This window comes from Diprion similis, chromosome 12 (genome assembly GCF_021155765.1).
Source record: "Diprion similis isolate iyDipSimi1 chromosome 12, iyDipSimi1.1, whole genome shotgun sequence".
Taxonomy (NCBI): domain Eukaryota; kingdom Metazoa; phylum Arthropoda; class Insecta; order Hymenoptera; family Diprionidae; genus Diprion; species Diprion similis.
Genome location: NC_060116.1, coordinates 2,098,531 through 2,167,428, shown reverse-complemented (window position 1 = coordinate 2,167,428; position 68,898 = coordinate 2,098,531). Strand labels below are relative to the sequence as shown.

At 43.7% G+C, this 68,898-nt stretch overlaps 1 protein-coding gene across 1 annotated transcript; it reads left to right on the top strand.

The window, feature by feature from the left end:
- The first annotated feature begins 20,783 nt into the window (after nucleotides 1-20,783).
- LOC124413609 lies at nucleotides 20,784-22,596 on the top strand. Its single transcript, XM_046894329.1, has 7 exons — nucleotides 20,784-20,969; nucleotides 21,082-21,150; nucleotides 21,236-21,332; nucleotides 21,384-21,608; nucleotides 21,680-22,171; nucleotides 22,236-22,333; nucleotides 22,426-22,596. Exons 1-7 carry the CDS (start codon nucleotides 20,784-20,786, stop codon nucleotides 22,594-22,596), a joined length of 1,338 nt encoding a protein of 445 aa, XP_046750285.1.
- The last annotated feature ends 46,302 nt before the right edge of the window (nucleotides 22,597-68,898 follow it).

Genomic DNA, 68,898 nt, shown 5'->3' with positions numbered 1-68,898 from the left:
CTTATGTTATAAAAAAGAATAAGGTTGCTGTGTCAACCAACATTATTATAAAAGCACTCTTGTTCCAGACGTTAACTTGAACGGTTCTATTTCTCTTTAATACATAATTTTACCATTATATTTTCTGGTGTTTCACTTCGTTTACTTATATCGGAGAACCTTTATATTTTAACTTAAAAGTTATAACATTGGTGTCAGAAGTGTTCCGATTAGAGTCAGTATTCGTGAAAATTGGGAAATATTTTAAGAAGATCACTGCAAAAGAGAAATATTATGAAGATCTCGCTACCATGGGTCATGATATTAAACGATTAATTTGAAATGCATTACCTGGTTGTCCGACAGAAATTCGCGAACAAATAGCATGTGCTAGATTTATTAATGCTTTCTCTGATACAACTCTTCAACAGACTTTAAGGTTAGCTGCACCCACTTCACTTCATCAAGCAATGATTAAAAGTTTAGAAATAGAAGTGAGAAATAAACAGAATCTCAATTTCAGGTACATTCGTCAAATGAAAACTCATCAACCTTTAAATGAGTTAAAAGAACAATCCATTAAATATCAGAATAAAAATATTTCTCCTTCAAATAATAATTCTTAATCACAAAAATATAGTCTGGATACTAAAAAACTTGAAAGAGAATGTCTTTTCTGTAAAAAGAAATATATACTTTTGAATTCTGTTTTTCATTACATAAATCATTTAAACAAAGAGAACAAGAAAAATTGAAGAACTAAAAATATATTAGTAATGATAATCAACCGTGCAGAAATCCAAACTCACAAAGTGAATCACAGGATAGGCCAAGAGCCAGAGCAAAAAAACAAGGTTTGTAATGCAATCTTCTACACACTAAATTTTATTGTTGGAACATGTTCAGGGGTGTCCACTGAATATAAATGCAAGTTGGTGTCGCGGGGGGGTGCCTGCGTTAGCCGCCATCTTGGAAAACACGTTTTATCAAATATCTCGTGAACCGTGCATCGTACGACAAAAATAGTAGAAATCATTTTCGTAGATAATAATATTCTCTACAACTTTTATCCATACATTTTTTCTGTGCAATGCATAGATTTTTATTTGTAGCGCTCCAAACTTTTTTCAATTTGTTTATTGCTAAATATATAGTTAACGGTTGGTGATACATGAAAAATGGTAATAACCAAATTTGTAGAACATAAAATTTCCTATAAATTTTATCAGAAATTTTGTCCGTGAAATGTAGAGTTTACGAGCTATGACGCTGTAAAGGCCGAGTGGACGCAGAATATCCACGAGATTATAATGCTGTATATTGAATCATGCGCCTGTATATTTTAGTAAAGCTGTGGAGTTGTTCACCGAAAAGAACGTTGATCCAAATATTATAGCTCAAGCTGGGGAACGTTTTTTAATTGCGCTGTATGGAGGTGATGAATCGGAAGTGTCTATTAATTCTCTTCGATACAAATGCTTCGGGAAATTGGCGAGTAAGACGAAGCTGAATCTATCACTTCTACCTCCAACCCGAGGTACGGCACGTTACCACTCATTCAGAGCCTATTACCAGGTTCAAACTTGGCTTGGATATTACCATGAACCTGAAAAATGGGGTTGGAAGCGGACTTCAAACGGGCTTGAGCCAGTTCGGACTACTATGGCTCCCGCACCGTCAAGTTTACTGCAAATAATATCTTGCAAATGCACCAAAAACTGCGGGGCTGCCTGTGGATGCCAAAAAGCTGGACTTAAATGTTCAATTATTTGTTCCAATTGTAGTGGACAAACATGCGACAATGTACCTGATACATTTGATGACATCGAAGACGAAATTGATGAAGATGCAACTGTCGATTCATCTCCTTCATCTCTAACGGTGGCAGACGGAGCAGAAGACAGTCTGCAAGGCCATGAGTGTCTTCCTTCATCGTCGAAACAAATGAGACTCACTGCATAAAATAACGTGCCACTTTTTGTATGAAAATAAATGTTTCAGTCCGTTTTTGTCAAAAAATCAATTTGCATCAATTAAACTCTGTTATCCCCTTCTCCACCTTTTCGTTCTCATTATTATTATTATTATTTTTATTATTATTCAACTCAATCAATCTAATCACGGATCTGGGAGTCCGTCACTCAGTGCGTAATGCATTTACCCTGCCATAAAAAAAAATGAATAAATAAATTCATATTATAAATAATCTCTCTATCTACTAAAAAGATTTGTGGAAATACGTGAAGTTGGCGTTTTTAAGACACCTGAAGATAGCGTTTTTAAGACGCATGAAGATAGCAGTTCAAGCAGAACATGGCCCCACATTCTCTGCCGGACCGCGGCTGACAGCGACAAGCTTCACTCGATCGGCCGCATGGCACCGCCTTCCTCGCAATTTATCCCATAGACAAATTGACATATAATTATAAATAAGTGGGTTCGATTAATCTGTCAAATCAGAAATTCTAATTCCAACTCATGGCAATGCATGTTGAAGCCACAGCAGAAATAGCTGTGTGAGGTGCGAAGCGCTGAATCTCTTGGTACATGGGCTCATAACCCATAACTGACGGTTTAGAAATAAAAAAAAAAAAAGAATTGATAAGACGCCTGAAGGCATTCGTGGTTCAGGTCGATGAAACAAGCGTATTCGTGGTCCAGGTCAGAGGGACGATGTTTTTCATAGTAAAAGAGAAGCGCTTCGTATTCGTCGTCCAGGTCAGAGGGACGATGTTGTTCGTCGTCCAGGAGCAGCGCTCCGTAGTATTCGTTGCCCAAGTCGAAGGAACCAGCGTATTCGCGGTCCAGGTCAGAGGGATTTTATTTTTCGTCGTCCAGGTTGTCGGAACAAGCGTATTCGAGGCGCTGCACGAGCCCTGAGCCGAGTTGGATATGAGTCGTAGACGAGCACTACGTAGTCTAGGTCGAAGGAACTGAAGTTAGTAATACAAAAGGTAAAACTGCATGTATTTGAAGTAGGTAGCATAAAATAACAATTTCACCATTTTCAACTGAAAATTGAAAATATAACAAAAATTAAAGAAATAATTAAAACAGTTTTATAAAAAGTCTACGAAGTGAATGGAAAAGTGGTCAGAATTGAAGGAGATGGCAATTGCTTGTTCAGAGCTTTTGTTATATTGCCTATGGAATACGCAAGAGAATCACATGAAGGTAAGACACGACATCGTTGCGTATATTATACAGAATTGGATTGACTACGAAGGTTATATCGTGGGTGATGAATCGCATCGATTACCGATTAATTCTTCTACAGATTATAAGCGTTACATGAGTAAAAATGGTACTCATGCCGGTGATGTCGAATTGTCTGCGGCCGCTAAAATTTTTAAAATAAATATAATAGTTTACCGTTCGGATTATCAAATACCTAACGAATATGGCTCAGAAAATAATAGACGATTCACACTTAAATATACAGGAAACAGTGAAAATGCCCATTATGATGTTATAAGCACATCGCCAGAAACCGTCGTTCTTATGCAAATACATTAAAATTACAACCGATTTGTACGCGATTTGAATGTTCAGATGTAATGTTATTCAACAAGCGTAAACGTATTTGAAAGGTAAAAGAGGTAGGGATGACTGATGAGCAACAGGTAAAGCGCGTAGCATATAACCAATGTGTAGAAAATCAGAAGATAGAAGACAAGATTAGGATTAAAAAAGAAACAAATCGTAGATATAATGATAAAAAAAAATAGAAAAATTAAATCCAATTTGTGAAAAACAGGCGACTGAACTTGAAAGTAATAATGATAAAAAGGAAAATAGCCCGATGAATCATAATATCTGGATTATAGAAGATCGTATCTTAATAAAAAAGGAAAGAATTGAATTTATGGAACAAAGTGAGTGTCAGTTGGAGGAGGAAAATAACGAATTGGCAAACGCGAAATTAGAAAAGATGCGTATAGATGAATTGGGTTTACAGAAAAGAATCGAGCTTATGGAAAAAAGTAAGTATCAGATAGCAGAGGAAAATGAAGGAATGACAAAAGTGAAATTAGAAAAGCGGCATATAAATGAATTGGGTTTAGAGAAAGGGATGGAGCTTATGGAAGAAAGTAAGTGTCGGATAGAGTATGAAAATAAAGGATTGTATCAAGTAAAATTAAAACAGCAGCGTATAGATGAATTGGGTTTAGAGGAGAGAAGTGAGCTTATGGAGAAGAAAGTAAGTGTCAGATAGAGGAGTTTAAGAAAGAAAGAAAGCGCATGTATAATTTGGGTTCAAAAAATAGAAAAGAAAGCTACTAGGACGGTGACATTTATAAAAATAAATTCGCAACTGTGCAAAAATTGGATATTGGGGACATGACCGTTGATTGTAAATATTGCAAAGCTGTCTCATTTGTTAACGAACTTGGAAGGGTCGTAAAGAATTGTTGCCACGGAGGGAAAGTACAATTGCCACCGATAACGGCATATCCGAAAGAATTAGAAGTATTACGCGAAGGTAACGATGAAACTTCAACGCATTTCAATCGATTAGATTGTATAATGATTCGTTTGGATTCGCATCGTGCAATTGTACAACTCCTGATATAGGTGGTTGTGGACCTTATATCATGAAAATTGTAGGAGATGTAAGTTATATGATTTCTACAAGTTTAGAAAATTCAAATAACTCGCGGGTGCGTTATGGACAAATTTATATATCGACGACGGTATAACGAACCAGTTTGTGGTGAAATGGCGGCTCTAATTGTATCTGAGGACGGGTCAATACCGGAAAATTTGGAAGTTCAAGTTTATCCGAGACACGAGAAAAGTATTGGTTAAGTTAAAAAATCATCTGATCATGTTGACCCAATGACATTTCCGTTATTATTTCCAAGTGGGGATCTAGGTTGGAGTTTCAACTTGAAACAAGTCGGAACAACCAAAAAAATTTCACCCGAACAGTATTATGGCCATCGTTTAGCGCTGCGTCCTGACGAAGGACAAAATCCCTCCCCCCTACGGGCTAGAAATAGCTGTATTTTAAATGTCGCATAACAAAACTTAAGCTCTTAATTTGTAAAAAAAAATCAGGCGAATAGCGCCGAGGATGAGGAGATAGCGCCATTGTGTACGAAAAACGCAGAAGGTGACTGTTGGTCAAAGGTTAGAATAAGGTCGGCACCCGTAGAAGTGAGGCACGAAGCACAGAATTTAGAAAGAGAAAAACACAAAAATAAAAGGCGATGAGCGCAGAGGAGTACATGGAAAATAATTTTATGTAAAACGTTTTAGTGAGAAATGTCAGGTTAACATAATGAAAATGAATGTAAAAGTGATTAAAATAATACAAATTGGCTTCGGTGGTTCGATTATTACTGACTTATTCTATTTTGAATCGGGGTTGAATTGGTCTAAAAGTAGAAGGAGTTCGAAAGGGTTACAGTTTCTCGCGGGTCTAATATAATTGGTTGAAGCTGAATAATAATTGAGGGTAAGGTTTCTGATTAGTGCGTAGAATCTTGGCGGGGTGTTAGCGCGAGACGATTGGTTTAGGGAAGCAAGCGGTGAAGCGCTAGTTGCTATTATCGTCATTAAAATAAAAGCGCTATCCCTAGTTCTGAGAATAAGTGCTTCTTTATCTGAGAGCTATTCGTGATTTTTCTTCCCACGTTTCCTCTGTTTAGTCTACTCGACTATCTTTATTGAGTGATAATAGCAAGTGATTATTGACTTGAATTATTACAGGTGTTTATTACTTTGAATTATTGCAAGTGTTTATTGCCCTGAATTATTGCAAGTGTTTATTACTTTGAAGCATTGCAGCTGCGATCGTAAATTAAGGGATTTATTTGAAAGCTAATGTTGAAAGATATAACGGTCAAATCTGAGAAAAAACATATGTACCATACATATATGTATATAAGTTTAGCTGATGAAATAACGGTTAATATAGCAGAGAGAAACCTGAGAGAGCCCACGGAGCGAAAAACATGGGACAGACTGGTGGAGCTCGGTTCCGTCAGATCTGTGTGTCCGTTCCGTGAGCTAAATTCTCGGCGGGTAAGTGATGGATGTAGATAATGAAGTAGGCTCTGTATTATTTGCGCCACTGCTGGCTCTCAGTGGCTCTCACCGCTGTCACACGCTCGCGTATTACAGAGTGAAGCCGCGGTATCCTTCGGCAACTCTGCCGCAACTGCCGCTTGTCTCGGAGATCCAGTTGCTTATTACAGTAATGCAATTTCGGACGAAAGATTTTGCTTCTGAAACGGATGCAAAACTTTACATCTAATTTAATAAAATTTAATAATATATATTTGTTATAATATTGTGGATTTGGGAAGGTAGATGTTGATCTCTTTGAATTTCTTGGGTGCACGTTTATTATCTTATTCTTCATTTAGTAACACATTTTTCATCTCTGTATGTCTAACGTTAGTCTTATCACTATGAACGCACTGGGAAGAAGGAAGAAGGAAGTGAAAAGTAGGTTGGGCGGAGGAAGAGAAAGCCTTAGCCCAGATGTCGCTTTGACAGGATTGAAACTTACAAAAGCGGGAAAGATTCAACCTGCTATTGGAAAGCTTAATCGGCTATTTATTTTAACAATATTTTATATAATTTGATTTGTATTGTGGCAAAACACCCTCCCCGCGATCGAGAGGCGAATCCTCGAGGGCGAAAAGGGGCACAATCGGGCCTAATCTACCTTAATTAATAGAAACTCGGAGGTCCACGGCCCGCCGAGTTGAAGCGTCTTTCACCTTCCTTCCTTTCTTCTGGGCGCCAGGTCGGGTGCGGATTGACTTACCCAGCCCCGATCCAAACTGGGAGATGCCGGCTAACCCTCGAGACTCCCGGCCCGAGGGTCGTGTGTCACGTGACTGAGCACGGCTACCGCAGCGAGGTTTTTATGATAGTCTCAAGGAAATTGGTGCAGGACAGGGAACAGAAATAACCGTACACTGGGCAGGTATTATGTTAACAATGGCGTGAAAACTGGCATTTATTACCTTTGCAGCCAGTGTACACGTAATCCTGGCCCTCGGCGCACTCACTCACTCTTTACACTCCGTCCTAAACGTCGAACTTTTGATTGCTAGATATTGATACCGCTCGGCGGTTACAACTCGACTGCCGGCTCGGGCACATTGTCTCACCGGCCGGTCCCCCCTCCCCTTTCTTATGAGTTCCGTCGGAGGTACTCAGACCCGACAAAAAAGGTTTTCGCTTCCAGCGCTACAGTATAAATAAATGAAAATAAATTTGTTGGATTTTATATATAGGAGAGAGGTTGATAGATTGGTCTTTGATTATTTTAGTAAACTTTGTTTAATGGTTAAGTATATTAGTTTATTATTATTTTAGTACAGGAAGTCTTATTATTTGTTATGGATTTTAACAAATAATTGTAACGTGTGCTGTTAGCATGCGTTCTATAGTAACGACGAATTAGGACTAGAGAGAAGGAGAGCGACACGCTTCAAAAGTCGTGACGTAAGGGGGGAAGAATACCTGTCCCTCTTTAAGAGACAATAGCAGACTTCTAGCTTAGCAGGTAACGAGCTAGATGTCTACACATACATGGTTACTGATACAAAATCAAACACCAAATTGATATATTCAAGCGGCTATAACTCAACAAAATTATATAAATAAATATATTTATGTAAATTTAATCTAATATATATCGACAATAATTCTTGACTGAAGGCGCATCATAAATAAATAATAAACAAATCATCAATTTCTCTCTCTCTCATGCTTTTTTCTTCGTAGATCAAAGAAGCTGATGAATACGGTACAATAATTGTACTTCATGAACAAATGCGTAAGAAAATTCGTACATCACCTGCCGAACAGATCATGATTTTGTTGCCGCAAAACAGAATAACCTGTTGGTGGAGAAATAAAATGAGAAAAAAAATAATGAAAACGGGTTATTCATTTTTCGTAACTCGTAATTTGATATTCCAATACGTTTGATAATAGCGATACGGGTATCGTGTGGTATGCGACGACAGAGAGACGGGGCAAGCCTCGAGCGCGCGAGTTGCGATTGGACTCGTGCATACATTCGGTAACTCGTTACAGCGCCGTATTCGGTCGTTAGACAAGTTTTCTCACAAGCTTTTAAAATTTTTCAGCTTTTGGCCAAGCTTGTGTCGTTTGTCGTCGATGGCTTGTTGATTCCTGAATCTGGCGAGTGCGTAGATTCTCACTTTCAGAAGATATTTGAGTGCATGCATGCGATGTTCCCGACACGGGTGCTCGGAATCAAACCATTGCGGCACTTTTTTATCCGTCATAAGCACGCAACCGTGCATCGTTTTTTTGAGAACATCCTCTTGGGCCCAGTAATCTCCAATCGTATTATGAAAATGCTGGAGTTGCACGAAGACGACTTTTTTCAGAACATCTTGTAGGCGCGTCAGTTTTGTAATTAATGGTTCATCTTCGTTTAGATTCTCATACTCTCTCGCTGCCAGATAGAATTCGTCGTTGGTTATTCGCTCCATAGGCGTCTTTGCAAGAACATCGCGACACTGAGAGCAATTGAACTTAGTGATTGTGCGGAACGCCACAAAGCCACTCAAATATGCTAAAGCGTTCTGGTCGTAGCCCTTGAGCGTTGAGGTCGAATTGGGCATCCTGGGTAACGCTTCGAATATCCTCTTCCATCTGCTCGATATCTGTCACAATTTCAGAATCTTGTTCCGGCGTTGTAAAATCAACAATATCGACCTCAGACTCCTGTGTCTCAATCAACGGAGCATGGAGAAGTTGAGGAACTTCAGGACATTGCGAATTGCCTTTCTCTGGAGCATAGATGTCTTTGCTGACTATTGCTATTATATGCTTTAGCGAGATGCGTGCCGTCCGAGCTGTTGGATTTGCATTAAATCCCCCACGTTACACCTAGTTGAAGTTTGGATCGTTCTTCGAACGGTTTTTCAAAGATGGGATTTCCGGATTTCTCTGATCTGAGTATGCATGAGGGGGTCGACAAGATATATCCGGCATCTGAATTCACCCCTAAAAACAGCCCTGAGTGCAGCTACTCATAATGAGCAGTGAAATCTCATATATTGGATTGCGCGATGGAACAGAAAGAATGAGCCACCTAATATTGATAGGGAACGTGTGTCTCGACCAGTCACACTATTTCCGGGAGTACGATAATTTACAAAAAATGGCGCGGGTACATCCGGTATGAAAAACCTCGGTTCGAGAGCGAAAAAACCGTTTTTGAGTACGACGCGAGTGAATGTGCCACCTCATATTGATAGGGAACGTGTGTCTCGACCAGTCACACTATTTCCGGGAGTACGATAATTTACAAAAAATGGCGCGGGTACATCCGGTATGAAAAACCTCGGTTCGAGAGCGAAAAAACCGTTTTTGAGTACGACGCGAGTGAATGTGCCACCTCATATTGATAGGGAACCTGTGTCTCGACCGGAAAGACTTTTTCCGGGAGTACGATAATTTACAAAAAATGGCGCGGGTACATCCGGTATGAAAAACCTCGGTTCGAGAGCGAAAAAACCGTTTTTGAGTATGACGCGAGTGAATGTGCCACCTAATATTGATAGGGAACGTGTTTCTCAACCAGACAGACTATTTCCGAAAGTACGATAATTTACAAAAAATGGTGCGGGTACATCTAGTATGGAAAATCTCGGTTCGAGAGCGAAAAAAACGTTTTAGAGTAAGACACGAGTGAATGTGCCACCAAATATTTATAGGGAACACGTTTCTCGACCAAACACACTATTTCCCGAAGTACGATAATTGACAAAAAATAGCGCGGGTACATCCGGTATGAAAAACCTCCGTTTCAAGAGCGAAAAAACCGTTTTTGAGTATGACGCGAGTGAATGTGCCACCTAATATTGCTAGGGAACGTGTGTCTTGACAAGACAGACTATTTCCGGAAGTACGATAATTTACAAAAAATGGCGCGGGTACATTCGGTATGAAAAACCTCGGTTCGAGAGCGAAAAAACCTTTTTGAGATCGAAGCCGGTGAATATGCCTTTTAATATCGATAGAGAATGAGACTCGAAGGCCAATAACCCTCTATGGGAATCGAATTGCCAACAAAAACCATGAGTGAACATGGTACTCAGATCAAATTCAAGATTTTGCAGGAATTAGACGAACTTTCGATCCAGATGAATAAGAACACAGTTATGCATAGTCACATTCAAATTAATATTTCATTTTTCATTGCGGTAATGATGGTGGTACGATATATTATTTTTGTAATATTTCGTTCTCCTCTTTCTTACCTTCACCCTTGCGCCCCCCAATTACCCCGATAACCTAGCCCTAGCCCGCGAAGACCCTGGTATTCGCCACCGCGGCCCCTCCATCCTCTGCCCCTCGACCGCTGGTGACCTTCGCCACCACGGCCCTGCGACGCCGGTCCCGGGAGCCCGCCTGCCTCCACCTCAGTTTCATCACCGTCGTCCAATGCAAAACAATTTCGAATTTCTAATTGGCACCTACAAAGTGACCTGAGATTAATTTACTGACGAACATTACTAGACAATTCTAAATTACGCGCCAAACAGGCGCAATCTACAGGTTGAGGATAAAGTTCAGAAGCACCTGAATAATTTGTCAAGAATAGCTGTATGAAAAATCGTCTGACGTCAAGTCCCTTGTACTTTGCAACAAGCTATCTCATGTCAATTTTGGATTTAACCTGATGATACAATTCTAAGGTGATTTTAAGCGTTACTCTATTTTAGCAGAAGATACATAATATGTCTTTCTTTCGACTTAGATTGGAAGACTCCACTTTCTTTCAAGCACTTTCGCCGTTGATCAAAGTTTCCCGTAGATATCAAAATATTACCAGAAAACATTAATGAGGTTGTCTTTGCGAATACTCATTCCCATGGAAGATATTTCAACAAAAAGCCTTCAGGTTACGTGAGATGGATCTCATCATGTTCCGAAACTTGACCTCCAAGTAAATGACAAAGGTCTTTTGAAGGTCAACTTGAAGATCAACAACGGAAATTCTATTTCATACTTTTAATTTATGTCATGTGCCTCTTTCACTAACTCTGCTACCGCTACGTGCGTATGGTAGGCAGCCTCCTGATTGGTCTGAACGCGCGTTGACCAGATTGCACCGCACAGGATGGTCAGGTCACGGCCACCGCAACGTACAGGATGACGGCAGCAACGTCAAAAATGGGGACACAGAACCAAAATTTGCGGTCGAAAATTTGAGATCATATATTTTTTAAATCAGTTGAGATCACAATGACTTCCAGATTCTGCTCTTAGGTCAAATCCGAGGTTACTATCGCATTTATCGTTGAAAATTACAACCGCAAACAGATTTACCCATTCATTCACAATCTTTTACGACAAACCCATGTACATTTATTGCAAATCGGAGAATAAATAATATCGACATACGGGAGTTGCTAGGCGTCTCCCGGCCTTGGCCCGGTGTTCCTCGGGCTTGATAGGTGGCTACGGCGGAGGCCCGAGCGCCGCGTCCCCTGAAGACCAGCGCTCCGCTGGTCCCACCGGCTGCTTCCGTGGAGGCTGAGTGAATGGATCAAATAAACCCTTGTTTAATCAGAGCATCATGCATAATCGTATTATAGAATAATGTATCATTTCCTCGCAGAATCATATGACATTTCACATTATGATGTATCATCTGATTTTCGCATCGTAATGTTTCCAACGAAAGTTACATTGTTCGATAAAGCCGCCATATTTAAAATTCTAATCTTTTTTTCGGTCAAATCTCTGAAGCTACGTCAAGGCCAGCTTCATTTTTTCAAATGAAACCAAGTATTCCGTTTTCGTTCACATTATTACCGACTTAAAGACAAATTGCTCATTCCGACTAATAAAATCATGTCGAAATATGCCGTATCTTCAATTAGTTGAAAATGAAAATTAAATAGTACATTGTGTATCAAAGGCGGGAAGGCGCATTCCTCCCTTTGTGCACACGATACCCCTTTTGAAAACGCGAAATACTGAGAAAAAAACCCAGCGGCTGAGCCCCTCCACCTAACAATATATGTTTCTAAGCACGAAATAAAGTTCAAAAAAACAAATCCAGAACACAATAAATCGTATTTTTAGTAATACGTATTTGTAACGCTAAGAGACACTGTATTCGCTTCTGTCTGATTACATTGTGCCCGCTCGAGCCGGGCGGAAAGACCTTGTCCACCCACTTGCGAATCGGCCTGAAACGCGGTTTCTCCCGCCTGCTATGCATACACGAAATGACGAATTTTCAGAGGAGTCGTACAAAAAATCCCTTTCTCTAATAAATTAAGGGGCTACATTCATGCAAGGGTCCTTGAAAACATTCCGCAAAACAAATAATTCAAATTTTGCGATTTTCTGAATTTGACTCGAAATCAGTAATAATGTCATCGGAAAAAATTCATGGCTCCATTTACAAAAGTGGACTCGACCTTGGCGTAGATTCGGGGCCTTCACCAAAAAAAAAAATACAATCATCCAGTAGGCCTGCTCGAACGATGCAACTTTCATCTGAACTATTTTTCGATATTATGAATAGTTTCAGTGCTACTGCTCTGTAACACTTCAAGTGTTTCACCCTGTATGTAAGACATAGCCGCTTATATTAGTTATTTTTTGAAAGGGTGGTTTTCCTCTGTGCGCTTTTGCACGCGTTGGACACATTGAGGGTTAGGGCATGTTATAATCTTTTTTCATCGACAGTATCAGCTGAGCGTCATTCATCGTTCGTCTTTAATTTCGTGCCGAGAAAACAGTGGCCCGCCACAATGTCATCATTGTAACGGCAGCGGCGCTATGGACAGTCGTAGCGGCGACTGTGCATACACAAATCACCCGGAATATTCGCGACATTTCAAATACAAAAGAATATTGATTGACTGGAATCAGATAAATTTCCCTTTATACCTTTGCTCTTGGTATCCCAAGTTTATTAAAAGATAATAAATGCAACATTCAGTTTGCTTGCCAGTGGCCAACTCTTCTCGCCACACCATCAATAATTATGAAGCCGAAGTTAGAAACGCTATGGTAACGGAATATCAGTAAAAAATCATTATCGCGCAATGTTCGAATGACTTCTCAAGGAGTTGGCTTTTCAAACTAAGAGTATGCTTTGTGTATGATAGTCTACTAAATTACGAACATTACGAAGCTGCAGTAACGTTATTAATTTCATCCTCGCTAATACCTGAAGTTGGCGTACTCGTATAAGCTGATCGTAGAAGAAATGTTACTCACTCAAATTAGCTGGGGGCTGGGGGCTCTCCTCAGCAGAGGTTTGCGTATTTTCTGTAAAGGTCAATAAAAATTACAATGTATTCAAGCGAAAGATACTCATCTGATTGTTCATATCAACGTCGGCACTTTGATATGTTTTTACGACTGATATTTCTGTGCAACAGATTTTTTAATACGAGCAAAGGTCAGGAAAATATACGCGATTTGTTCCGCAATACCTGATGTAAGGTTATCTATTGATGCAGATTAATATTCTGTAGATCGGAAGAGGAGAATGAAAAGGGAAAAGAAATTTAGTCTTACACACGTGTATGGTTATTAGAAAACAATGGTAAACTTTTATTTCGCTCGAGGCGTTCGTGATAGCAGCTCGTGCTCAACTGACTCTAATGCATCATCGTTAGACGAGACGCATCTCGATACGCTCGCAACCTCGCCGATACCTCGGCGCTCTACTTATACCGACGTCGCACGCTTTGAACTACCCCAATACTTTCACCAATCAAGCGCGTGCGAACTCTCTTCGTGTACAAACTCCCATACTTGCACGCATCTCGTGAAACCTGTCTCGCGGAAGTGCTTTCGTGAAAACATCGGCCTTCTGATTTTTCGTAGGAACATACTCAACGAGAATCTCGTTCTCGTTATACTTCTCCCGAATATAATGGTATCGAATATCGATGTGCTTGGTTCGCTTATGATACTCGGGATTCTTTACTAATCTAATAGCACTCTGATTGTCTACATTTATCACAGTCGCTCCTGCACTCTGACATCCGATGTCTCGCATTAGCTTTCTAAGCCAGATCGCTTCTTTCGCCGCCGCCGCCGCTGCGACATACTCAGACTCGGTAGTGCTGAGTGTAACGATTTTCTGTCTTTGCGAAGACCACGTTATCAGACCACCCGCAAGCTCGAACAAATACCCGGTCATCGACTTTCTCGTTTCGACATCGCTCGCGTAGTCTGCGTCGGAATACCCTATCACCCGTAGCTCGCTTCCACCGTCGCGAAACTCTATTCCGAAGTCGCTCGAGCCTTCCAGATATGCAATGATTCTCTTTACTGCGCGCCAGTGGATCAAGCCGTGCTTGTTAAGAAATTTACTCACTGAATTTACTGCGTACGCAATGTCCGGCCGCGATACAATCGCCACAAACATTAACGCTCCAACAGCCTCGCGATAAGGCACGTTCGCGACCTCCTCCTCACCTTCTATCAACGGGCACAGCACCGTATGCGGATCAGCCGGCATGCTAACAATTTTTGCATCATTCATTCCGAAACGCTCGATCACACTTTTCACGTACGCGCTCTGGTGAATAAACATCGATTTTTCCTCGCGATTTCGCTCGATCTCCATACCGACAAATAGACTAGTATTACCGAGAGTGATTTTGAACTCGCTTCTCAAGTACTCGAGCACCGCTTTTATTGCTTGTTTACTTTTTGCCGCGATCAAACCGTCGTCTACAAATAATGCTAAGTAAACCGGTCCTTCTTTCACGCGTCTGACAAAAATGCACTTATCGCCTTCGGCTTCCTCGAAATCGAATTCTTTTAAGAACTCGCGGAACTTCGCGTTCCAGCACCGAGGTGCTTGTTTGAGTCCATATAAGGACTTTCGCAAGTGACACACTACACTCTTCCGCGCACTCTCGTCGTCTCTTCGTTCTTCGAGCCCCTGTGGAAGTTCCATGTAGATGTCCTCTCTGAGATCTCCGTAGAGGAACGCCGTCTGCACGTCGAACTGAGCAAGTTCGAGATCCTTCGCTGCAGTCACCGCAAGCAACACCCTGAGCGAGTCGTATCTCACGACGGGCGCAAAGGTCTCGGAAAAATCAATTCCGTGTTGTTGCATGAACCCGCGGGCACATAGTCGAGCCTTGTATCGAATGATTTCTCCGTCCGTGTGTCGACGAAGGCGAAAAACCCACTTCGAATCGATGACTTTCATCCCAGGCTTTTTCGCAACTATATCCCACGTACCGTTCTCTTGATGCGCCTCGAGTTCCTTGTCGATCGCCTCAATCCACTCTGCCGCATCTCGACTCGTTACGGCTTCGTCGTATGTGCTCGGCGGATTGTATTCTGCCACATTCGACTGATAACGTGCAGGCCTTTGCAAGCCTGCACGATCTCGTAGACTCGGAACTCTCGCATCTCTGACCGCTCGCCGATTGTTTTCTTCCGCTCTCACCTCCACACGCTCGTTCTCCGCCAGCAAGAAAACCTCCTCGTCTTCTTCGTCCTCGATCTCGATGATGTCGTTGTTCTCAACAACGTTTTCTTCTCGTCGCTGTTCACCCACGCGACCATCGGGCAGTCGAATTCCGCCGTCTTCGTCGTCGCTCGTTGTTTTCTCAGCTTTCGTTAGCTGCTCCTTAAACACGACATCCCGCGACACGACGATCTTCTTCGTGATCGGATCAAACATCCGATAATTCGACGATTCTTTCTCGTACCCGACAAACCACATCCTTTTCGACCTCGCGTCGAACTTTGTTGTGTGTTGCTTAGGCACGTGCACATAAATTTCCGATCCGAATATGCGCAGATGCTCCAAGTTCGGTTTCTTCTTCACCCACAACTCGTACGGCGTCTTATCGCCTCGCACTCCCGCGCGATTCATCACGTACACCGCTGTACTCGCGGCTGCCGCCCACAATGTCACCGGGAGTCCTTTCGCGAACAACATTGTACGCGCGCTCCCGATAATTGTCCGATTTTCCCGCTCGGCTCGCCCGTTCTGCTCGGGCGTATACGGAGCTGTTGTTTCTCTCTGAATGCCGCGAGCCTCGAGATGTTCGTCCATTCTTTTATTGCGAAACTCTAAACCGTTGTCAGAGCGTAGCACTCGCATAACTTTCCCGAACTTCGTCTCGACCAGCTTGTCGAACACTCGAAACTTCTCGTATACCTCGCTCTTGTGCTTTAGGAAATATATAAAGCGATAGTTCGAGCAATCGTCTTTAAAAGTTAACAAATACCGCGCGCCGCCGGGAGTTGCGACCGACATCGGTCCACACACGTCTGTGTGAAACACCTCGCCCGGCACCGTTTGTTCTCGCTCGCGACGCTTCCGGAATGGATGTCTGTGCGACTTACCGAGTTGACAAGGATCACAAAAGAAATCGTCCTTGTCAGAAAATTTCACCCCACTCACGAGGCCCTTGCTGACCAATTCGCGCACCGTACGTCCGTTCACGTGGCCGAGTCTCTCGTGCCATACACGCAAACTCGCGGTAGAAACGTTCGCCTCGATCGCGCTTTCCCCGGAAATGACTCTAAAAAGCATCCGATAAATCTCGTTTTGCACCTTCACTCCCATCGCGAGCACCTCGTCACATCTCATGATTTTAACAAATTTTTCTCCGAACACCACGTGGCGTCCGCCTTTCGTCGCGACGCCGACCGAAAATAAATTTTTCGTTACCGCCAGCACGTGGAGAACATTTTCGATACGCGCACTCTCCCACGATCCGTCGACGAATTTTTCGATGGGAATCGTTCCCTCGCCCACGACTGCGCAATCCTTGCCGTCGCCCAGCGTGGCCGAACTGCCATCGGTAACTTCCCGATAGTCGACGAACCACTCGCGCTTATTAGTTATATGCCGTGACGCTCCGCTGTCGGTCAGCCAGATCTCTCGCAGATCGGCGGCCAGCACGTCTTTCACGCTCGCGATTCTCGACACACTTTTCCCCCGCTTTCCGCTCTCCGCCGTGTCCGCCATAAACGCACAATCTCTAGACTCACGCGATTCACTGTTGTCCTGCTTGGCTTTCGATTTTCGTTTCGACTTGCACTCGCGCGTGTAGTGTCCTTTCTGCTTACATTTGAAGCACTCGACGTCCTCCGGATCACGTGGTTTCCCCGATGATTTCTTCTTAGGTTTCGCACCCGAACTTTCACCTCGCTCTGATCTGTTGTCTCTTCTCAGAGCCGAAAAAGCACCCGCGGCATCCTTGCTCACGGTCATTCGCGCTTCTTCGGGGATCAACCTTTCCTGTAGATTGTCCATCGTCTGCCGCTCCGGATCGACGCTATCCCACGCCGTCTGGAACGCCGCAAACTTTGGCGACAAGCTTGCAAGCACCTTCGCGATCACCGTCACGCTCGACACAGTCTCACCCACATCCGCCAGATGTGCGACCATATTCTGCACTTTAGCAATATGGCTAACCACAGAGTCTCCCGGAGACATTTGATACTCGTGGAATTTTTGCGTGAGCATCAATCTGTTCGACGCCGATGTTCGCTCGTGCACTCTCACTAGTCCGTCCCACATGTCCTTCGCAGTTGTACACACGATTAACGGTTCGAGCTGCTTCGGCTCCAACGTGGACGATATTAAATACATCGCACGTGCGTTGTCTTTTTGCCATGCCAGCCGCAACGCTGCCTCCGCAGGCATTGCCCGTTCACCGCTCACGACATCCTGCACCCCATAGACCGTAAATAATGCGCGCACTTGAAACTTCCAGCACTGAAAATTCTGTCCGTTGAATTTCGTGACATTACGCGCCGAGATGTCTTCGGACATTCCGGAATCGAAATCGCCAGCACGCTCACGCTTAGCAACAATTCCAAGATGGTCGCACCGGCACCGACCTCGTGTTCGCACGCCCTTTTTTTTCTTCCAATTCTCTACACAAAATGCGCAGGCAGGGTTACTGGGCCCATAACCTATTGATGCAGATTAATATTCTGTAGATCGGAAGAGGAGAATGAAAAGAGAAAAGAAATTTAGTCTTACACACGTGTATGGTTATTAGAAAACAATGGTAAACTTTTATTTCGCTCGAGGCGTTCGTGATAGCAGCTCGTGCTCAACTGACTCTAATGCGTCATCGTTAGACGAGACGCATCTCGATACGCTCGCAACCTCGCCGTTACCTCGGCGCTCTACTTATACCGACGTCGCACGCTCTGAACTACCCCAATATTATCTAATCAAACACAGCACCCAAATTTCATCAAATGCGAGAGAAACTCAAATGAATTTTCCGAAGTATAAAATCTTTGTCCAGCTTTACATTAGCTCAAGACTTCACGAAAGCTGAAGGTATGCAATTTTCAAAAATTGTAAATACGCAAAAAGTTCAGATATAACGTAAAACCAATGAAATCTTTCTATTAATATTCGTGGATGCTATGAATATCAATAAAATACCCCGGCTCAAATCAACGATCATGTGATCGCAGAACAAACTTGTCCATCCTTGTCTTTTAGAGAACAGATGATAACGAGTACAATTCGGATTTAGCATATCTCCCGATTCTTAGCTAGGAATCGTGGTACACCTCCAATAAATACAAATTGCACTTACCTTGCTCGTCACTGGCCATCATTCGTGCTGCACGGTTGAAATGCCACTGGTGCCGATGCGCGAGCGGTGTCGGTCGCGCATGCGCACTGTAGCTAACTGAACGGAGAACTGAAAGAAGCTCTCACACGGCTATTGCCGATAGATCGTGGTGGATCGTACACAATGGCTGACGATCAGGAAACAACAGGTGAGATGATATCGAGATCGAAATAGATTCAGAGAAACGTTGCTATTTAATTATTGTATATTTCTAGGCGAAGAATTTTCTCGGGCATTCTCTAAAAATTCTTTTAGGAATATCGATTTTCGTGACTTTCAATTTTTGCAGTCTTTGAATACCAAGAGGCGACTGAAAACTCTGACCAGATTCTAAAAAATCAGAAACATTTTGACGTTCATGGAAGAACTTTCTCCAAATTTTAAATGCTAAACTCTATTTTTAATCATCGAATCTTTCTTTAAAAAATTCATTTTGGAGTGTATCAATTTTTCTACTATTATAAAAATTATTGACATGATTATACTCCTTGTTCCTTGCAAATTTCAAAAAAAAGTTTTGAAATTCAACCTGCGCCATATTGAAAAAAATAGAAGCGAAGAAATTTCACATTTTCCGTTGAAAAACCATACATGAGTCATTCTTTGGGTTGAATTCATGTCTGATCATGGCTGGAGTAGTTGTGAGATAAAACAAATGGATGTAAACAATATGACAGTATTTCTAATTTCAATTTATTACATTGACAGGATTTCTTTACGAGCTAGAAGTTTATGAATTACGCGCTGACGTAGAAACATCGCCTTGGAATGAAGCAATAGATTAGTTCACTGAAATGCCGAAACATAAAACTAACAATCACGTCAAATAGAGTCCAGAATTATTCTGTATTTGAGTCAACCCACCTACATTTTTCATAAACATCATTAATCAAGCATTCATTCCTACTATTTATATTGCTACATACATCAGTCTTCATCGCTATCACTGTTGATCCCGGCATTGACCTCTTCTATATCAAAGAGTCCTGAAAGGATGTTTGCCGGTCTTATAATGTTTTATAAGTATCGAGCATTCAATAAATAATAAATAATCGCAGCAATGTGTGAACAGCATCCAACGATACGTTTGCCATTTGGATTCTGATGTTTCTATGTCGGCGCATAATTTATAAACTCCTTGCCACCAAAGTAGCCAGTGCCGGATCTAGGCACTAGGCTGAGTAGGTGGCAGCCTACAGGTCCCCACCATTTGAGGGCCCCCACCAACTTCAACTCATATTCACTGACCGATCAAGTTTGGAAAATTGAGGAAAATTGTTTTTCGAAGTTTGAAAAAAAAGTTATGAAGCAAACGCGAAAGCGTTACGTATATTTTAAATTCTCAGCCAGGTAAATCTTTATTTCGAAGATTGCAAATTAAAACAGAGTATTAAAAAAGTCAGTCAAATTTAATCACGCTTAGATTTCCACAAACATAAGTACCATCATTATTGGGATCCAAAGTGGAGGTGTGGCTAGTGATAATGGCGGAGTAAATGGGTCATATCGGCTGATATTGGTGACAAAAAATGTCATTTATCGACGTTTTTTCAATCAACATTACATTTTTGCTGCTCTGGTGTTCACGATTATCCCTATTAAACTCAATATTTTATTACAGAATCTTCATAATCTCGTTTTCAAAGTGAGATACGACCCACTTACTTAAAATTACCGCCACCCACATAGCGTATCGTTCAACTTTGGTTACCAATAATCGACGAGTAGTCTGTTTTACCGATAAGACTAAAATGCTGAACCGCCGATGGTAAGTTACTCACCTAACCTCAATAATATTCGTTTAACATGGGACAATAGTAATCAGTTCTCTCCAATTGTTGGTCAATACTTTGGCGACGTAAAATATAGTCCGAATACGTAGCTTTTTAAATGTTTTCGGATCATATATATCTAACGTTGCAGAATAATTAAGATATATCACGGCAAATAATTTATTTCGGCGTGAACTATAATCAATCATAGTATTTGTTTATGATTCTGATTCTGATGAACATGGAATTCCGAAAGTAAGTATAACTAAAAATTCAACATTTTCCGTCAAAAAATACAAGAATATACAATGGATGAACTTAAACTTATACTGCATACTATATACATTTTAACTCTATTAAATATCAATGAATCGATAATTTTTTATTAATCATTATCAAGGTACTTTCTATAATGAACAACAGACAAGTTGATCGTCATAAAACCCCACGCCATTATCAAGCCGGCTCTGATAAACGTAAAAATGCTAAGGAAAAACAAAAACGGGAGTCCGAAATTCTCTCGCAAACACATCGGCTAACTGATTTTGTCATAAAGAGACCAACAACTTCGACGGCTTTACAAAATCCTGACGAAATAGTACGCCGAGAAACATTATTCAACTTTTCGCGAAAATAGTAGAATGGAACGTCATACAGCAGCCTATCAAAATCATTGATAAAATATGATCAAATCAATAATTTTTTTTTAGAAGATAGCTGAGAATGACGCTGCTATCAACGATCCCACAATATTGGACGGGCCAGTGAAAAAAGATCATGTGAGTGCAACATAGTATTTCTAAAATGACAAAATGATACAAAGTAACATATTTATGAAGATTGAACCGTTGTTTTACATTTTAGAGCAATATTGACCGTGACGACGTGGTTAATGATACGATTTCTGAAGAAGTGAACAGATTACAAACTGAAGACGAAATATTTTCAGACTGTGATATTGGTACGTGGCCGGACAATATGAAAGATCATATCAGTTATTGGTTAAAATTAGGTAGTAACAAAGTCCAAAATTGTGATGCGGAGCTTTTCAAACGTGAATCAGTCAAACAATATGATAAGAATTTCACCAGAACATGCCAAATGAGTATGTTTGAAAGAAAACACAAAAATGGTGAAACCATCAAACGGGAATGGTTATGTTTTTCCCCAAGCAATGGAAAACTTTACTGTTTCTTTTGTAAATTATTGAATACGGTTGAAACTCAATTTTCACATGGTGGATATTGCGACTCGAAAAACGCTAGCGATCGTTTGATAAAGCATGAGACCTCTTCGGCTCATCTCAAGAATCGGGACGGATCGATTTCGAACTTATCCAACAATTGGACGACGAAATAAACTATTGGCGGAATGTACTCAAAAGAGTAGCATCCGTGATTCTCTTTGTTAGCGAGCGTGGTTTACCTTTTCGAGGAGACAACGAAATTATTGGTTCTGCACACAACGGTAATTATCTTGGGTTGCTCGAATTACTTGCCGAGTATGATGATTTTCTGGAAGGACATATTGGAAATCATGCGAACCCTGGGCGAGGCCACGTCAATTACCTCTCTTCGACAATTTGCAACGAATTTAGACAGTTGATCGCTCGACGTGTATTCGATGAAATTATTCGCCGAATTAAACATTCACAGTATTATTCGTTTACTCTTGATTCTACAAAAGATGAGGGTCACATAGATCAATTAGTTTTAATCTTTCGTTACATAGAAGAAAATGGTGGTCCGGTCGAGAGATTTTTGACTTTTATGCCAAACCAGGGTCATAAAGCGAAGATATGTTTGACGGCTTGATGAATTTTTTAAATGAGAAACGTCTTAATATAAAAAATCACCGTGGTCAGTCATTGATCGTACTATTTTGAGCACTGAATATGATCTGATGAAAGCATTGGACATTTCAGACATCATCGATGATTTTGCTAAGAAAAACGCAAGAAAAGTACGACTTTAAATTTAATATAGAACTAGATCGACGTATTGTACCAAAGAAAGTGCCCCACTTACTGTAATTTAGAAATTATATTAACATAGTTCATTATTACATTTGCAATAAAAAATTATATACTGATGATGGTCTTTACTTCCTTAACTGGGCCTCCACCACCTGTCCGCCTACAGGCCCCCACACCCTTCAATCCGGCACTGATTATGATGTTGATAACGATAATAATTGTAAACTCGATAATGATAATGAAAATGTAGAAGAAAATGACTCTATAAGTGCTATTGATAATGATAATGATGAACACATTGATAATGACCACGATTATGATACAAGTGGTGAGAGTTTTTCGTGTGCTGCTGATACTGCCAGCTCTGGTAGATCAGGTAACAGTGAATCGGAATATGTTGTTTAGAGCTTCGACGTCTCACAACATATCAGAAGGCAAAATCCGAAGAGGCATGTAAGAATGATACTATTTTACGCTCGAACGATTTGTCAGATTTGTTTTAGCAATATATCTTGGACGGAGAATCCAATGACCCTTACATCAGACAGACGGGCCTACCTCTGTATGCGCATATGTACTCGGAGGAGCAATTGAATATTATCGAAGCTGAGGACAGTGTCGTTCATTTGGATTCCACGGGCTGCGTTGTTCGTAAGCCAAAGGATGTTAGATGTAAACGGATTATGTATTACGCCGTGGTAATAAACAAAAATAGTACCGTTATTCCTATTGCTGAAATGGTAAGTTCAGAACACGACATCGCATCGATAAGTACATTTAAAAAAAAATATCGTCACTTTGTGAACACGAAAAATGTAACCTGGCCAATGTTCCGTGTCATGGTTGTGGATTGGAGTTGGGCATTGATTAATTCCGTTATGAATGAGTGGAACATGATACCCGTAACCGATTACTTGAGAGACGCATTCGACTGCTTAGCAAATAAAATAAATCCCAATTCCAATCTTATAGTTGTTCATACTTGTTGTGCACACTTTCAAAAGCGCGTCTCCACCAATATTCACGAAAGATTTCCGAAGCACCTGCATGTTAAGAAATTAGTCCTTGAATATGTCGGTCTAATGATTCACTGCCGTACGATGGTAGCTTTGGATGAAGTTTTTGACAATTTCGTAACCGTACTTCTTACCACGTGTCAAGATCAAGCCAGCGACTGTCTTGTCAGACTTGATGGATGACATCACTTAAGAAAACGTATTAACGATTCGAGTGAACTCATTGAAGATGAGGATCACGCGGAGTTTGCGCTAGATGAAAAATCGGGGGGCGCGATTTTTGCTGATTCTCCGTTTTACAAGCATTATTATGCCCGACTTTTGAGAGTCAAGAGTAATGTCATTACGGGAAACAATGATAAAAAGTACAATGCGCCTGAGATCGCGGAATACATTGCTCAAAGTCTTATGCCGTATGCCCCTATGTGGTCTGCTCTGCTACTAAATTACGTCGCACCGAACCTTGAGAGATTGAGTAACGCAAATGTTGAGTGCCATTTCAACATAGTCAAAAAGGAAGTTTTGAACGGTCAGGTCAACTTGAAAATTGAAAGGTTTTTGAAAAAAATGAGCGATTACAAAAAACGGTTATGTGCAGAGGCGGCCTTTATTTTTCCTCTAAAGCTTTCGAAAAGTCGGTGACGTGGAGCGCTAAATCGTTCGGGGCGAAGTGAAGATAGTCCGAACAACCCGTTGGTGCAAGAAATGTGGCAGCGCAAAAGAAAGGCGCAGTATAGCCATTTAGAAGGTCGTTTGCTCGGTAAAATTACAAAAAAGATAAAGACTGAAAATATTAAAACAAGTACTCCAAAATCATTATGTAGCCCGAACGTTTCATTCGTGAATCATGAGCAATCGCTATTGAATCGAAGTGACAACTCTACTCACCACAACGCCTTACCTAACGGATTGTTCATGGACGCCGAGTATTATATGCAGATTACGGATCACAAGTTTACTATTGGAATATATTCTTGTAGAACTGGCGCTCCAATTATTGGATTTGATGATTTTCATCTTTTCTCGGATCAGTTCCGAACATTGCGCAAGAACACGTGGATCGACGGGCGGTGATAGACGCTTTCGCGGTCACCATGATAAGCGATTCCAAAGAGGTAGCTTACGTTCCCACCACGTTTACCAGCTATTTGCTTGGAGACTTGAGTGACAAAGACAAATCTAACGAGTGGCGAATGTATAATTTGATTGATGAATTGAAAGGAATTATATTAATGCCTTATTTGTATGCAAATCATTGGAATTTACTAGTAGTCAATGTAGATGAGGGAACTCTAATGCATTTAGACCCAAGTAGCAAGCGTAGTGCGAATACCAGAAGGGCTATAGAAAATTTCAAACAGTATGTTTGACAGTGCGCTGATATTAAACCGAACGCACTGACGCGAATTCATTGGAATGAGGTTAGGTGTACACGTTACCGACCTCTTCAAAAAGATGCCTTTAATTGCGGGATGTACGTCATGTACTATTTAAAATATCTTTTTGAAACCCTTGATCACGATTTAAAATTTCAGCCAAATCGTTATAGGATTGAAGTAGCCACGTCGTTGTTGGAATTGTCTAATAATATGAAGGACATTTGTCAATACTGTTTCAGTAAAAAGGAACCAGTTTCCATTATGTGTAACACTTGTAGACGCTGGGCCCATATTACGTGCCTCAATCGAGTACAGAATGTCCAGAGAACATTGGAAGAATGGACTGACCCCATGATTCGCTACAGATGTGCGCTCTGTGCACATGGAACAAGGCAGTGGATGCATTACTGATAAACGCATTGCGAGTGAAGCTCGAAAAGTTTGTATATATGTATATTATTTCGTGGTATATTTTAATCCGTGGGAAACCTTTTTTTCAGACAGATAGTAAATGTATATGAATATGTATCGTCAGATAAGCTTTTCGTTCAAACAGATACCATTTTCATCTGAACATTTCGTCACGCTGAGACGTGAAATAAAAACAGAAATAGAGAATTGTGCGACCTTGAATATTATACAGAACAGATACTCGGTTGATATTAATTAATTTACCCTTTGCAATAAAGACATTCTACAGCAGTGCAATTAGCCATCTTAGGAATTGTGGGTGACCTGACTTGACGTTTCATTCTACTGCCACATGACTGCATTAGCTCAAACATCAGATTCCAGTGGAAACTCGCACATATTGTAACTTCTGATCAGAAATTTTCGGTTTTAGTTTGCATCACCTATGAAGTAATGGTTTTATTTAAAACTATTCCCAAGTATATTATATGGTCTACTGGCAACTATAGACGACCCGCGTTATTCATACTCACAGCTTACAGAATAAAATATAAATCAACAAATAAATTGAAAAAAAGTTTTGATAGAAGTGTTAGACATAACCATACAGAAAAAAATATTACACGAATAAGTTATGAAAAGAAGTGTATAATAATATCAAGCGATAATATAAAATAAGGCTAAAGTCATGGCGATTTTCAATATAACATTGTCATAAATTACGATTTGATCAATATGTTATTGATAAGAGATCTTTAAACTTGGGCAAACTAATTGGCTGAAAATGCTGAAAAATGTCAATATCCGGACAATGAAAATACAAATTTCTTTGCGTCTGTAACTCACCTTAAAGTGGATGTTTCTCACCGTGAAAATCGATAAAAGACTTCCACAATAAATCATCGATAAATCACATTTTTCGTACTAACAACTCGTAGAACGAACTATAAGACAACAAATTAATGAATAACATGTGGAGTATTTCACAAAATTACATGGAATAAAATATCTTTCTCATAAGTAATGAAAAAGAATGAATAATAATAGCCAACGTTAAATATAAAATAAGCTTCGAACCGAACGCAACTTTTCCATGAGGTGCGATTTTAACCATAACATTATGTTGCATTACAATTCTAATCAGTATGCTAATAATAAGAGATCTTCGAAATTCTGCGTACTAATTGTCTACAAAGCTGAGAAGTGTCGCTACGCGTTAAATTCAATTACGAATTTCTGTGCATCTGTAACTAACTTCGATATACATATTTCTAACAGTGGAAATCGATACAAGACTTTCACAATGGGCGTCGATAAATCTTCGATTTTGTAAAAGAATGATGAGTGACTTTGTCGTTGTCTTTGATGGACTTGAATCAGCATGCAGAATCGTTAAGATAACCAATTTTATCACAGCAAAACTTTGATGGTGGCCAATAATTTTCCGATCAAGCATCTCTATTCTATTATTGAAGAAACGATTATTCATCTGAATACTCAGGTTTATTTGATGCCGTCAGTGAAATCCTAAAATGAGGTGTGTTGTGAGTTAAAGAATAGTTTTACACAGCATCGTCAATAAACAACCTCCAGTTACTCTTTGATCAAATTGCAATGTGCAGCAGTGTAATAGTTGCCTCCCTGCTGCCAATCATCAGAATGATTTAAGACCACTAATGTAAATTCTTCTTAATTCATATTCTTCATTTGTATGAATTTTGCAACGTTTCATGGGCAAATGTGCCTGTCATATGTGACTACTTGACTATACGTAAAAGTGATCGTCGTTGCTTGTAAGCATGATGTGCAGCATTTTTATCCGAGGAAATTTAATTGTGCGTAAGCGATTATACGTTTGCTAAAATGATGTGTATAGATAGTATCCTCCAGAAATTAAAAAGTGAATAAAAGTGGTATGACGTATAGTGTACAACAGTTGGAATCACTCTTCAATAAAAAGCTTCTGACGCTGCTGTATCGCTATGAAGTAAATTTAACCGTAAAATGAGTATGAATAACGCAGCGTATTATCGGAGTGCTAAGTTTTTTTTTTACATATATACTAATAACAGGACCACAATTTTTCAATTACTTGCAAGGTACTGCAACCGTAACACACTGAACCAAAGAAGTTGTGTTTGGTTTTTCGTAATGCTCGTAGTAGGCTCAAGTTTGGGCGTCTGTGTTGTGTTGCACGATTGGTCATTTTTTCGAAATAACGGCCATTATAAAACTCATTGTCAGTAGTACCTCAATGCATTTTTTTGATTGTATGCAGTCTCTTCCGTCACTTGGTACCTATCATTATGTTTAATTGACTGCCAGGTCATATATACAACGGCATAACATGCCGTATTTTTCTCAGACATTTTCGGACCATTCAACCGATGACCAATTATTGTAATATCGGTCGCACGTCTCAAGAGAATAGTGCGATCTGACTGTGACGAAACGTACGGCTTTGTTCGCTATCAATTCTTGTGAGTAACTGACGTATATTTGCGATCAATTAGAAATATATAAACTGAAGCTCTGAAAGTTATTTAAAACTTTTCCATTTGCAATAATAAACAAGTCGCATGTAGTTTCTCAACATTTGGTAATACTGATGACTGCTTACGTATGAAGGTTCCTAGTAACCTTTTAGGGACGGAGATTATTTCTGTGAAATGGACTTTCATTTTACGAAAGTTTTTCCGATGTCTGAATGGTCCTTCTTGTGATTAGTGGTATAATTTATGCGTGACTAATGGTTGAAACGAAGTCCAGTACATTCAGAATATTTTGTAAGAAACTGATTCGATTGGGCAATTGTAAATGACTTGACTTGATACTGAGTTTCATAGTAACAGTTTCATGGTATGCGAATAAAATATATCGACGAATAATCTATTGAAGTTTTCCTTCATGAATATTGATGTAATCTAACTGACATAGATCAAGGAGAAACTGTCCAAGAAATGCGTTTATGCAGTACGAAGTACAACGAAATGTTGATTAGCGATCGCACGTCTGTATATATACATACGCGAGGTTAGTGCGTCCTGTAGTAGGGTAGAAAAAATAGTTTAATACATAAACGTCATGTTATGATAGTTTACTGTACATCAAAATACATTTTGTATTAAAATTCGCCAATGACTACCTTACGACAGATACTTGTCGTATTTCTCCTGCCATAAGTGCAATAAAATCGCGTGTATTGCAATGCCACCTCATCTCGCTATAACTTGTCATGGTATTAAGTGGTGAAACGATATCAAAAGGTGTTGGTCATAATCAAATACATTGCCTAGAAAATTGATTATCCAAGATTGTAAGCCGGGTAACATCAACAAAAATATAACCGTACACGTTTTTGGCGGGCTTATTCTGTAGACTTCTCGAAGGACTTATTGTGTTCCATCAAACCAATCCTACTGTTTATTTTACCCAGAATCTCGGACGCACACTCGTAATTGTTGCGAAAATAGAGTATTCAATTGAGTACGAATTTCAAACATTATTGAAGACTTCCAAATAATAATCCTAAAGGAATACAAACTTGAGGAATACTCAACTTGGAATGGAGAATTGTTTGATATACGATCAGAATTTGATAAGTAATAATTACACGACCGACCACGTGAAATAAAATTCTTGGGAAAATCCGAATGGAGTATTCCATTCCATATGATGAAGTATATCAATGCTTGTATTTTTTGTTACTGAATAAATGGAATTGCTTGATAGATTGAAGTCTATAATGAATTATGAACAATAACTGCAAACTATTACCCAAAATAAATGACTCCATCCTGTATCCTTTTTCCACGTTTATTTATTAAATGAGTAACGATATCTGAGAAAATTGAGATTGTTCGATCTGACGGCAACAGGAGAAGAAAAGATTATACGTCGCGATAAAAGGATGAGCTTCATTTGCCACGATTATGAGCATTCCAGTTTCTCGATAGTGATCTTCATCGCAGACACTTGTGCTACGTACGAAATTTTTAGTAAGTATGCCAACACGACAATACGCTTTAGGTAATGACTGATCAAAGAAATATCGACAGCGACGTGATGTGGATGTTGAAGGAATTATTCTCAAGAAATTTGTCAATAGGTGAACTCACTTTCCATCGGTATGAAGATGTGAGATACAAGATGTCGGGAGTCGCTTAAGAATATGAACTGGCGTATCGTTTGCATGAAAAAAAAGACCTATTAGGAAATGCGTGCATAGAAATCGAAATCATACTTTCCAAAGTAGATTGTTATGTCCCCACACACATACTGTATTCGTAATAGGTGGCACACTCACTCGCTTCGGTCTCAAAAACGGTTTTTTCGCTCTCGAACGAAGGTTTTTCATACCGGATAAACCCGCGCCATTTTTTGTAAATTATCGTACTTCCGGAAATAGTCTGTCTGGTTAAGATACACGTTCCCTATCAATGTTAGGTGGCACATTCACTCTCATCATACTCAAAAACGGTTTTTTTGCTTTCGAACCGAGGTTTTTCATACCGGATATACCCGCGCCATTTTTTGTCAATTATCGTACTCCCGAAAATAGTCTGTCTGGTTAAGACACACGTTCCCTATCAATATTGGGTGGCTCATTCTTTCCGTTCCATCGCGCAATCCAATATATGAGATTTCAATGCTTAGTATAAGTAGCTGCACTCAGAGCTGTTTTTGGGGGTAAATTAGAATGCCGGATATATTATGTCAACCTCCTCATTCATACTCAGGTCTGAGAAATCCGAGAATCCTATCATTAAAAAACCGTTCGAAAAACGATCCAAACTTCAACAAGGTGGCTTCCTGGATATCTCGTCTCCAAATCGAAATATCTCAACTTTATCTACTGAGCTGACCTAAGTGTTCGCCAGCCGGACAAACGCATCCAAGAATTTCAGATTTCAATCGTAACTTGGTCAGAACGGTCGGAAACGACGAGAATAGAGGTTTTCTCAGCCAAATACAAACCATTCTCTGATTTCCCGGTGCAGGGCAGCTGAGTGTCTGCAAGTCTGTCGAACACACGCGAGACATTCAAGTTCGATTCATAAATGGCCAAAATCCGTTAAAAAATGTACAATTCCAGGCTATCTCGTCTTCAAATCGAGACATCTTCAATTTTCCTGCTAGGCTGCCATAGGTGTTCGCAAGTCTGACGAACGCATCCAAGAATTTCTGAATTTAATCGTAACTTGGTCAGAACGGTCAAGAACGACGAAATTCCGGATTGTCTCGGCCAAACACCGGCCTTTTTTCTAAATTTTCGGTGCGGGGCAACTGAGGGTCTGGAGCTCTGTCGAATCCACCCAAGAATTTCAGGATCGGTTCAGAAATAGCCGAGATCTGTCGAAAAATGTAGAATTCTTGGCTATCTTGTCTCTAAATCGTGATATCTTCAATTTTGCGGCTGGTCTGGCCTGAATGTCCGCGATTCTGACAAACGAGCATTGCAATTTGAGGTCTCATCCGTAACTTGGTCGGAACGGTCAGAACCGACGAGAATCTTGGGTTTCTCAGCCAAATACCAACTTTCTTCCGAATTTTTGGTGCGGGGCAGCTAAGTGTCTGGAGCTCTGTCGAACCCACCCAAGAATTTCAGGTTCGGTTCATAAATAGCCGAGATCCGTTGAAGAATGTAGAATTCCTAGCTATCTTGTCTCTGAATCGGGATATCTTCAATTTTGCGGCTGGTCTGGCCTGAATGTCAGCGATTCTGACAAACGCGCATCGCAATTTGAGGTCTTATCCGTAACTTGGTCAGAACGGTCAGGACCGACGAGAATCTGGGGTTTCTCAGCCGGATACAAACTTTTTTATGAATTTTGGTGCGGGGCAGCTGAGTTCCTGAAGCTCTGTCGAACCCACCCAAAAATTTCAGGATCGGTTTATGAATAGCCGAGATCCGTTGAAAAATGTCGCATTTCTGGCTATCTCGTCTCTAAATCGAGATATCTCCGAATTTTCTGCTGGTCTGACCTGAATGTCTGCGATTCTGACAAACGCGCATTGAAATTAAAGGTCTTATCCGTAACTTGGTGAGAACAGTCAGGACCGACGAGAATTTGGGGTTTCTCAGCCGGATAAAAACTTTCTTTTGAATTTTCGGTGCGGGGCAGCTGAGTTGCTGGAGCTCTGTCGAACCCACTCTAGAATTTCAGGATCGGTTCATAAATAGCCGAGATCCGTTGAGGAATGTCAAATTTCTGGCCATCTCGTCTCTGAATCGGGATATCTTCAATTTTGCGGCTGGTCTGGCCTGAATGTCAGCGATTCTGACAAACGCGCATCGCAATGCAAGGTCTTATCCGTAACTTGGTCGGAACGGTCAGGACCGACAAGAATCTGTGGTTTCTCAGCCGGATACAAACTTTTTTATGAATTTTCGGTGCGGGGCAGCTGAGTTCCTGGAGCTCTGTCGAACCCACCCAAGAATTTCAGGATCGGTTTATAAATAGCCGAGATCCGTTGAGAAATGTCGAATTTCTGGCTATCTCGTCTCTGAATCGAGATATCTTCAATTTTGCGGCTGGTCTAGCCTGAATGTCAGTGATTCTGACAAACGCGCATCGCAATTCAAGGTCTTCTCCGTAACTTGGTCGGAACGGGAAGAACCGACGAGAATCGAGGGTTTCTCAGCCAAATACCAACTTTTTTCTGAATTTTCGGTGCGGGGCAGCTGAGTTTCTGGAGCTTTGTCGCACCCACCCACAAATTTCAGGATCGGTTTATAAATAGCCGGGATCCGTTAAGAAATGTCAAATTTCTGGCCATCTCGTCTCTGAATCGAGATATCTTCAATTTTGCGGCTGGTCTGGCCTGAATGTCAGCGATTCTGACAAACGCGCATCGCAATTTGAGTTCTTATCCGTAACTTGGTCAGAACGGTCAGGACCGACGAGAATCTGGGGTTTCTCAGCCGGATACAAACTTTTTGTTGAATTTTCGGAGCGGGGCAGCTGAGTTCCTGGAGCTCTGTCGAACCCACCCAAGAATTTCAGGATCGGTTCATGAATAGCCGAGATCCGTTGAGAAATGTCGAATTTCTGGCTATCACGTCTCTGAATCGAGATATCTTCAATTTTGCGGCTGGTCTGGCCTGAATGTCAGCGATTCTGACAAACGCGCATCGCAATGCAAGGTCTTATCCGTAACTTGGTCGGAACGACAAAAACCGACGAGAATCGAGGGTTTCTCAGCCAAATACCAACTTTCTTTCGAATTATCGGTGCGGCGCAGCTGAGCGTCTGGAGCTCTGTCAAACTTACCCAAGAATTTCAGTATCGGTTCATAAATAGCCGAGATCCGTTGAAAAATGAAGAATTCCCGGCTATCTTGTCTCTCAATCGAGATATCTTTGATTTTGCGGCTGGTCTGGCCTGAATGTCAGCGATTCTGACAAACGCGCATTGCAATTCAAGGTCTTATCCGTAACTTGGTGAGAACAGTCAGGACCGACGAGAATTTAGGGTTTCTCAGCCGGATAAAAACTTTCTTTTGAATTTTCAGTGCGGGGCAGCTGAGTTTCTGGAGCTCTGTCGAAACCACTCTAGAATTTCAGGATCGGTTCATAAATAGCCGAGATCCGTTGAGGAATGTCGAATTTCTGGCCATCTCGTCTCTGAATCGGGATATCTTCAATTTTGCGGCTGGTCTGGCCTGAATGTAGGCGATTCTGACAAACGCGCATCGCAATTTAAGGTCTTATCCGTAACTTGGTCAGAACGGTCAGGACCGACAAGAATCTGTGGTTTCTCAGCCGGATACAAACTTTTTTATGAATTTTCGGTGCGGGGCAGCTGAGTTCCTGGAGCTCTGTCGAACCCACCCAAGAATTTCAGGATCGGTTTATAAATAGCCGAGATCCGTTGAGAAATGTCAAATTTCTGGCTATCTCGTCTCTGAATCGAGATATCTTCAATTTTGCGGCTGGTCTAGCCTGAATGTCAGTGATTCTGACAAACGCGCATCGCAATTCAAGGTCTTCTCCGTAACTTGGTCGAAACGGGAAGAACCGACGAGAATCGAGGGTTTCTCAGCCGGATACAAACTTTTTTTTGAATTTTCGGTGCGGGGCAGCTGAGTTCCTGGAGCTCTGTCGAACCCACCCAAGAATTTCAGGATCGGTTCATAAATAGCCCAGATCCGTTGAGAAATGTCGAATTTCTGGCTATCTCGTCTCTGAATCGAGATATCTTCAATTTTGCGGCTGGTCTGGCCTGAATGTCAGCGATTCTGACAAACGCGCATCGCAATTCAAGGTCTTATCCGTAACTTGGTCGGAACGACAAGAACCGACGAGAATCGAGGGTTTCTCAGCCAAATACTAACTTTTTTCTGAATTTTCGGTGCAGGGCAGCTGAGTTCCTGGAGCTCTGTCGAACCCACCCAAGAATTTCAGGATCGGTGCATAACTAGCCGAGATCCGTTGAGAAATGTCGAATTTCTGGCTATCTCGTCTCTGAATCGAGATATCTTCAATTTTGCGGCTGGTCTGGCCTGAATGTCAGCGATTCTGACAAACGCGCATCGCAATTCAAGGTCTTATCCGTAACTTGGTCAGAACGGTAAGAACCGACGAGAATCGAGGGTTTCTTAGCCAATTACCAACTTTTTTCTGAATTTTCGGTGCGGGGCAGCTGAGTGTCTGGAGCTCTGTCAAACTTACCCGGAAACTCAGGATCAGTTCATAAATAGCCGAGATCCGTTGAAAAATGTAGAATTCCCGGCTATCTTGTCTTTCAATCGAGATATCTTCGATTTTGCGGCTGGTCTGGCCTGAATGTCAACGATTCTGACAAACGCGCATTGCAAGTCAAGGTCTTATCCGTAACTGTTGTTATTTTTCAGGAATAGGAAAGCGGGTAATATTTTTTATTAAATAACTCACTGTAGGTGGATTCAAAACGATAAGCAATTCTTTATTATTAGTATAAATGACAAACGTGTTCTCTCCGTGATACATGCACCGGAAGTAAGTCTCTCTCTCCTTCTTTCTTTTTCTTAGCACTCATGCTCAGACACACCAGCGCTCCTCTCGCCTCATACACGCACTCACGTCTCTTATTTCAATGGCGCTCGCAGGCGCGCGAAATTCGAGTGTGACAAACTCTCATCCAACACACTCACCGTTTGAACACTCGTAATTGCCAAACTCTCACATAGCCCATGAAATTGCACTCTCGGTAACGCTTTGGTAAACATATCTGCTCTTTGATTTTTCGTAGATACATATCTTATTTCTATATCGCGACTAGCTACTTTTTCTCGTACAAAGTGGAACTTAACGTCGATGTGCTTTGTACGTTTGTGGAATTCAGGATTCTTCGCAAGCTTTATCGCACTCTGGTTGTCCACCCAGATCACAGACGGATTAGCACAGCGCACTCCGACTTCCTTGAGCAACCTACGCAACCAAACTGCCTCGCGAGCAGCTGCTGTGGCAGCCACATATTCGGACTCGGTCGTACTCAACGTTACGAGTTTTTGTCTCTGGCTCGACCACGAAACCACTCCACTCGCGAACACAAATGCATACCCGGTGGTTGACCGACGGGTCTCAATGTCCCCGGCAAAGTCGGCATCGCAGTAGCCGACGAGCTCAGACTCGTCTCCTTTACTTTTGTAAAGAATTCCGCGATCTTGCGTTCCGACCAAGTACGCGAAGATTCTTTTTACCGCCGACCAGTGCGCACGATTGTGTTTATTCAAAAATTTTGACACTTGATTTACCGCGAAAGCGATGTCAGGGCGCGACACGATCGCCAAGAACATCAAGGAACCCACCGCCTCACGGTACGGCACATTCTCACACTTGTCTTCGTCCTCGGCCGGGCACAACACAGCGTTCGGATCAGCAGGCACTGACAACTTTTTCGCGTCCAACATCCCAAACCTTTTCAGAATTTTTTTGGTGTAGTCGGTTTGATGTATGAACATCTTCTCTTCAACACGATCACGCTCGATCTGTACGCCCACAAAACGCGACGCGTCTCCCACTGTAATTTTAAACGCACTTTTTAAATGTTTTAGCACCGCGGTTATCACTTGACTCGACTTCGCGGCCACAAGGCCGTCATCGACGAACAGCGCCAGAAAAACATTCTCGCCGTCGACACATCCCTTGAAGATGCAGTGATCCGCCTCGCCCTGTGTGAACTCGAATTTTTTTAAGAACTCGCTAAATTTGTGGTTCCAGCACCTGGGTGACTGTTTCAGACCATATAACGATTTGTTTAGCTTGCACACGTCGTTTTTTCCGACCGCGAGACCTTCAGGAGCTTTCATGAGAATCTCCTCCTCCAGTTCCCCGTATAGGAATGCTGTGCACACGTCGAACTGTGCTAGATTGTAGTTTTCTTGCGTTGTCATGGCCAGAAACACCCGGAGCGAATCATAACGAATGACAGGCGCGAACGTTTCGTTATAGTCCACACCCGGCCGCTGCAGAAAGCCTCGTGCGCATAGGCGTGCCTTGTAACGACACTCACCCGCTGCTGACCCCTGTACGACCTTGAAGACCCATTTTGAATCTATCAGCTTGTCCTCCGGTCTCTTTCTAACCAACGTCCAAGTGTTGTTAGTCCTGTGAGCTTGTAGCTCCTGATCGATGGCCTCCGACCACTTTTCTTTCTCAGGACCCGTTATCGCCTCCTGGAACGTCTCCGGTGCATGATATTCTACAAAATCAATTTCAACCTGATACCTTTTTGGTCGCTGAATCCGGTTACGATCTCTGAGTGCTCGCTCAGCCACTTCCTCGCGTTGCTCGATGTGCTCTTCGTCCCTTTCTTCACGCTGGCGTGGTACTGCATCCTCTTCTTCAGCTTCCTCTTCCGACTCGTCCGAAATCTCGATAACATCGGGCTCCTTTTTCCTTTTCAGGACCTCGTCGTCGGAGTCACTCACGCTCGTGTTTATGTCTGCCACAGACTCATTAAAAACGACATCTCGAGACACAGTTATCGTTCGCTTCGTTGAGTCATACAAACGATAATTTGTGGACTCGTCCTGATATCCCACGAGTATCAGCTTCCTTGCCTTGTCATCGAGCTTTTTTCGGAATTGTCGGGGAACGTGCGCGTACGCCGTTGACCCGAAAGTTCGTACGTGGCCCAGCTCTGGTCGCCTTCCGGTCCACGCCTCGTATGCCGTCTTTAGACCTTTTCTGCTCGAATGGGTCGTCCTATTGAGCACATATACAGCGGTGTTGACTGCCTCAGCCCACAACGTCTTCGGTAGATCTTTCGCTCGCATCATGGTTCTGGCACTCTCGAAGATGGTGCGATTCGCTCTCTCGGCCTTCCCATTTTGTTGCGGTGTGTGGGGCGCCGAATTTTCCATGCCTATCCCTCTTTCCTCGAGGTACGCCGGCTTCATTTCTCGCGGACTCGACTCTCCTTTGAACGGTTGTTGATGCGCCTTTCCGAGCTGGCATGGCTCACAGAAAAATTTTCTTGCGTTCTTCAACTTCACACCGGTTACTAGATCGTTCTTGACCATGTCCTCGAGTGCACGCGCACCGACATGGCCTAATCTCTCGTGCCACACTTTTAAGTCCGCTGTCGCCGTGTTGACTTCCGTCGTTTCTCTCGGTGTCGTCACGCGAACGAGCATCCGATAAATCGCGTTACCTTGATTCACCCCGGTCATCACGATTTCGTCCTTTATCGATATCGTCACGCGCTCACCATCGATCCCAATAAAACAACCTTTTTCCGCGCACGCGCCCATCGAAAGTAAATTTTTCTTTATCTCCGGCACATACAACACACGCTTGAGTTGCATTTGATTCCAACACCCGTCGACCAACGTTTCGAGATTGATGCTTCCCTCTCCCTCTATCTTACACTCGAGGTTGTTGCCTAGCACCACCGTACCGTCAGCGCCCGTGTCTAGAGTCTCAAACCACTCGCGCCTATGAGAAATATGACGTGAGGCCCCACTGTCGCCAATCCAGGCGTCTGCCTTATCGACCTCGAGTAGTCGTCTCACTTGCTCCGCCGAGATACCGACATGCCTTACCGGCGTCGTCGCCCGACTCTCTTTTACCGCGGCCACAAGCACATATTTGCACGAACTACTTCCGTCTTTCTCACTATCACTCCCACTCTTTTTCTTTCGCGGGCACTCGCGCGCGTAGTGTCCTTTTCCGTGGCACTTAAAACATTTTATGTCTTTTTTTTCTTTTTGATTTAAGTTCTCTGTTTTTTTCTTCGCGCCACTTTTTCTCACAGCCGCCAACACTTCGACCGCGTCACCGCTCGACTGGTGTCTCGCTTCCTCGTTCACAAGTCGCTCTGTTAATTTCACGATAGTTTGCTTCTCTTCGTCGACATTGTCCCACGACGATAGGAAGCCGCTGTAGCTCGCCGGCAATCCTGAAAGTATTGTCGCCATGACGATGTCGTCAGGCATTTCTCTACCGACTTCCTTTAGCTGTAATGCCAAATTCTTAATTTTTGACACATACTGTACCACTGTGTCTCCCTTTTCCATTTTGAACGATTGAAACTTTTTCAACAAAAGCAACTTGCTTGAGGCTGATTTTTGTTCATATTGGCTACATAACGCGTCCCACATTTCTTTCGCGGTTTCACAGGTAATCAGGGATATCTTTTGCGACCTCTCGAGAGTCGTCGAGATCAAAACTTTCGCCGTCGCATCCTTTTGTTCCCATGCGTTCTTTACCCCCGCCGTGGCGTCCCCCGCCAACACATCCGTGCCGTTTACGACCTCGTGCACTCGTGCTGACCTGAACACGGACACCATTTCAAACTTCCACGTTATGAAATTCGTTCCGTCCAGTTTCTCAACATGTCGCACTGAAACTTCGCTCGCCATTTTTTTTTAATTGTCTCGACCGCGCACGCTAATTTTCGATAAACCGCTCGACACGATTCTGCACTCGAAAAAAAAACGCACAATGGCTGCCACGTGGCTCGCGGTACGACCGACCCGTTGCCGAACAATTTTCGAATTCACCAAACAGTTATACCACTTTTTTCAAAACGCCTGGGCCCATAACCTGTTGTTATTTTTCAGGAATAGGAAAGCGGGTAATATTTTTTATCAAATAACTCACTGTAGGTGGATTCAAAACGATAAGCAATTCTTTATTATTAGTATAAATGACAAACGTGTTCTCTCCGTGATACATGCACCGGAAGTAAGTCTCTCTCTCCTTCTTTCTTTTTCTTAGCACTCATGCTCAGACACACCAGCGCTCCTCTCGCCTCATACACGCACTCACGTCTCTTATTTCAATGGCGCTCGCAGGCGCGCGAAATTCGAGTGTGACAAACTCTCATCCAACAGTAACTTGGTCAGAACAGTCAGGACCGACGAGAATCTGAGGTTTCTCAGCCGGATAAAAACTTTCTTTTGAATTTTCGGTGCGGGGCAGCTGAGTTTCTGGAGCTCTGTCGAACCCACCCACAAATTTCAGGATCGGTTCATGAATAGCCGAGATCCGTTGAGAAATGTCAAATTTCTGGCTATCTCGTCTCTGAATCGAGATATCTTCAATTTTGCGGCTGGTCTAGCCTGAATGTCAGCGATTCTGACAAACGCGCATCGCAATTCAAGGTCTTATCCGTAACTTGTTCGGAACGGTAAGAACGGACGAGAATCGAGGGTTTCTCAGCCAAATACCAACTTTTTTCTGAATTTTCGGTGCGGGGCAGCTGAGTTTCTGGAGCTCTGTCGAACCCACCCACACATTTCAGGATCGATTCATGAATAGCCGAGATACGTTGAAAAATGTCAAATTTCTGGCTATCTCGTCTCTGAATCGAGATATCTTCAATTTTGCGGCTGGTCTGGCCTGAATGTCAGCGATTCTGACAAACGCGCATCGCAATGCAAGGTCTTATCCGTAACTTGGTCGGAACGACAAAAACCGACGAGAATCGAGGGTTTCTCAGCCAAATACCAACTTTCTTTCGAATTATCGGTGCGGCGCAGCTGAGCGTCTGGAGCTCTGTCAAACTTACCCAAGAATTTCAGTATCGGTTCATAAATACCCGAGATCCGTTGAAAAATGAAGAATTCCCGGCTATCTTGTCTCTCAATCGAGATATCTTTGATTTTGCGGCTAGTCTGGCCTGAATGTCAGCGATTCTGACAAACGCGCATTGCAATTTAAGGTCTTATCCGTAACTTGGTGAGAACAGTCAGGACCGACGAGAATTTAGGGTTTCTCAGCCGGATAAAAACTTTCTTTTGAATTTTCAGTGCGGGGCAGCTGAGTTTCTGGAGCTCTGTCGAAACCACTCTAGAATTTCAGGATCGGTTCATAAATAGCCGAGATCCGTTGAGGAATGTCGAATTTCTGGCCATCTCGTCTCTGAATCGGGATATCTTCAATTTTGCGGCTGGTCTGGCCTGAATGTAGGCGATTCTGACAAACGCGCATCGCAATTTAAGGTCTTATCCGTAACTTGGTCAGAACGGTCAGGACCGACAAGAATCTGTGGTTTCTCAGCCGGATACAAACTTTTTTATGAATTTTCGGTGCGGGGCAGCTGAGTTCCTGGAGCTCTGTCGAACCCACCCAAGAATTTCAGGATCGGTTTATAAATAGCCGAGATCCGTTGAGAAATGTCGAATTTCTGGCCATCTCGTCTCTGAATCGAGATATCTTCAATTTTGCGGCTGGTCTAGCCTGAATGTCAGTGATTCTGACAAACGCGCAACGCAATTCAAGGTCTTCTCCGTAACTTGGTCGGAACGGGAAGAACCGACGAGAATCGAGGGTTTCTCAGCCAAATACCAACTTTTTTCTGAATTTTCGGTGCGGGGCAGCTGAGTTTCTGGAGCTTTGTCGAACCCACCCACGAATTTCAGGATCGGTTCATAAATAGCCGAGATCCGTTAAGAAATGTCAAATTTCTGGCCATCTCGTCTCTGAATCGAGATATCTTCAATTTTGCGGCTGGTCTGGCCTAAATGTCAGCGATTCTGACAATCGCGCATCGCAATTTGAGGTCTTATCCGTAACTTGGTCAGAACGGTCAGGACCGACGAGAATCTGGGGTTTCTCAGCCGGATACAAACTTTTTTTTGAATTTTCGGTGCGGGGCTGCTGAGTTCCTGGAGCTCTGTCGAACCCACCCAAGAATTTCAATATCTGTTCATAAATAGCCCAGATCCGTTGAGAAATGTCGAATTTCTGGCTATCTCGTCTCTGAATCGAGATATCTTCAATTTTGCGGCTGGTCTGGCCTGAATGTCAGCGATTCTGACAAACGCGCATCGCAATTCAAGGTCTTATCCGTAACTTGGTCGGAACGACAAGAACCGACGAGAATCGAGGGTTTCTCAGCCAAATACTAACTTTTTTCTGAATTTTCGGTGCAGGGCAGCTGAGTTCCTGGAGCTCTGTTGAACCCACCCGAAAATTTCAGGATCGGTGCATAACTAGCCGAGATCCGTTGAGAAATGTCGAATTTCTGGCTATCTCGTCTCTGAATCGAGATATCTTCGATTTTGCGGCTGGTCTGGCCTGAATGTCAGCGATTCTGACAAACGCGCATCGCAATTCAAGGTCTTATCCGTAACTTGGTCAGAACGGTCAGGACCGACAAGAATCTGAGGTTTCTCAACCGGATACAAACTTTTTTTTGAATTTTCGGTGCCGGGCAGCTGAGTTCCTGGAGCTCTGTCGAACCCACCCAAGAATTTCAGGATCGGTTCATGAATAGCCGAGATCCGTTGAGGAATGTCGAATTTCTGGCTATCTCGTCTCTGAATCGAGATATCTCCAATTTTGCGGCTGGTCTGGCCTGAATGTCAGCGATTCTGACAAACGCGCATCGCAATTCAAGGTCTTATGCGTAACTTGGTCGGAACGGTAAGAACCGACGAGAATCTTGGGTTTCTCAGCCAAATACCAACTTTCTTTCGAATTTTCGATGCGGGGCAGCTGAGCGTCTGGAGCTCTGTCAAACTTACCCAAGAATTTCAGGATCGGTTCATGAATAGCCGAGATCCGTTGAGGAATGTCGAATTTCTGGCTATCTCGTCTCTGAATCGAGATATCTCCAATTTTGCGGCTGGTCTGGCCTGAATGTCAGCGATTCTGACAAACGCGCATCGCAATTCAAGGTCTTATGCGTAACTTGGTCGGAACGGTAAGAACCGACGAGAATCTTGGGTTTCTCAGCCAAATACCAACTTTCTTTCAAATTTTCGATGCGGGGCAGCTGAGCGTCTGGAGCTCTGTCAAACTTACCCAAGAACTTCAGGATCGGTTCAGAAATAGCCGAGATCTGTAGAAAAATGTAGAATTCTTGGCTATCTTGTCTCTAAATCGAGATATCTTCAATTTTGCGGCTGGTCTGGCCTGAATGTCAGCGATTCTGACAAACGCGCATAGCAATTTAAGGTCTTATCTGTTACTTGGTCAGAACGGTCAGGACCGACAAAAATCTGGGGTTTCTCAGCCGGATAAAAACTTATTTTTGAATTTTCGGTGCGGGGCAGCTGAGTTCCTGGAGCTCTGTCGAACCCACCCAAGAATTTCAGGATCGGTTCACAAGTAGCCGAGATTCGTTGAAAAATGTCGAATTTTTGGCTATCTTGTCTCTAAGCCAAGATTTCTCAATTTTTCTGCTGGTCTGACCTGAATGTCTGCGATTTCGACAAACGCGCATTGCAATTTGAGGTCTCATCCGCAACTTGGTCAGAACGGTCAGAACCGACAAGAATCGAGGGTTTCTCGGCCAAATACCAACTTTTTTCTGAATTTTCGGTGCGGGGCAGCTGAGTGTCTGGAGCCCTGTCGAACCCACCCAAGAATTTCAGGATCGGTTCATAAATAGCCGAGATTCGTTGAAAAATGTCGAATTTTTGGCTATCTTGTCTCTAAGTCAAGATTCCTCAATTTTTCTGCTGGTCTGACCTGAATGTCTGCGATTTCGACAAACGCGCATTGCAATTTGACGTCTCATCCGCAACTTGGTCAGAACGGTCAGAACCGACAAGAATCGAGGGTTTCTCGGCCAAATACCAACTTTTTTCTGAATTTTCGGTGCGGGGCAGCTGAGTGTCTGGAGCCCTGTCGAACCCACCCAAGAATTTCAGGATCGGTTCATAAATAGCCGAGATTCGTTGAAAAATGTCGAATTTTTGGCTATCTTGTCTCTAAGTCAGGATTCCTCAATTTTTCTGCCGGTCCGGCCTGAATGTCTGCGATTTCGACAAACGCGCATTGCAATTTGACGTCTCATCCGCAACTTGGTCAGAACGGTCAGAACCGACAAGAATCGAGGGTTTCTCGGCCAAATACCAACTTTTTTCTGAATTTTCGGTGCGGGGCAGCTGAGTGTCTGGAGCCCTGTCGAACCCACCCAAGAATTTCAGGATCGGTTCATAAATAGCCGAGATTCGTTGAAAAATGTCGAATTTTTGGCTATCTTGTCTCTAAGTCAAGATTCCTCAATTTTTCTGCTGGTCTGACCTGAATGTCTGCGATTTCGACAAACGCGCATTGCAATTTGACGTCTCATCCGCAACTTGGTCAGAACGGTCAGAACCGACAAGAATCGAGGGTTTCTCTGCCAAATACCAACTTTTTTCTGAATTTTCGGTGCGGGGCAGCTGAGTGTCTGGAGCCCTGTCGAACCCACCCAAGAATTTCAGGATCGGTTCATAAATAGCCGAGATTCGTTAAAAAATGTCGAATTTTTGGCTATCTTGTCTCTAAGTCAAGATTTCTCAATTTTTCTGCTGGTCTGACCTGAATGTCTGCGATTTCGACAAACGCGCATTGCAATTTGAGGTCTCATCCGCAACTTGGTCAGAACGGTCAGAACCGACAAGAATCAAGGGTTTCTCGGCCAAATACCAACTTTTTTCTGAATTTTCGGTGCGGGGCAGCTGAGTGTCTGGAGCCCTGTCGAACCCACCCAAGAATTTCAGGATCGGTTCATAAATAGCCGAGATTCGTTGAAAAATGTCGAATTTTTGGCTATCTTGTCTCTAAGTCAGGATTCCTCAATTTTTCTGCCGGTCCGGCCTGAATGTCTGCGATTTCGACAAACGCGCATTGCAATTTGACGTCTCATCCGCAACTTGGTCAGAACGGTCAGAACCGACAAGAATCGAGGGTTTCTCGGCCAAATACCAACTTTTTTCTGAATTTTCGGTGCGGGGCAGCTGAGTGTCTGGAGCCCTGTCGAACCCACCCAAGAATTTCAGGATCGGTTCATAAATAGCCGAGATTCGTTGAAAAATGTCGAATTTTTGGCTATCTTGTCTCTAAGTCAGGATTCCTCAATTTTTCTGCCGGTCCGGCCTGAATGTCTGCGATTTCGACAAACGCGCATTGCAATTTGACGTCTCATCCGCAACTTGGTCAGAACGGTCAGAACCGACAAGAATCGAGGGTTTCTCGGCCAAATACCAACTTTTTTCTGAATTTTCGGTGCGGGGCAGCTGAGTGTCTGGAGCCCTGTCGGACCCACCCAAGAATTTCAGGATCGGTTCATAAATAGCCGAGATTCGTTCAAAAATGTCGAATTTTTGGCTATCTTGTCTCTAAGTCAAGATTCCTCAATTTTTCTGCTGGTCTGACCCGAATGTCTGCGACTTCGACAAACGCGCATTGCAATTTGACGTCTCATCCGCAACTTGGTCAGAACGGTCAGAACCGACAAGAATCGAGGGTTTCTCGGCCAAATACCAACTTTTTTCTGAATTTTCGGTGCGGGGCAGCTGAGTGTCTGGAGCCCTGTCGAACCCACCCAAGAATTTCAGGATCAGTTCATAAATAGCCGGGATTCGTTGAAAAATGTCGAATTTTTGGCTATCTTGTCTCTGAGCCAAGATTTCTCAATTTTTCTGCTGGTCTGACCTGAATGTCTGCGATTTCGACAAACGCGCATTGCAATTTGAGGTCTCATCCGCAACTTGGTCAGAACGGTCAGAACCGACAAGAATCGAGGGTTTCTCGGCCAAATACCAACTTTTTTCTGAATTTTCGGTGCGGGGCAGCTGAGTGTCTGGAGCCCTGTCGAACCCACCCAAGAATTTCAGGATCGGTTCATAAATAGCCGAGATTCGTTGAAAAATGTCGAATTTTTGGCTATCTTGTCTCTAAGCCAAGATTTCTCAATTTTTCTGCTGGTCTGACCTGAATGTCTGCGATTTCGACAAACGCGCATTGCAATTTGAGGTCTCATCCGCAACTTGGTCAGAACGGTCAGAACCGACAAGAATCGAGGGTTTCTCGGCCAAATACCAACTTTTTTCTGAATTTTCGGTGCGGGGCAGCTGAGTGTCTGGAGCCCTGTCGAACCCACCCAAGAATTTCAGGATCGGTTCATAAATAGCCGAGATTCGTTGAAAAATGTCGAATTTTTGGCTATCTTGTCTCTAAGTCAAGATTCCTCAATTTTTCTGCTGGTCTGACCTGAATGTCTGCGATTTTGACGATCGCGCATTGCAATTTGACGTCTCATCCGCAACTTGGTCAGAACGGTCAGAACCGACAAGAATCGAGGGTTTCTCGGCCAAATACCAACTTTTTTCTGAATTTTCGGTGCGGGGCAGCTGAGTGTCTGGAGCCCTGTCGAACCCACCCAAGAATTTCAGGATCGGTTCATAAATAGCCGAGATTCGTTGAAAAATGTCGAATTTTTGGCTATCTTGTCTCTAAGTCAAGATTCCTCAATTTTTCTGCTGGTCTGACCTGAATGTCTGCGATTTTGACAAACGCGCGTTGCAATTTGACGTCTCATCCGCAACTTGTTCAGAACGGTCAGAACCGACAAGAACCGAGGGTTTCTCGGCCAAATACCAACTTTTTTCTGAATTTTCGGTGCGGGGCAGCTGAGTGTCTGGAGCCCTGTCGAACCCACCCAAGAATTTCAGGATCGGTTCATAAATAGCCGAGATTCGTTGAAAAATGTCGAATTTTTGGCTATCTTGTCTCTAAGTCAAGATTCCTCAATTTTTCTGCTGGTCCGGCCTGAATGTCTGCGATTTCGACAAACGCGCATTGCAATTTGACGTCTCATCCGCAACTTGGTCAGAACGGTCAGAACCGACAAGAATCGAGGGTTTCTCGGCCAAATACCAACTTTTTTCTGAATTTTCGGTGCGGGGCAGCTGAGTGTCTGGAGCCCTGTCGAACCCACCCAAGAATTTCAGGATCGGTTCATAAATAGCCGAGATTCGTTGAAAAATGTCGAATTTTTGGCTATCTTGTCTCTCAGTCAAGATTTCTCAATTTTTCTGCTGGTCTGACCTGAATATCTGCGATTTCGACAAACGCGCATTGCAACTTGAGGTCTCATCCGCAACTTGGTCAGAACGGTCAGAACCGACAAGAATCGAGGGTTTCTCGGCCAAATACCAACTTTTTTCTGAATTTTCGGTGCGGGGCAGCTGAGTGTCTGGAGCCCTGTCGAACCCACCCAAGAATTTCAGGATCGGTTCATAAATAGCCGAGATTCGTTGAAAAATGTCGAATTTTTGGCTATCTTGTCTCTAAGTCAAGATTCCTCAATTTTTCTGCTGGTCTGACCTGAATGTCTGCGATTTTGACGATCGCGCATTGCAATTTGACGTCTCATCCGCAACTTGGTCAGAACGGTCAGAACCGACAAGAATCGAGGGTTTCTCGGCCAAATACCAACTTTTTTCTGAATTTTCGGTGCGGGGCAGCTGAGTGTCTGGAGCCCTGTCGAACCCACCCAAGAATTTCAGGATCGGTTCATAAATAGCCGAGATTCGTTGAAAAATGTCGAATTTTTGGCTATCTTGTCTCTAAGTCAAGATTCCTCAATTTTTCTGCTGGTCTGACCTGAATGTCTGCGATTTTGACAAACGCGCGTTGCAATTTGACGTCTCATCCGCAACTTGGTCAGAACGGTCAGAACCGACAAGAACCGAGGGTTTCTCGGCCAAATACCAACTTTTTTCTGAATTTTCGGTGCGGGGCAGCTGAGTGTCTGGAGCCCTGTCGAACCCACCCAAGAATTTCAGGATCGGTTCATAAATAGCCGAGATTCGTTGAAAAATGTCGAATTTTTGGCTATCTTGTCTCTAAGTCAAGATTCCTCAATTTTTCTGCTGGTCTGACCTGAATGTCTGCGATTTCGACAAACGCGCATTGCAATTTGACGTCTCATCCGCAACTTGGTCAGAACGGTCAGAACCGACAAGAATAGAGGGTTTCTCGGCCAAATACCAACTTTTTTCTGAATTTTCGGTGCGGGGCAGCTGAGTGTCTGGAGCCCTGTCGAACCCACCCAAGAATTTCAGGATCGGTTCATAAATAGGCGAGATTCGTTGAAAAATGTCGAATTTTTGGCTATCTTGTCTCTAAGTCAAGATTCCTCAATTTTTCTGCTGGTCTGACCTGAATGTCTGCGATTTTGACGATCGCGCATTGCAATTTGACGTCTCATCCGCAACTTGGTCAGAACGGTCAGAACCGACAAGAATCGAGGGTTTCTCGGCCAAATACCAACTTTTTTCTGAATTTTCGGTGCGGGGCAGCTGAGTGTCTGGAGCCCTGTCGAACCCACCCAAGAATTTCAGGATCGGTTCATAAATAGCCGAGATTCGTTGAAAAATGTCGAATTTTTGGCTATCTTGTCTCTAAGTCAAGATTTCTCAATTTTTCTGCTGGTCTGACCTGAATGTCTGCGATTTCGACAAACGCGCATTGCAATTTGAGGTCTCATCCGCAACTTGGTCAGAACGGTCAGAACCGACAAGAATCGAGGGTTTCTCGGCCAAATACCAACTTTTTTCTGAATTTTCGGTGCGGGGCAGCTGAGTGTCTGGAGCCCTGTCGAACCCACCCAAGAATTTCAGGATCGGTTCATAAATAGCCGAGATTCGTTGAAAAATGTCGAATTTTTGGCTATCTTGTCTCTAAGTCAAGATTCCTCAATTTTTCTGCTGGTCCGGCCTGAATGTCTGCGATTTCGACAAACGCGCATTGCAATTTGACGTCTCATCCGCAACTTGGTCAGAACGGTCAGAACCGACAAGAATCGAGGGTTTCTCGGCCAAATACCAACTTTTTTCTGAATTTTCGGTGCGGGGCAGCTGAGTGTCTGGAGCCCTGTCGAACCCACCCAAGAATTTCAGGATCGGTTCATAAATAGCCGAGATTCGTTGAAAAATGTCGAATTTTTGGCTATCTTGTCTCTAAGTCAAGATTTCTCAATTTTTCTGCTGGTCTGACCTGAATGTCTGCGATTTCGACAAACGCGCATTGCAATTTGAGGTCTCATCCGCAACTTGGTCAGAACGGTCAGAACCGACAAGAATCGAGGGTTTCTCGGCCAAATACCAACTTTTTTCTGAATTTTCGGTGCGGGGCAGCTGAGTGTCTGGAGCCCTGTCGAACCCACCCAAGAATTTCAGGATCGGTTCATAAATAGCCGAGATTCGTTGAAAAATGTCGAATTTTTGGCTATCTTGTCTCTAAGTCAAGATTCCTCAATTTTTCTGCTGGTCCGGCCTGAATGTCTGCGATTTCGACAAACGCGCATTGCAATTTGACGTCTCATCCGCAACTTGGTCAGAACGGTCAGAACCGACAAGAATCGAGGGTTTCTCGGCCAAATACCAACTTTTTTCTGAATTTTCGGTGCGGGGCAGCTGAGTGTCTGGAGCCCTGTCGAACCCACCCAAGAATTTCAGGATCGGTTCATAAATAGCCGAGATTCGTTGAAAAATGTCGAATTTTTGGCTATCTTGTCTCTAAGTCAAGATTTCTCAATTTTTCTGCTGGTCTGACCTGAATGTCTGCGATTTCGACAAACGCGCATTGCAATTTGAGGTCTCATCCGCAACTTGGTCAGAACGGTCAGAACCGACAAGAATCGAGGGTTTCTCGGCCAAATACCAACTTTTTTCTGAATTTTCGGTGCGGGGCAGCTGAGTGTCTGGAGCCCTGTCGAACCCACCCAAGAATTTCAGGATCGGTTCATAAATAGCCGAGATTCGTTGAAAAATGTCGAATTTTTGGCTATCTTGTCTCTAAGTCAAGATTCCTCAATTTTTCTGCTGGTCCGACCTGAATGTCTGCGATTTTGACGATCGCGCATTGCAATTTGACGTCTCATCCGCAACTTGGTCAGAACGGTCAGAACCGACAAGAATCGAGGGTTTCTCGGCCAAATACCAACTTTTTTCTGAATTTTCGGTGCGGGGCAGCTGAGTGTCTGGAGCCCTGTCGAACCCACCCAAGAATTTCAGGATCGGTTCATAAATAGCCGAGATTCGTTGAAAAATGTCGAATTTTTGGCTATCTTGTCTCTAAGTCAAGATTCCTCAATTTTTCTGCTGGTCTGACCTGAATGTCTGCGATTTTGACAAACGCGCGTTGCAATTTGACGTCTCATCCGCAACTTGGTCAGAACGGTCAGAACCGACAAGAACCGAGGGTTTCTCGGCCAAATACCAACTTTTTTCTGAATTTTCGGTGCGGGGCAGCTGAGTGTCTGGAGCCCTGTCGAACCCACCCAAGAATTTCAGGATCGGTTCATAAATAGCCGAGATTCGTTGAAAAATGTCGAATTTTTGGCTATCTTGTCTCTAAGCCAAGATTTCTCAATTTTTCTGCTGGTCTGACCTGAATGTCTGCGATTTCGACAAACGCGCATTGCAATTTGAGGTCTCATCCGCAACTTGGTCAGAACGGTCAGAACCGACAAGAATCGAGGGTTTCTCGGCCAAATACCAACTTTTTTCTGAATTTTCGGTGCGGGGCAGCTGAGTGTCTGGAGCCCTGTCGAACCCACCCAAGAATTTCAGGATCGGTTCATAAATAGCCGAGATTCGTTGAAAAATGTCGAATTTTTGGCTATCTTGTCTCTAAGTCAAGATTCCTCAATTTTTCTGCTGGTCTGACCTGAATGTCTGCGATTTTGACGATCGCGCATTGCAATTTGACGTCTCATCCGCAACTTGGTCAGAACGGTCAGAACCGACAAGAATCGAGGGTTTCTCGGCCAAATACCAACTTTTTTCTGAATTTTCGGTGCGGGGCAGCTGAGTGTCTGGAGCCCTGTCGAACCCACCCAAGAATTTCAGGATCGGTTCATAAATAGCCGAGATTCGTTGAAAAATGTCGAATTTTTGGCTATCTTGTCTCTAAGTCAAGATTCCTCAATTTTTCTGCTGGTCTGACCTGAATGTCTGCGATTTTGACAAACGCGCGTTGCAATTTGACGTCTCATCCGCAACTTGGTCAGAACGGTCAGAACCGACAAGAACCGAGGGTTTCTCGGCCAAATACCAACTTTTTTCTGAATTTTCGGTGCGGGGCAGCTGAGTGTCTGGAGCCCTGTCGAACCCACCCAAGAATTTCAGGATCGGTTCATAAATAGCCGAGATTCGTTGAAAAATGTCGAATTTTTGGCTATCTTGTCTCTAAGTCAAGATTCCTCAATTTTTCTGCTGGTCTGACCTGAATGTCTGCGATTTCGACAAACGCGCATTGCAATTTGACGTCTCATCCGCAACTTGGTCAGAACGGTCAGAACCGACAAGAATAGAGGGTTTCTCGGCCAAATACCAACTTTTTTCTGAATTTTCGGTGCGGGGCAGCTGAGTGTCTGGAGCCCTGTCGAACCCACCCAAGAATTTCAGGATCGGTTCATAAATAGGCGAGATTCGTTGAAAAATGTCGAATTTTTGGCTATCTTGTCTCTAAGTCAAGATTCCTCAATTTTTCTGCTGGTCTGACCTGAATGTCTGCGATTTTGACGATCGCGCATTGCAATTTGACGTCTCCTCCGCAACTTGGTCAGAACGGTCAGAACCGACAAGAATCGAGGGTTTCTCGGCCAAATACCAACTTTTTTCTGAATTTTCGGTGCGGGGCAGCTGAGTGTCTGGAGCCCTGTCGAACCCACCCAAGAATTTCAGGATCGGTTCATAAATAGCCGAGATTCGTTGAAAAATGTCGAATTTTTGGCTATCTTGTCTCTAAGTCAAGATTTCTCAATTTTTCTGCTGGTCTGACCTGAATGTCTGCGATTTCGACAAACGCGCATTGCAATTTGAGGTCTCATCCGCAACTTGGTCAGAACGGTCAGAACCGACAAGAATCGAGGGTTTCTCGGCCAAATACCAACTTTTTTCTGAATTTTCGGTGCGGGGCAGCTGAGTGTCTGGAGCCCTGTCGAACCCACCCAAGAATTTCAGGATCGGTTCATAAATAGCCGAGATTCGTTGAAAAATGTCGAATTTTTGGCTATCTTGTCTCTAAGTCAAGATTCCTCAATTTTTCTGCTGGTCCGGCCTGAATGTCTGCGATTTCGACAAACGCGCATTGCAATTTGACGTCTCATCCGCAACTTGGTCAGAACGGTCAGAACCGACAAGAATCGAGGGTTTCTCGGCCAAATACCAACTTTTTTCTGAATTTTCGGTGCGGGGCAGCTGAGTGTCTGGAGCCCTGTCGAACCCACCCAAGAATTTCAGGATCGGTTCATAAATAGCCGAGATTCGTTGAAAAATGTCGAATTTTTGGCTATCTTGTCTCTAAGTCAAGATTTCTCAATTTTTCTGCTGGTCTGACCTGAATGTCTGCGATTTCGACAAACGCGCATTGCAATTTGAGGTCTCATCCGCAACTTGGTCAGAACGGTCAGAACCGACAAGAATCGAGGGTTTCTCGGCCAAATACCAACTTTTTTCTGAATTTTCGGTGCGGGGCAGCTGAGTGTCTGGAGCCCTGTCGAACCCACCCAAGAATTTCAGGATCGGTTCATAAATAGCCGAGATTCGTTGAAAAATGTCGAATTTTTGGCTATCTTGTCTCTAAGTCAAGATTCCTCAATTTTTCTGCTGGTCCGACCTGAATGTCTGCGATTTTGACGATCGCGCATTGCAATTTGACGTCTCATCCGCAACTTGGTCAGAACGGTCAGAACCGACAAGAATCGAGGGTTTCTCGGCCAAATACCAACTTTTTTCTGAATTTTCGGTGCGGGGCAGCTGAGTGTCTGGAGCCCTGTCGAACCCACCCAAGAATTTCAGGATCGGTTCATAAATAGCCGAGATTCGTTGAAAAATGTCGAATTTTTGGCTATCTTGTCTCTAAGTCAAGATTCCTCAATTTTTCTGCTGGTCTGACCTGAATGTCTGCGATTTTGACAAACGCGCGTTGCAATTTGACGTCTCATCCGCAACTTGGTCAGAACGGTCAGAACCGACAAGAACCGAGGGTTTCTCGGCCAAATACCAACTTTTTTCTGAATTTTCGGTGCGGGGCAGCTGAGTGTCTGGAGCCCTGTCGAACCCACCCAAGAATTTCAGGATCGGTTCATAAATAGCCGAGATTCGTTGAAAAATGTCGAATTTTTGGCTATCTTGTCTCTAAGCCAAGATTTCTCAATTTTTCTGCTGGTCTGACCTGAATGTCTGCGATTTCGACAAACGCGCATTGCAATTTGAGGTCTCATCCGCAACTTGGTCAGAACGGTCAGAACCGACAAGAATCGAGGGTTTCTCGGCCAAATACCAACTTTTTTCTGAATTTTCGGTGCGGGGCAGCTGAGTGTCTGGAGCCCTGTCGAACCCACCCAAGAATTTCAGGATCGGTTCATAAATAGCCGAGATTCGTTGAAAAATGTCGAATTTTTGGCTATCTTGTCTCTAAGTCAAGATTCCTCAATTTTTCTGCTGGTCTGACCTGAATGTCTGCGATTTTGACGATCGCGCATTGCAATTTGACGTCTCATCCGCAACTTGGTCAGAACGGTCAGAACCGACAAGAATCGAGGGTTTCTCGGCCAAATACCAACTTTTTTCTGAATTTTCGGTGCGGGGCAGCTGAGTGTCTGGAGCCCTGTCGAACCCACCCAAGAATTTCAGGATCGGTTCATGAATAGCCGAGATTCGTTGAAAAATGTCGAATTTTTGGCTATCTTGTCTCTAAGTCAAGATTCCTCAATTTTTCTGCTGGTCTGACCTGAATGTCTGCGATTTTGACAAACGCGCGTTGCAATTTGACGTCTCATCCGCAACTTGTTCAGAACGGTCAGAACCGACAAGAACCGAGGGTTTCTCGGCCAAATACCAACTTTTTTCTGAATTTTCGGTGCGGGGCAGCTGAGTGTCTGGAGCCCTGTCGAACCCACCCAAGAATTTCAGGATCGGTTCATAAATAGCCGAGATTCGTTGAAAAATGTCGAATTTTTGGCTATCTTGTCTCTAAGTCAAGATTCCTCAATTTTTCTGCTGGTCCGGCCTGAATGTCTGCGATTTCGACAAACGCGCATTGCAATTTGACGTCTCATCCGCAACTTGGTCAGAACGGTCAGAACCGACAAGAATCGAGGGTTTCTCGGCCAAATACCAACTTTTTTCTGAATTTTCGGTGCGGGGCAGCTGAGTGTCTGGAGCCCTGTCGAACCCACCCAAGAATTTCAGGATCGGTTCATAAATAGCCGAGATTCGTTGAAAAATGTCGAATTTTTGGCTATCTTGTCTCTCAGTCAAGATTTCTCAATTTTTCTGCTGGTCTGACCTGAATGTCTGCGATTTCGACAAACGCGCATTGCAACTTGGGGTCTCATCCGCAACTTGGTCAGAACGGTCAGAACCGACAAGAATCGAGGGTTTCTCGGCCAAATACCAACTTTTTTTTGAATTTTCGGTGCGGGGCAGCTGAGTGTCTGGAGCCCTGTCGAACCCACCCAAGAATTTCAGGATCGGTTCATAAATAGCCGAGATTCGTTGAAAAATGTCGAATTTTTGGCTATCTTGTCTCTAAGTCAAGATTCCTCAATTTTTCTGCTGGTCTGACCTGAATGTCTGCGATTTTGACGATCGCGCATTGCAATTTGACGTCTCATCCGCAACTTGGTCAGAACGGTCAGAACCGACAAGAATCGAGGGTTTCTCGGCCAAATACCAACTTTTTTCTGAATTTTCGGTGCGGGGCAGCTGAGTGTCTGGAGCCCTGTCGAACCCACCCAAGAATTTCAGGATCGGTTCATAAATAGCCGAGATTCGTTGAAAAATGTCGAATTTTTGGCTATCTTGTCTCTAAGTCAAGATTCCTCAATTTTTCTGCTGGTCTGACCTGAATGTCTGCGATTTTGACAAACGCGCGTTGCAATTTGACGTCTCATCCGCAACTTGGTCAGAACGGTCAGAACCGACAAGAACCGAGGGTTTCTCGGCCAAATACCAACTTTTTTCTGAATTTTCGGTGCGGGGCAGCTGAGTGTCTGGAGCCCTGTCGAACCCACCCAAGAATTTCAGGATCGGTTCATAAATAGCCGAGATTCGTTGAAAAATGTCGAATTTTTGGCTATCTTGTCTCTAAGTCAAGATTCCTCAATTTTTCTGCTGGTCTGACCTGAATGTCTGCGATTTCGACAAACGCGCATTGCAATTTGACGTCTCATCCGCAACTTGGTCAGAACGGTCAGAACCGACAAGAATAGAGGGTTTCTCGGCCAAATACCAACTTTTTTCTGAATTTTCGGTGCGGGGCAGCTGAGTGTCTGGAGCCCTGTCGAACCCACCCAAGAATTTCAGGATCGGTTCATAAATAGGCGAGATTCGTTGAAAAATGTCGAATTTTTGGCTATCTTGTCTCTAAGTCAAGATTCCTCAATTTTTCTGCTGGTCTGACCTGAATGTCTGCGATTTTGACGATCGCGCATTGCAATTTGACGTCTCATCCGCAACTTGGTCAGAACGGTCAGAACCGACAAGAATCGAGGGTTTCTCGGCCAAATACCAACTTTTTTCTGAATTTTCGGTGCGGGGCAGCTGAGTGTCTGGAGCCCTGTCGAACCCACCCAAGAATTTCAGGATCGGTTCATAAATAGCCGAGATTCGTTGAAAAATGTCGAATTTTTGGCTATCTTGTCTCTAAGTCAAGATTTCTCAATTTTTCTGCTGGTCTGACCTGAATGTCTGCGATTTCGACAAACGCGCATTGCAATTTGAGGTCTCATCCGCAACTTGGTCAGAACGGTCAGAACCGACAAGAATCGAGGGTTTCTCGGCCAAATACCAACTTTTTTCTGAATTTTCGGTGCGGGGCAGCTGAGTGTCTGGAGCCCTGTCGAACCCACCCAAGAATTTCAGGATCGGTTCATAAATAGCCGAGTTTCGTTGAAAAATGTCGAATTTTTGGCTATCTTGTCTCTAAGTCAAGATTCCTCAATTTTTCTGCTGGTCCGGCCTGAATGTCTGCGATTTCGACAAACGCGCATTGCAATTTGACGTCTCATCCGCAACTTGGTCAGAACGGTCAGAACCGACAAGAATCGAGGGTTTCTCGGCCAAATACCAACTTTTTTCTGAATTTTCGGTGCGGGGCAGCTGAGTGTCTGGAGCCCTGTCGAACCCACCCAAGAATTTCAGGATCGGTTCATAAATAGCCGAGATTCGTTGAAAAATGTCGAATTTTTGGCTATCTTGTCTCTAAGTCAAGATTTCTCAATTTTTCTGCTGGTCTGACCTGAATGTCTGCGATTTCGACAAACGCGCATTGCAATTTGAGGTCTCATCCGCAACTTGGTCAGAACGGTCAGAACCGACAAGAATCGAGGGTTTCTCGGCCAAATACCAACTTTTTTCTGAATTTTCGGTGCGGGGCAGCTGAGTGTCTGGAGCCCTGTCGAACCCACCCAAGAATTTCAGGATCGGTTCATAAATAGCCGAGATTCGTTGAAAAATGTCGAATTTTTGGCTATCTTGTCTCTAAGTCAAGATTCCTCAATTTTTCTGCTGGTCTGACCTGAATGTCTGCGATTTTGACAAACGCGCGTTGCAATTTGACGTCTCATCCGCAACTTGGTCAGAACGGTCAGAACCGACAAGAACCGAGGGTTTCTCGGCCAAATACCAACTTTTTTCTGAATTTTCGGTGCGGGGCAGCTGAGTGTCTGGAGCCCTGTCGAACCCACCCAAGAATTTCAGGATCGGTTCATAAATAGCCGAGATTCGTTGAAAAATGTCGAATTTTTGGCTATCTTGTCTCTAAGTCAAGATTCCTCAATTTTTCTGCTGGTCTGACCTGAATGTCTGCGATTTCGACAAACGCGCATTGCAATTTGACGTCTCATCCGCAACTTGGTCAGAACGGTCAGAACCGACAAGAATAGAGGGTTTCTCGGCCAAATACCAACTTTTTTCTGAATTTTCGGTGCGGGGCAGCTGAGTGTCTGGAGCCCTGTCGAACCCACCCAAGAATTTCAGGATCGGTTCATAAATAGGCGAGATTCGTTGAAAAATGTCGAATTTTTGGCTATCTTGTCTCTAAGTCAAGATTCCTCAATTTTTCTGCTGGTCTGACCTGAATGTCTGCGATTTTGACGATCGCGCATTGCAATTTGACGTCTCATCCGCAACTTGGTCAGAACGGTCAGAACCGACAAGAATCGAGGGTTTCTCGGCCAAATACCAACTTTTTTCTGAATTTTCGGTGCGGGGCAGCTGAGTGTCTGGAGCCCTGTCGAACCCACCCAAGAATTTCAGGATCGGTTCATAAATAGCCGAGATTCGTTGAAAAATGTCGAATTTTTGGCTATCTTGTCTCTAAGTCAAGATTTCTCAATTTTTCTGCTGGTCTGACCTGAATGTCTGCGATTTCGACAAACGCGCATTGCAATTTGAGGTCTCATCCGCAACTTGGTCAGAACGGTCAGAACCGACAAGAATCGAGGGTTTCTCGGCCAAATACCAACTTTTTTCTGAATTTTCGGTGCGGGGCAGCTGAGTGTCTGGAGCCCTGTCGAACCCACCCAAGAATTTCAGGATCGGTTCATAAATAGCCGAGTTTCGTTGAAAAATGTCGAATTTTTGGCTATCTTGTCTCTAAGTCAAGATTCCTCAATTTTTCTGCTGGTCCGGCCTGAATGTCTGCGATTTCGACAAACGCGCATTGCAATTTGACGTCTCATCCGCAACTTGGTCAGAACGGTCAGAACCGACAAGAATCGAGGGTTTCTCGGCCAAATACCAACTTTTTTCTGAATTTTCGGTGCGGGGCAGCTGAGTGTCTGGAGCCCTGTCGAACCCACCCAAGAATTTCAGGATCGGTTCATAAATAGCCGAGATTCGTTGAAAAATGTCGAATTTTTGGCTATCTTGTCTCTAAGTCAAGATTTCTCAATTTTTCTGCTGGTCTGACCTGAATGTCTGCGATTTCGACAAACGCGCATTGCAATTTGAGGTCTCATCCGCAACTTGGTCAGAACGGTCAGAACCGACAAGAATCGAGGGTTTCTCGGCCAAATACCAACTTTTTTCTGAATTTTCGGTGCGGGGCAGCTGAGTGTCTGGAGCCCTGTCGAACCCACCCAAGAATTTCAGGATCGGTTCATAAATAGCCGAGATTCGTTGAAAAATGTCGAATTTTTGGCTATCTTGTCTCTAAGTCAAGATTCCTCAATTTTTCTGCTGGTCCGACCTGAATGTCTGCGATTTTGACGATCGCGCATTGCAATTTGACGTCTCATCCGCAACTTGGTCAGAACGGTCAGAACCGACAAGAATCGAGGGTTTCTCGGCCAAATAGCAACTTTTTTCTGAATTTTCGGTGCGGGGCAGCTGAGTGTCTGGAGCCCTGTCGAACCCACCCAAGAATTTCAGGATCGGTTCATAAATAGCCGAGATTCGTTGAAAAATGTCGAATTTTTGGCTATCTTGTCTCTAAGTCAAGATTCCTCAATTTTTCTGCTGGTCTGACCTGAATGTCTGCGATTTTGACAAACGCGCGTTGCAATTTGACGTCTCATCCGCAACTTGGTCAGAACGGTCAGAACCGACAAGAACCGAGGGTTTCTCGGCCAAATACCAACTTTTTTCTGAATTTTCGGTGCGGGGCAGCTGAGTGTCTGGAGCCCTGTCGAACCCACCCAAGAATTTCAGGATCGGTTCATAAATAGCCGAGATTCGTTGAAAAATGTCGAATTTTTGGCTATCTTGTCTCTAAGCCAAGATTTCTCAATTTTTCTGCTGGTCTGACCTGAATGTCTGCGATTTCGACAAACGCGCATTGCAATTTGAGGTCTCATCCGCAACTTGGTCAGAACGGTCAGAACCGACAAGAATCGAGGGTTTCTCGGCCAAATACCAACTTTTTTCTGAATTTTCGGTGCGGGGCAGCTGAGTGTCTGGAGCCCTGTCGAACCCACCCAAGAATTTCAGGATCGGTTCATAAATAGCCGAGATTCGTTGAAAAATGTCGAATTTTTGGCTATCTTGTCTCTAAGTCAAGATTCCTCAATTTTTCTGCTGGTCTGACCTGAATGTCTGCGATTTTGACGATCGCGCATTGCAATTTGACGTCTCATCCGCAACTTGGTCAGAACGGTCAGAACCGACAAGAATCGAGGGTTTCTCGGCCAAATACCAACTTTTCTCTGAATTTTCGGTGCGGGGCAGCTGAGTGTCTGGAGCCCTGTCGAACCCACCCAAGAATTTCAGGATCGGTTCATGAATAGCCGAGATTCGTTGAAAAATGTCGAATTTTTGGCTATCTTGTCTCTAAGTCAAGATTCCTCAATTTTTCTGCTGGTCTGACCTGAATGTCTGCGATTTTGACAAACGCGCGTTGCAATTTGACGTCTCATCCGCAACTTGTTCAGAACGGTCAGAACCGACAAGAACCGAGGGTTTCTCGGCCAAATACCAACTTTTTTCTGAATTTTCGGTGCGGGGCAGCTGAGTGTCTGGAGCCCTGTCGAACCCACCCAAGAATTTCAGGATCGGTTCATAAATAGCCGAGATTCGTTGAAAAATGTCGAATTTTTGGCTATCTTGTCTCTAAGTCAAGATTCCTCAATTTTTCTGCTGGTCCGGCCTGAATGTCTGCGATTTCGACAAACGCGCATTGCAATTTGACGTCTCATCCGCAACTTGGTCAGAACGGTCAGAACCGACAAGAATCGAGGGTTTCTCGGCCAAATACCAACTTTTTTCTGAATTTTCGGTGCGGGGCAGCTGAGTGTCTGGAGCCCTGTCGAACCCACCCAAGAATTTCAGGATCGGTTCATAAATAGCCGAGATTCGTTGAAAAATGTCGAATTTTTGGCTATCTTGTCTCTCAGTCAAGATTTCTCAATTTTTCTGCTGGTCTGACCTGAATGTCTGCGATTTCGACAAACGCGCATTGCAACTTGAGGTCTCATCCGCAACTTGGTCAGAACGGTCAGAACCGACAAGAATCGAGGGTTTCTCGGCCAAATACCAACTTTTTTCTGAATTTTCGGTGCGGGGCAGCTGAGTGTCTGGAGCCCTGTCGAACCCACCCAAGAATTTCAGGATCGGTTCATAAATAGCCGAGATTCGTTGAAAAATGTCGAATTTTTGGCTATCTTGTCTCTAAGTCAAGATTCCTCAATTTTTCTGCTGGTCTGACCTGAATGTCTGCGATTTTGACGATCGCGCATTGCAATTTGACGTCTCATCCGCAACTTGGTCAGAACGGTCAGAACCGACAAGAATCGAGGGTTTCTCGGCCAAATACCAACTTTTTTCTGAATTTTCGGTGCGGGGCAGCTGAGTGTCTGGAGCCCTGTCGAACCCACCCAAGAATTTCAGGATCGGTTCATAAATAGCCGAGATTCGTTGAAAAATGTCGAATTTTTGGCTATCTTGTCTCTAAGTCAAGATTCCTCAATTTTTCTGCTGGTCTGACCTGAATGTCTGCGATTTTGACAAACGCGCGTTGCAATTTGACGTCTCATCCGCAACTTGGTCAGAACGGTCAGAACCGACAAGAACCGAGGGTTTCTCGGCCAAATACCAACTTTTTTCTGAATTTTCGGTGCGGGGCAGCTGAGTGTCTGGAGCCCTGTCGAACCCACCCAAGAATTTCAGGATCGGTTCATAAATAGCCGAGATTCGTTGAAAAATGTCGAATTTTTGGCTATCTTGTCTCTAAGTCAAGATTCCTCAATTTTTCTGCTGGTCTGACCTGAATGTCTGCGATTTTGACAAACGCGCGTTGCAATTTGACGTCTCATCCGCAACTTGTTCAGAACGGTCAGAACCGACAAGAACCGAGGGTTTCTCGGCCAAATACCAACTTTTTTCTGAATTTTCGGTGCGGGGCAGCTGAGTGTCTGGAGCCCTGTCGAACCCACCCAAGAATTTCAGGATCGGTTCATAAATAGCCGAGATTCGTTGAAAAATGTCGAATTTTTGGCTATCTTGTCTCTAAGTCAAGATTCCTCAATTTTTCTGCTGGTCCGGCCTGAATGTCTGCGATTTCGACAAACGCGCATTGCAATTTGACGTCTCATCCGCAACTTGGTCAGAACGGTCAGAACCGACAAGAATCGAGGGTTTCTCGGCCAAATACCAACTTTTTTCTGAATTTTCGGTGCGGGGCAGCTGAGTGTCTGGAGCCCTGTCGAACCCACCCAAGAATTTCAGGATCGGTTCATAAATAGCCGAGATTCGTTGAAAAATGTCGAATTTTTGGCTATCTTGTCTCTAAGTCAAGATTTCTCAATTTTTCTGCTGGTCTGACCTGAATGTCTGCGATTTCGACAAACGCGCATTGCAACTTGAGGTCTCATCCGCAACTTGGTCAGAACGGTCAGAACCGACAAGAATCGAGGGTTTCTCGGCCAAATACCAACTTTTTTCTGAATTTTCGGTGCGGGGCAGCTGAGTGTCTGGAGCCCTGTCGAACCCACCCAAGAATTTCAGGATCGGTTCATAAATAGCCGAGATTCGTTGAAAAATGTCGAATTTTTGGCTATCTTGTCTCTAAGTCAAGATTCCTCAATTTTTCTGCTGGTCTGACCTGAATGTCTGCGATTTTGACGATCGCGCATTGCAATTTGACGTCTCATCCGCAACTTGGTCAGAACGGTCAGAACCGACAAGAATCGAGGGTTTCTCGGCCAAATACCAACTTTTTTCTGAATTTTCGGTGCGGGGCAGCTGAGTGTCTGGAGCCCTGTCGAACCCACCCAAGAATTTCAGGATCGGTTCATAAATAGCCGAGATTCGTTGAAAAATGTCGAATTTTTGGCTATCTTGTCTCTAAGTCAAGATTCCTCAATTTTTCTGCTGGTCTGACCTGAATGTCTGCGATTTTGACAAACGCGCGTTGCAATTTGACGTCTCATCCGCAACTTGGTCAGAACGGTCAGAACCGACAAGAACCGAGGGTTTCTCGGCCAAATACCAACTTTTTTCTGAATTTTCGGTGCGGGGCAGCTGAGTGTCTGGAGCCCTGTCGAACCCACCCAAGAATTTCAGGATCGGTTCATAAATAGCCGAGATTCGTTGAAAAATGTCGAATTTTTGGCTATCTTGTCTCTAAGTCAAGATTCCTCAATTTTTCTGCTGGTCTGACCTGAATGTCTGCGATTTCGACAAACGCGCATTGCAATTTGACGTCTCATCCGCAACTTGGTCAGAACGGTCAGAACCGACAAGAATAGAGGGTTTCTCGGCCAAATACCAACTTTTTTCTGAATTTTCGGTGCGGGGCAGCTGAGTGTCTGGAGCCCTGTCGAACCCACCCAAGAATTTCAGGATCGGTTCATAAATAGGCGAGATTCGTTGAAAAATGTCGAATTTTTGGCTATCTTGTCTCTAAGTCAAGATTCCTCAATTTTTCTGCTGGTCTGACCTGAATGTCTGCGATTTTGACGATCGCGCATTGCAATTTGACGTCTCATCCGCAACTTGGTCAGAACGGTCAGAACCGACAAGAATCGAGGGTTTCTCGGCCAAATACCAACTTTTTTCTGAATTTTCGGTGCGGGGCAGCTGAGTGTCTGGAGCCCTGTCGAACCCACCCAAGAATTTCAGGATCGGTTCATAAATAGCCGAGATTCGTTGAAAAATGTCGAATTTTTCGCTATCTTGTCTCTAAGTCAAGATTTCTCAATTTTTCTGCTGGTCTGACCTGAATGTCTGCGATTTCGACAAACGCGCATTGCAATTTGAGGTCTCATCCGCAACTTGGTCAGAACGGTCAGAACCGACAAGAATCGAGGGTTTCTCGGCCAAATACCAACTTTTTTCTGAATTTTCGGTGCGGGGCAGCTGAGTGTCTGGAGCCCTGTCGAACCCACCCAAGAATTTCAGGATCGGTTCATAAATAGCCGAAATTCGTTGAAAAATGTCGAATTTTTGGCTATCTTGTCTTTAAGTCAAGATTCCTCAATTTTTCTGCTGGTCCGGCCTGAATGTCTGCGATTTCGACAAACGCGCATTGCAATTTGACGTCTCATCCGCAACTTGGTCAGAACGGTCAGAACCGACAAGAATCGAGGGTTTCTCGGCCAAATACCAACTTTTTTCTGAATTTTCGGTGCGGGGCAGCTGAGTGTCTGGAGCCCTGTCGAACCCACCCAAGAATTTCAGGATCGGTTCATAAATAGCCGAGATTCGTTGAAAAATGTCGAATTTTTGGCTATCTTGTCTCTAAGTCAAGATTTCTCAATTTTTCTGCTGGTCTGACCTGAATGTCTGCGATTTCGACAAACGCGCATTGCAATTTGAGGTCTCAGCCGCAACTTGGTCAGAACGGTCAGAACCGACAAGAATCGAGGGTTTCTCGGCCAAATACCAACTTTTTTCTGAATTTTCGGTGCGGGGCAGCTGAGTGTCTGGAGCCCTGTCGAACCCACCCAAGAATTTCAGGATCGGTTCATAAATAGCCGAGATTCGTTGAAAAATGTCGAATTTTTGGCTATCTTGTCTCTAAGTCAAGATTCCTCAATTTTTCTGCTGGTCTGACCTGAATGTCTGCGATTTTGACGATCGCGCATTGCAATTTGACGTCTCATCCGCAACTTGGTCAGAACGGTCAGAACCGACAAGAATCGAGGGTTTCTCAGCCAAATACCAACTTTTTTCTGAATTTTCGGTGCGGGGCAGCTGAGTGTCTGGAGCCCTGTCGAACCCACCCAAGAATTTCAGGATCGGTTCATAAATAGCCGAGATTCGTTGAAAAATGTCGAATTTTTGGCTATCTTGTCTCTAAGTCAAGATTCCTCAATTTTTCTGCTGGTCTGACCTGAATGTCTGCGATTTTGACAAACGCGCGTTGCAATTTGACGTCTCATCCGCAACTTGGTCAGAACGGTCAGAACCGACAAGAACCGAGGGTTTCTCGGCCAAATACCAACTTTTTTCTGAATTTTCGGTGCGGGGCAGCTGAGTGTCTGGAGCCCTGTCGAACCCACCCAAGAATTTCAGGATCGGTTCATAAATAGCCGAGATTCGTTGAAAAATGTCGAATTTTTGGCTATCTTGTCTCTAAGTCAAGATTCCTCAATTTTTCTGCTGGTCTGACCTGAATGTCTGCGATTTTGACAGACGCGCGTTGCAATTTGACGTCTCATCCGCAACTTGGTCAGAACGGTCAGAACCGACAAGAATCGAGGGTTTCTCGGCCAAATACCAACTTTTTTCTGAATTTTCGGTGCGGGGCAGCTGAGTGTCTGGAGCCCTGTCGAACCCACCCAAGAATTTCAGGATCGGTTCATAAATAGCCGAGATTCGTTGAAAAATGTCGAATTTTTGGCTATCTTGTCTCTAAGTCAAGATTCCTCAATTTTTCTGCTGGTCTGACCTGAATGTCTGCGATTTTGACGATCGCGCATTGCAATTTGACGTCTCATCCGCAACTTGGTCAGAACGGTCAGAACCGACAAGAATCGAGGGTTTCTCGGCCAAATACCAACTTTTTTCTGAATTTTCGGTGCGGGGCAGCTGAGTGTCTGGAGCCCTGTCGAACCCACCCAAGAATTTCAGGATCGGTTCATAAATAGCCGAGATTCGTTGAAAAATGTCGAATTTTTGGCTATCTTGTCTCTAAGTCAAGATTCCTCAATTTTTCTGCTGGTCTGACCTGAATGTCTGCGATTTTGACAAACGCGCGTTGCAATTTGACGTCTCATCCGCAACTTGGTCAGAACGGTCAGAACCGACAAGAACCGAGGGTTTCTCGGCCAAATACCAACTTTTTTCTGAATTTTCGGTGCGGGGCAGCTGAGTGTCTGGAGCCCTGTCGAACCCACCCAAGAATTTCAGGATCGGTTCATAAATAGCCGAGATTCGTTGAAAAATGTCGAATTTTTGGCTATCTTGTCTCTAAGTCAAGATTCCTCAATTTTTCTGCTGGTCTGACCTGAATGTCTGCGATTTCGACAAACGCGCATTGCAATTTGACGTCTCATCCGCAACTTGGTCAGAACGGTCAGAACCGACAAGAATCGAGGGTTTCTCGGCCAAATACCAACTTTTTTCTGAATTTTCGGTGCGGGGCAGCTGAGTGTCTGGAGCCCTGTCGAACCCACCCAAGAATTTCAGGATCGGTTCATAAATAGGCGAGATTCGTTGAAAAATGTCGAATTTTTGGCTATCTTGTCTCTAAGCCAAGATTCCTCAATTTTTCTGCTGGTCTGACCTGAATGTATGCGATTTTGACGATCGCGCATTGCAATTTGACGTCTCATCCGCAACTTGGTCAGAACGGTCAGAACCGACAAGAATCGAGGGTTTCTCGGCCAAATACCAACTTTTTTCTGAATTTTCGGTGCGGGGCAGCTGAGTGTCTGGAGCCCTGTCGAACCCACCCAAGAGGTTCAGGATCGGTTCATAAATAGGCGAGATTCGTTGAAAAATGTCGAATTTTTGGCTATCTTGTCTCTAAGTCAAGATTCCTCAATTTTTCTGCTGGTCTGACCTGAATGTCTGCGATTTTGACGATCGCGCATTGCAATTTGACGTCTCATCCGCAACTTGGTCAGAACGGTCAGAACCGACAAGAATCGAGGGTTTCTCGGCCAAATACCAACTTTTTTCTGAATTTTCGGTGCGGGGCAGCTGAGTGTCTGGAGCCCTGTCGAACCCACCCAAGAATTTCAGGATCGGTTCATAAATAGCCGAGATTCGTTGAAAAATGTCGAATTTTTAGCTATCTTGTCTCTAAGTCAAGATTCCTCAATTTTTCTGCTGGTCTGACCTGAATGTCTGCGATTTTGACAAACGCGCATTGCAATTTGACGTCTCATCCGCAACTTGGTCAGAACGGTCAGAACCGACAAGAACCGAGGGTTTCTCGGCCAAATACCAACTTTTTTCTGAATTTTCGGTGCGGGGCAGCTGAGTGTCTGGAGCCCTGTCGAACCCACCCAAGAATTTCAGGATCGGTTCATAAATAGCCGAGATTCGTTGAAAAATGTCGAATTTTTGGCTATCTTGTCTCTAAGCCAAGATTTCTCAATTTTTCTGCTGGTCTGACCTGAATGTCTGCGATTTCGACAAACGCGCATTGCAATTTAAGGTCTCATCCGCAACTTGGTCAGAACGGTCAGAACCGACAAGAATCGAGGGTTTCTCGGCCAAATACCAACTTTTTTCTGAATTTTCGGTGCGGGGCAGCTGAGTGTCTGGAGCCCTGTCGAACCCACCCAAGAATTTCAGGATCGGTTCATAAATAGCCGAGATTCGTTGAAAAATGTCGAATTTTTGGCTATCTTGTCTCTAAGTCAAGATTCCTCAATTTTTCTGCTGGTCTGACCTGAATGTCTGCGATTTTGACGATCGCGCATTGCAATTTGACGTCTCATCCGCAACTTGGTCAGAACGGTCAGAACCGACAAGAATCGAGGGTTTCTCGGCCAAATACCAACTTTTTTCTGAATTTTCGGTGCGGGGCAGCTGAGTGTCTGGAGCCCTGTCGAACCCACCCAAGAATTTCAGGATCGGTTCATAAATAGCCGAGATTCGTTGAAAAATGTCGAATTTTTGGCTATCTTGTCTCTAAGTCAAGATTCCTCAGTTTTTCTGCTGGTCTGACCTGAATGTCTGCGATTTTGACCAACGCGCGTTGCAATTTGACGTCTCATCCGCAACTTGGTCAGAACGGTCAGAACCGACAAGAACCGAGGGTTTCTCGGCCAAATACCAACTTTTTTCTGAATTTTCGGTGCGGGGCAGCTGAGTGTCTGGAGCCCTGTCGAACCCACCCAAGAATTTCAGGATCGGTTCATAAATAGCCGAGATTCGTTGAAAAATGTCGAATTTTTGGCTATCTTGTCTCTAAGTCAAGATTCCTCAATTTTTCTGCTGGTCTGACCTGAATGTCTGCGATTTCGACAAACGCGCATTGCAATTTGACGTCTTATCCGCAACTTGGTCAGAACGGTCAGAACCGACAAGAATCGAGGGTTTCTCGGCCAAATACCAACTTTTTTCTGAATTTTCGGTGCGGGGCAGCTGAGTGTCTGGAGCCCTGTCGAACCCACCCAAGAATTTCAGGATCGGTTCATAAATAGGCGAGATTCGTTGAAAAATGTCGAATTTTTGGCTATCTTGTCTCTAAGTCAAGATTCCTCAATTTTTCTGCTGGTCTGACCTGAATGTCTGCGATTTTGACGATCGCGCATTGCAATTTGACGTCTCATCCGCAACTTGGTCAGAACGGTCAGAACCGACAAGAATCGAGGGTTTCTCGGCCAAATACCAACTTTTTTCTGAATTTTCGGTGCGGGGCAGCTGAGTGTCTGGAGCCCTGTCGAACCCACCCAAGAATTTCAGGATCGGTTCATAAATAGCCGAGATTCGTTGAAAAATGTCGAATTTTTGGCTATCTTGTCTCTAAGTCAAGATTCCTCAATTTTTCTGCTGGTCTGACCTGAATGTCTGCGATTTTGACGATCGCGCATTGCAATTTGACGTCTCATCCGCAACTTGGTCAGAACGGTCAGAACCGACAAGAATCGAGGGTTTCTCGGCCAAATACCAACTTTTTTCTGAATTTTCGGTGCGGGGCAGCTGAGTGTCTGGAGCCCTGTCGAACCCACCCAAGAATTTCAGGATCGGTTCATAAATAGCCGAGATTCGTTGAAAAATGTCGAATTTTTGGCTATCTTGTCTCTAAGTCAAGATTCCTCAGTTTTTCTGCTGGTCTGACCTGAATGTCTGCGATTTTGACCAACGCGCGTTGCAATTTGACGTCTCATCCGCAACTTGGTCAGAACGGTCAGAACCGACAAGAACCGAGGGTTTCTCGGCCAAATACCAACTTTTTTCTGAATTTTCGGTGCGGGGCAGCTGAGTGTCTGGAGCCCTGTCGAACCCACCCAAGAATTTCAGGATCGGTTCATAAATAGCCGAGATTCGTTGAAAAATGTCGAATTTTTGGCTATCTTGTCTCTAAGTCAAGATTCCTCAATTTTTCTGCTGGTCTGACCTGAATGTCTGCGATTTCGACAAACGCGCATTGCAATTTGACGTCTTATCCGCAACTTGGTCAGAACGGTCAGAACCGACAAGAATCGAGGGTTTCTCGGCCAAATACCAACTTTTTTCTGAATTTTCGGTGCGGGGCAGCTGAGTGTCTGGAGCCCTGTCGAACCCACCCAAGAATTTCAGGATCGGTTCATAAATAGGCGAGATTCGTTGAAAAATGTCGAATTTTTGGCTATCTTGTCTCTAAGTCAAGATTCCTCAATTTTTCTGCTGGTCTGACCTGAATGTCTGCGATTTTGACGATCGCGCATTGCAATTTGACGTCTCATCCGCAACTTGGTCAGAACGGTCAGAACCGACAAGACTCGAGGGTTTCTCGGCCAAATACCAACTTTTTTCTGAATTTTCGGTGCGGGGCAGCTGAGTGTCTGGAGCCCTGTCGAACCCACCCAAGAATTTCAGGATCGGTTCATAAATAGCCGAGATTCGTTGAAAAATGTCGAATTTTTGGCTATCTTGTCTCTAAGCCAAGATTTCTCAATTTTTCTGCTGGTCTGACCTGAATGTCTGCGATTTCGACAAACGCGCATTGCAATTTAAGGTCTCATCCGCAACTTGGTCAGAACGGTCAGAACCGACAAGAATCGAGGGTTTCTCGGCCAAATACCAACTTTTTTCTGAATTTTCGGTGCGGGGCAGCTGAGTGTCTGGAGCCCTGTCGAACCCACCCAAGAATTTCAGGATCGGTTCATAAATAGCCGAGATTCGTTGAAAAATGTCGAATTTTTGGCTATCTTGTCTCTAAGTCAAGATTCCTCAATTTTTCTGCTGGTCTGACCTGAATGTCTGCGATTTTGACGATCGCGCATTGCAATTTGACGTCTCATCCGCAACTTGGTCAGAACGGTCAGAACCGACAAGAATCGAGGGTTTCTCGGCCAAATACCAACTTTTTTCTGAATTTTCGGTGCGGGGCAGCTGAGTGTCTGGAGCCCTGTCGAACCCACCCAAGAATTTCAGGATCGGTTCATAAATAGCTGAGATTCGTTGAAAAATGTCGAATTTTTGGCTATCTTGTCTCTAAGTCAAGATTTCTCAATTTTTCTGCTGGTCTGACCTGAATGTCTGCGATTTCGACAAACGCGCATTGCAATTTGAGGTCTCATCCGCAACTTGGTCAGAACGGTCAGAACCGACAAGAACCGAGGGTTTCTCGGCCAAATACCAACTTTTTTCTGAATTTTCGGTGCGGGGCAGCTGAGTGTCTGGAGCCCTGTCGAACCCACCCAAGAATTTCAGGATCGGTTCATAAATAGCCGAGATTCGTTGAAAAATGTCGAATTTTTGGCTATCTTGTCTCTAAGCCAAGATTTCTCAATTTTTCTGCTGGTCTGACCTGAATGTCTGCGATTTCGACAAACGCGCATTGCAATTTAAGGTCTCATCCGCAACTTGGTCAGAACGGTCAGAACCGACAAGAATCGAGGGTTTCTCGGCCAAATACCAACTTTTTTCTGAATTTTCGGTGCGGGGCAGCTGAGTGTCTGGAGCCCTGTCGAACCCACCCAAGAATTTCAGGATCGGTTCATAAATAGCCGAGATTCGTTGAAAAATGTCGAATTTTTGGCTATCTTGTCTCTAAGTCAAGATTCCTCAATTTTTCTGCTGGTCTGACCTGAATGTCTGCGATTTCGACAAACGCGCATTGCAATTTGACGTCTCATCCGCAACTTGGTCAGAACGGTCAGAACCGACAAGAATCGAGGGTTTCTCGGCCAAATACCAACTTTTTTCTGAATTTTCGGTGCGGGGCAGCTGAGTGTCTGGAGCCCTGTCGAACCCACCCAAGAATTTCAGGATCGGTTCATAAATAGGCGAGATTCGTTGAAAAATGTCGAATTTTTGGCTATCTTGTCTCTAAGTCAAGATTCCTCAATTTTTCTGCTGGTCTGACCTGAATGTCTGCGATTTTGACAAACGCGCGTTGCAATTTGACGTCTCATCCGCAACTTGTTCAGAACGGTCGGAACCGACAAGAACCGAGGGTTTCTCGGCCAAATACCAACTTTTTTCTGAATTTTCGGTGCGGGGCAGCTGAGTGTCTGGAGCCCTGTCGAACCCACCCAAGAATTTCAGGATCGGTTCATAAATAGCCGAGATTCGTTGAAAAATGTCGAATTTTTGGCTATCTTGTCTCTAAGTCAAGATTCCTCAATTTTTCTGCTGGTCCGGCCTGAATGTCTGCGATTTCGACAAACGCGCATTGCAATTTGACGTCTCATCCGCAACTTGGTCAGAACGGTCAGAACCGACAAGAATCGAGGGTTTCTCGGCCAAATACCAACTTTTTTCTGAATTTTCGGTGCGGGGCAGCTGAGTGTCTGGAGCCCTGTCGAACCCACCCAAGAATTTCAGGATCGGTTCATAAATAGCCGAGATTCGTTGAAAAATGTCGAATTTTTGGCTATCTTGTCTCTCAGTCAAGATTTCTCAATTTTTCTGCTGGTCTGACCTGAATGTCTGCGATTTCGACAAACGCGCATTGCAACTTGAGGTCTCATCCGC

What these genes read in the sequence shown, in the direction of transcription:
- LOC124413609 (XM_046894329.1), top strand. Translation starts at nt 20,784, where the DNA reads ATGAACAACAGACAAGTTGATCGTCATAAAACCCCACGCCATTATCAA. An exon ending in TACAAAATCCTGACGAAATA is followed by an intron (nt 20,970 to 21,081) that starts GTACGCCGAGAA and finishes ATTTTTTTTTAG; the next exon opens with AAGATAGCTGAGAATGACGC. An exon ending in GGCCAGTGAAAAAAGATCAT is followed by an intron (nt 21,151 to 21,235) that starts GTGAGTGCAACA and finishes TTTACATTTTAG; the next exon opens with AGCAATATTGACCGTGACGA.